Consider the following 72,089-nt stretch of genomic DNA (forward strand, 5'->3'; position numbering starts at 1 on the left):
CCCACACCCGAAACCGTCACCGGAGTCAAGCTTGAAGTGTTACTAAACTTATCTTACCTTTTAAACAACTTTAAACCACTTATTTTAATTTTCCGAATAAACTATTTTTCTGCATCATGGTTGCTTAAAAATTCATTTCTCGAGTTTCAAAACTCGAAATTAAGATCCATAAATTTTTCCTGAAACTATACTCATATATCTATCTGCTAATTTTTTTCTAGAATTTTTGACTTAGCCAATTAGTACAGTTTATTAGTTAAATTTACCCCTATTTAAGAATTCGACTACACTAGCCTCTACTTACTACGAACCACTTTTCTCTCTGTAAACAAATCATATGACTATACCGTTTGTTTCTATTAAAACTATATTCAATAAGAATTCTAATCACATAAAGTACACCACATAATTATTTTTGTAAAATTTATGGTGAAATTATAAAGTTGGAACAGGGGATCCAGAAATCGCTCTGGCCCTATTTCACCAAAACTCAGATACCCTATAAAATACAAAATCTTTACTTGTTTTTCTTATTCCATATAAAAATAGGCACAACGAGCTTCAATTTCATATATTATTCACCATCAATCTATGTCTCTACCATTTCTTGTGATTTTTCAAAATCCTGTTATTTCTGATACTTGAATCTATTTTTAAGGTACTTTCACATTTTTCTTAGTTTTCATGTGATAGTTACTACTTAATCATACATACTATTAAACATGTATATCATCAGCCACTCTATTAGCTAATCACTAGCAAGTATTTACACATCTTTCATTGATCATATCATATCAAAAGAAACCAAGTTCCTATACATGCCATACACAAAACGTAAACGCCTAACTATACCAATGTGATTTCTTCGATAGTGTGATCGGGTCTCCGACGTTTCCTTCGATCCCCGAGTGGCTTGATAAAACTATAAGAAAAGAAAATAAAGAGAGTAAGCACTAGGCTTAGTAAGCTTACAAGCAAATAAATTACAACATTCAACATAATGAATAATTATACATAATGTCACCTAGCCTCATAAACTTTCTTTACTTCACATTTTCTACCTTCTTCTTTACTCACTTACCTTCTTTCTTACCTGACCTTTCACTATTCATAAATATAATCTACCTTCCCTTTTACTGATAATTCACTATAATTTAGCGTGTACAATGACCCGTTGAACCACTCGGAATAGTAAGGATACTAGGGTCGTTCCTGTCTATCAATATCCTGCCAATGGCATGTCTTCGACATGGACTTACATGAATTATTCCTGTCTCCAATGCCATATATATATATACTATGGGCTTACATGGCTCATTCCTGTCTCCAAAGCCATATATCTGATATGGACTTACATGGCTCATTTCTGTCCTGTCCTGTCCTGTCAACCCCAATATCTTAACATTCCTAAGGTTCAAACAGGGCTTCCTAATGCTTTTTCTCTATCACTTCGCCTTTAATTCGACTTTAAATATTCTCAAAAAAATAAGTATATAAATGCTGGAAATTGACAATAATAATGTAAAACAAAAGAATATTGCATTTATTTACTTTAAACTTACCTCGATACAAATGTGACTAAACTTTACAATTTAGTCCTTTACTTTTTCTTTTCCCCGATCTACTCCCGAATTTCGCTCTTCTTGATCTATAATAGCAAATTTAACTTATTTAATATTCACATTTATCAAAACAGTCGTTGACCCAAACTTTGGAAAAATTACATTTTTGCCCCTAAACTTTCACATATTTGCACTTTTTCCCCAAGGCTCGTAATTTAAACTTCATCCTATTTTCTTATGTTTTATGACATGCTGATCATTTTTCCCTTCTATGACAACATCAAATTCACACTCTAACATGTACTTATGACTAATAGGTATTTTTACCGATTAAGCCCTTTTACTCGTTTTTACTTAAAACCGAGTAGCACAAGTTGTCTAACATAATTTAAAACCTTATATTCTATCATAAAACATCAAAATAAACACTTTTCACCTATGGGTATTTTTCAAAATATGAACCCTAACTTAAATTATTGCTAGCATAAGCTTTATCGAGCTACCGAGACTCCGAAAACGTAAAGAACATTAAAAACGGGGCTTGGAATCACTTACTATGGAGCTTGAAAGCTTGAAACAAACCCTAGCTATGGAGAACCCTTGAAATTTCGTGCTAATAAAGAAGATGATGAATTTTGTGTTATTTTTCCCTTTTTATTTCATTTAATATCCAAATGACCAAAATGCCCTTCCTTATTAAACTTTCAAAAATTCCATCCATGTCCTATTTTGTCCATGAACTTAGGAATTGGTGAAATTGTTATTTAAACCCTCCTAATTAATATTCCAAAGCAATTTCATACTAAAAACTTCTAGAATGCAAGTTCTGCAAATTATTCGATTTAGTCCCTAATCTCAACTTAAGCACTTTATGCATAGAATTTCATCACGAAATTTTCACACAATCATGCAATCATATCATGAACCTCAAAATAATAATAAAATAAATTTTTCTACCTCGAATTTGTGGTTTCACAACCACTGTTCCGTTTAGGCCCTATTTCGGGATGTTACATTTCTCCCCCCCTTTAGGGATTTTCGTCCCCGAAAATCTTAGCTGTGAAGAGATTTGGGTACTGTTTTCGCATAGCCTCTTCGGGTTCCCATGTGGCCTCGTCTACCCCATGTCTATTCCATAGTACTTTCACAAGTGGAATACTTTTGTTCCTTAATTGCTTTATCTACTAATACATGCTTGCCTAATGGATTTGATACTTTAATCACAAATTCTGTAGATTCTATAGGCATACTTGTACTAGACTTCAATTTCTTGCAAACATATGAATGAGTTGAACTGAATCAGTCAAAGCAATGACATTAATATCATCTGAGAAAATATACCGTAATCACATCGGGAAGGATGCCTCTTCGCGTGCACGAATAGCATAAGTCCTTGCAGGGCTCTAACATCCGGTCTCACAGAATCTCTTGAGGTACCTCTGTTACTTGCTCCTACTCCCGGTTGCCTCAGTGATCTGCCTCTAATAGGAGCATTTCTGGATCTAGCACTCTGTGTTATCTCTCGATTAGCCACCTCTGGACATTCTCGTACAAAATGATCTGGAGCACCGCATTTATAACAAACATTTTTGCCTGCCCGACAAGGACCATAATGAAGTCTACCACACCATAAACACCTTGATCTACCCTGTCCAACATTACCTACACTCGCAGTCGAGGTGTTTTGAGCCTTCGAATCCTTAAATCGGCTGCCTCTATTCTGACTAGAATACCCGGCTGAAAAACTAGATATGGTAGAAAACTCCTTTGGTCTTTTGGATGTAGCCTGGAGTGACCTGCTCATCTGTCTCTTCTTTGTATCTTGAGTCTCTGTCTCAACTTTGCCTTTTGTTTTTAACACCTCCTCTGCCTTACAAGCTCTCTCAACTAAAATAACAAACTCTTTTATTTCTAGGACACCTACTGACAATTAGATATTATCATTTAACCCATCCTCAAACTTTTTACATATAATAGCCTCTGCGGACACACATTCTCGAGCATATTTACTAAGCCTGACAAATTTGCGCTCATAATCGGTCACTGTCATATTACCTTTTTTCAATTCCAGGAGTTCCTTTCTCTTCTGGTCAATAAACCTCTGACTAATGTACTTTTTACAAAATTCCTCCTGAAGGAAATCCCAAGTGACCCTCTCCTTTGGTACAATTGATACAAGTGTCTTCCACCAGTGGTAGGCTGAGTCTCTAAGAAGTGATACTACACATTTCATACATTCCTAGGGTGTACAAGATAATTCGTCAAAGACTCTGATAGTATTTTCTAACCAAAATTCTGCTCTTTTTGCATCATCATCTTTTGTTGCTCAGAACTCTTCTGCCCCTTGTTTCCTGATTCTATCAACTGGTGGCTTTTCTCTTATCACTGTACCTGTGACTAGGGGAGCTTGAGCTACATGGGTAGCCTGAGAATCATGAGGGGGTGGAGGTCTAACTTCCGGATTCGTACGAACGAACTCGGCAAACAAATCATTCAAAGCTTGGAAGAGAGCTTCTCGAGTCACTCCTCCCTGATTAACTATTCATCGCCTATTCTCGATGGCGCCGCCCTTCATGAGAGCAAAGCATTACTTTATACATCATCATCACCAACTCGCTCGGGATCAATTACTATAAAACAAAATATCTAAAAATCGTCAGGAGTCGTCACACTATCAAAATACAGGTATGGCATGTATAGCTAGACTTTTACTCACACTAACTATTCCGAGAACCGACTAAACTTGCTCTGATACCAATAAATGTAACACCCCCACACCCGAAACCTTCACCGGAGGCAAGCTTGAAGTGTTACTAAACTTATCTTACCTTTTAAACAACTTTAAACCATTTATTTTAATTTTCCGAATAAATTGTTTTTCTGCATCATGGTTGCTTAAAAATTCGTTTCTCGAGTTTCAAAACTCGAAATTAAGATCCATAAATTTTTCCTTAAACTATACTCATATATCTATTTGCTAATTTTTTTCTAGAATTTTTGACTTAGCCAATTAGTACAGTTTATTAGTTAAATTTACCCCTGTTTCAGAATTCGACTGCACTAGCCTCTACTTACTACGAACCACTTTTCTCTCTGTAAAAAAATCATATGACTATACCGTTTGTTTCGATTAAAACTATATTCAATAAGAATTCTAACCACATAAAGTACACCACATAATTATTTTTGTAAAATTTATGGTGAAATTATAAAGTTGGAACAGGGGATCCAGAAATCGCTCTGGCCCTATTTCACCAAAACTCAGATACCCTATAAAATACAAAATCTTTACCTGTTTTGCTTATTCCATATGAAAATAGACACAACGAGATTTAATGTCATATATTATTCACCATCAACCCATGTCTCTACCATTTCTTGTGATTTTTCAAAATCCTGTTATTTCTGATACTTGAATCTATTTTTAAGTTACTTTCACATTTTTCTTAGTTTTCATGTGATAGTTACTACTTAATCATACATACTATTAAACATGTATATCATCAGCCACTCTATTAGCTAATCACTAGAAAGTATTTACACATCATTCATTGATCATATCATATCAAAAGAAACCAAGTTCCTATACATGCCATACACAAAACGAAACGTCTTACTATACCAATGTGATTTCTTCGATAGTGTGATCGGGTCTCCGACGTTTCCTTCGATCCCCGAGTGGCTTGATAAAAACTATAAGAAAAAGAAAATAAAGAGAGTAAGCACTAGGCTTAGTAAGCTTACAAGCAAATAAATTACAACATTCAACATAATGAATAATTATACATAATGTCACCTAGCCTCATAAACTTTCTTTACTTCACATTTTCTACCTTCTTCTTTACTCATTTACCTTCTTTCTTACCTGACCTTTCACTATTCATAAATATAATCTACCTTCCCTTTTGCTGATAATTCACTATAATTTAGCGTGTACAATGACCCGTTGAACCATTGAATAGTAAGGATACTAGGTCGTCCTCGCTCTATCAATATCTCGCCAATGCCATGTCTTCGACATGGACTTACATGAATTATTCCTGTCTCCAATGCCATATATATATATATACTATGGGCTTACATGGCTCATTCCTGTCTCCAAAGCCATATATTTGATATGGACTTACATGGCTCATTTCATTCTGTCTCTGTCCTGTCAACCCCAATATCCTAACATTCCTAAGGTTCAAACAGGCTTCCTAATGCTTTTTCTCTGTCACTTAGCCTTTAATTTGACTTTAAATATTCTCAAAAAATAAGTATATAAATGCTGAAATTGACAATAATAATGTAAAATAAAAGAATATTGCATTTATTTACTATAAACTTACCTCGATACAAATGTGACTAAACTTTACAATTTAGTCCTTTACTTTTACTTTTCCCTGATCTACTCCCGAATTTCGCTCTTCTTGATCTATAATGGCAAATTTAACTTATTTAATATTCACATTTATCAAAACATTCGTTGGCCCAAGCTTTGGAAAAATTACATTTTTGCCCTTAAACTTTCACATATTTGCACTTTTGCCCCAAGGCTCGTAATTTAAACTTCATCCTATTTTCTTATGTTTTATGACATGCTGATCATTTTTCCCTTCTATGACAACATCAAATTCACACTCTAACATGTACTTATGACAATTAGGTATTTTTACCGATTAAGCCCTTTTACCCGTTTTTACTTAAAACCGAGTCGCACAAGTTGTCTAACATAATTTAAAACCTCATATTCTATCATAAAACATCAAAATAAACACTTTTCGCCTATGGGTATTTTACAAAATATGAACCCTAACTTAAATTATTGCTAGCATAAGCTTTATCGAGCTACCGGGACTCCGAAAACGTAAAGAATATTAAAAACGGGGCTTGGAATCACTTACTATGGAGCTTGAAAGCTTGAAACAAACCCTAGCTATGGAGAACCCTTGAAATTTCGTGCTAATGAAGAAGATGATGAATTTTGTGTTATTTTTCCCTTTTTATTTCATTTAATATCCAAATGACCAAAATGCCCTTCCTTATTAAACTTTCAAAAATTCCATCCATGTCCTATTTTGTCCATGAACTTAGGAATTGGTGAAATTGTTATTTAAACCCTCCTAATTAATATTCCAAAGCAATTTCATACTAAAAACTTCTAGAATATAAGTTTTGCAAATTATTCGATTTAGTCCCTAATCTCAACTTAAGCACTTTATGCATAGAATTTAATCACGAAATTTTCACACAATCATGCAATCATATCATGAACCTCAAAATAATAATAAAATAATTTTTTCTACCTCGAATTTGTGGTTTCACAACCACTGTTCCGTTTAGGCCCTATTTCGGGATGTTACATTTCTCCCCCCCTTTAGGGATTTTCGTCTCCGAAAATCTTTCCTGTGAAGAGATTTGGGTACTATTTTCGCATAGCCTCTTCGGGTTCCCATGTAGCCTCGTCTACCCCATGTCTATTCCATAGTACTTTCACAAGTGCAATACTTTTGTTCCTTAATTGCTTTATCTACTAATACATGCTTGCCTAATGGATTCGATACTTTAATCACAAATTCTGTAGATTCTATAGGCATACTTGTACTAGACTTCAATTTCGTGCAAACATATGAATGAGTTGAACCCGAATCAATCAAAGCAATGACATTAATATCATATAGAGAAAATATACCCGTAATCACATCGGGGAAGGATGCCTCTTCGCGTGCACGAATAGCATAAGTCCTTGCGGGGCTCTAACATCCGGTCTCACGTAGAATCTCTTGAGGTACCTCACATTACTTGCTCCTACTCCCGGTTGCCTCGGTGATCGCCTCTAGTAGGAGCATTTCGGATCTAGCACTGTGTTATCTCTCGATTAGCCACCTCTGGACATTCTCGCACAAAATGATCTCGAGCACCGCATTTATAACAAACATTTTGCTCGCCCGACAAGGACCATAATGAAGTCTACCACACTGTGAACACCTTGATCTACCTCGTCCAACATTACCTACACTCGCAGTCGAGGTGTTTTGAGCCTTCGAATCCTTAAATCTGCTGCCTCTATTCTGACTAGAATACCCGGCTGAAAAACTAGATCTGGTAGAAAACTCCTTTGGTATTTTGGATGTAGCCTGGAATGACCTGCTCATCTGTCTCTTCTTTGTATCTTGTGTCTCTGTCTCAACTTTGCCTTTTGTTTTTAACAGCTCCTCTGCCTTACAAGCTCTCTCAACTAAAATAACAAACTCTTTTATTTCTAGGACACCTACTGACAATCAGATATTATCATTTAACCCATCCTCAAACTTTTTACACATAATAGCCTCTGTAGGCACACATTCTCGAGCATATTTACTAAGCCTGACAAATTCGCGCTCATAATCGGTCATTGTCATATTACCTTGTTTCAATTCCAGGAGTTCCTTTCTCTTCTGGTCAATAAACCTCTGACTGATGTACTTTTTACAAAATTCCTCTTGAAAGAAATCCCAAGTGACCCTCTCCTTTGGTACAATTGATACAAGTGTCTTCCACCAGTGGTAGGCTGAGTCTCTAAGAAGTGATACTACACATTTCATACATTCCTAGGGTGTACAAGATAATTCGTCAAAGACTCTGATATTATTTTCTAACCAAAATTCTGCTCTTTTTGCATCATCATCTTTTGTTGCTCGGAACTCTTCTGCCCCTTGTTTCCTGATTCTATCAACTGGTGGCTTTTCTCTTATCACTGTACCTGTGACTAGGGGAGCTTGAGCTACGTGGGTAGCCTGAAAATCATGAAGTGGTGGAGGTCTAACTTCTGGATTCGTACGAACGAACTCGGCAAACAAATCATTCAAAGCTTGGAAGAGAGCTTCTCGAGTCACTCCTCCCTAATTAACTGTTACTGGCCTATTCTCAGATGGCGCTGCCCCTTCCGCGAGAGCAGGCACATTACTTTCTACATCATCATCACCAACTCGCTCGGGATCCATTACTATAAAACAAAATATCTAAAAATCGTCAGGAGTCGTCACACTATCAAAATACAGGTATGGCATGTATAGCTAGACTTTTCCTCACACTAACTATTCCGAGAACCGACTAAACTTGCTCTGATACCAATAAATGTAACACCCCCACACCCGAAACCGTCACCGGAGTCAAGCTTGAAGTGTTACTAAACTTATCTTACCTTTTAAACAACTTTAAACCACTTATTTTAATTTTCCGAATAAACTGTTTTTCTGCTTCATGGTTACTTAAAAATTCATTTCTCGAGTTTCAAAACTCGAAATTAAGATTCATAAATTTTTCCTGAAACTATACTCATATATCTATCTGCTAATTTTTTTCTAGAATTTTTGACTTAGCCAATTAGTACAGTTTATTAGTTAAATTTACCCCTGTTTCAGAATTCGAGTGCACTAGCCTCTACTTACTTCAAACCACTTTTCTCTCTGTAAACAAATCATATGACTATACCGTTTGTTTCTATTAAAACTATATTCAATAAGAATTCTAACCATATAAATTACACCACATAATTATTTTTTTAAAATTTATGGTGAATTTCTAAAGTTGGAACAGGGGATCCAGAAATCGCTCTGGCCCTATTTCACCAAAACTCAGATACCCTATAAAATACAAAATCTTTACCTATTTTACTTATTCCATATGAAAATAGACACAACGAGCTTTAATTTCATATATTATTCACCATCAACCCATATCTCTACCATTTCTTGTGATTTTTCAAAATCCTGTTATTTCTGATACTTGAATCTGTTTTTAAGTTACTTTCACATTTTTCTTAGTTTTCATGTGATAGTTACTACTTAATGATACATACTATTAAACATGTATATCATCAGCCACTCTATTAGCTAATCACTAGCAAGTATTTACACATCATTCATTGATCATATCATATCAAAAGAAACCAAGTTCCTATACATGCCATACACAAAATGAAATGTCTAACTATACCAATGTGATTTCTTTGATAGTGTGATCGGGTCTCCGACGTTTCCTTCGATCCCCGAGTGGCTTGATAAAAACTATAAGAAAAAGAAAATAAAGAGAGTAAGCACTAGGCTTAGTAAGCTTACAAGCAAATAAATTACAACATTCAACATAATGAATAATTATACATAATGTCACCTAGCCTCATAAACTTTCTTTACTTCACATTTTCTACCTTCTTCTTTACTCACTTACCTTCTTTCTTACCTGACCTTTCACTATTCATAAATATAATCTACCTTCCCTTTTGCTGATAATTCACTGTAATTTAGCGTGTACAATGACCCGTTGAACCACTCGGAATAGTAAGGATACTAGGGTCGTTCCTGTCTATCAATATCCTACCAATGCCATGTCTTCGACATGGACTTACATGAATTATTCCTGTCTCCAATGCCATATATATATATATACTATGGGCTTACATGGCTCATTCCTGTCTCCAAAGCCATATATTTGATATGGACTTACATGGCTCATTTCTGTCCTGTCCTGTCCTGTCAACCCCAATATCCTAACATTCCTAAGGTTCAAACAGGGCTTCCTAATGCTTTTTCTCTGTCACTTCGCCTTTAATTTGACTTTAAATATTCTCAAAAAAATAAGTATATAAATGCTGGAAATTGACAATAATAATGTAAAATAAAAGAATATTGCATTTATTTACTATAAACTTACCTCGATACAAATGTGACTAAACTTTACAATTTAGTCCTTTACTTTTTCTTTTCCCCGATCTACTCCCGAATTTCGCTCTTCTTGATCTATAATAGAAATTTTAACTTATTTAATATTCACATTTATCAAAACAGTCGTTGACACAAACTTTGGAAAAATTACATTTTTGCCCCTAAACTTTCACATATTTGCACTTTTGTCCCAAGGCTCGTAATTTAAACTTCATCCTATTTTCTTATTTTTTATGACATGCTGATCATTTTTCCCTTCTATGACATCATCCAATTCACACTCTAACATGTACTTATGACTATTAGGTATTTTTACCGATTAAGCCCTTTTGCTCGTTTTCACTTAAAATCGAGTAGCACAAGTTGTCTAACATAATTTAAAACCTCATATTATATCATAAAACATCAAAATAAACACTTTTCACCTATGGGTATTTTTCCAAATATGAACCCTAACTTAAATTATTGCTAGCATAATAAGCTTTATCGAGCTACCGGGACTCCGAAAACGTAAAGAACATTAAAAACGGGGCTTGGAATCACTTACTATGGAGCTTGAAAGCGTGAAAAAAACCCTAGCTATGGTGAACCCTTGAAATTTCGTGCTAATGAAGAAGATGATGAATTTTGTGTTATTTTTCCCTTTTTATTTCATTTAATATCCAAATGACCAAAATGCCCTTCCTTATTAAACTTTCAAAAATTCCATCCATGTCTTATTTTGTCCATGAACTTAGGAATTGGTCGAATTGTTATTTAAACCCTCCTAATTAATATTCCAAAGCAATTTCATACTAAAAACTTCTAGAATGCAAGTTTTGCAAATTATTCGATTTAGTCCCTAATCTCAACTTAAGCACTTTATGCATAGAATTTCATCACGAAATTTTCACACAATCATGCAATCATATCATGAACCTCAAAATAATAATAAAATAAATTTTTCTACCTCAAATTTGTGGTTTCATAACCACTATTCCGTTTAGACCCTATTTCGGGATGTTACATGCAACTCAGCCAACAGACTTCCATCATCATACAGACTCAGACGAGCAAACATTGCTTTCAGATCAGATACAGTTCTACAACTTTGAGCGTCGGCTACCACATTAGCCTTACCTGGGTGATACTCAATCGAACAGTCATAATCCTTAAGCAACTCAATCCATCTCCTTTGCCTAAGGTTTAGCTCCTTCTGAATCAACAAATAATTAAGACTCTTGTAGCCTGTGTATATAATACACCTTTCTCCGTACAAGTAATGTCTCCAAATCTTAAGTGCAAATATCACTGCCGCCAACTCCAAATCATGAGTAGGATAGTTCCCCTCGTGAGGCTTAAGCTGCCGTGATACATATGCAACCACCTTACCCTCTTGCATCAACACGCAGCCCAAACCTACATGTAATGCGTCACTGTACACCGTAAAATCCTTCCCAGACTCCGGCTAAATTAACCCAGGTGCTTCAGTCAGAACTTTCTTCAACTTCTCAAAAGCTTCCTACTGCATCTCAGTCCATACAAATGGTACTCCTTTCCTTATGAGTTTTGTCAGGGGTGCTGCCATAACAGAAAAACCTTCCACAAACCTTCTGTAGTATCCTGCCAATCCTAGAAAACTTCGTATTTCCGACACTGACCTAGGCAGCTTCCACTCCAAAATTGCATCAATCTTCCAAGGGTCCACCTTAATCCCCTCAGCAGAGACCACATGTCCTAAGAAGGTTACTTCCTTCAACCAAAATTCACACTTGCTGAACTTCGCATAAAGTTCCTTTTCCCTTAACACTTACAGCACTTTACGGAGATGCTCATCATGCTTTGCTTCCGTTTCAGAATATACCAAGATGTCGTCAATAAAGACGACTACGAACTGATCCAAAAATGGTTGAAACACATGATTCATCAGATTCATAAACACTGCAGGAGCGTTCGTCAGTCCAAATGGCATAACCAAAAACTCGTAATGACCATACCGAGTCCTGAATGCCGTCTTATGGATATCTGCCTCCTTGACCCTTAACTTATGATATCTAGATCGAAGGTCGATCTTGGAAAATACAGAAGCTCCTCTAAGCTAGTCAAATAGATCGTCAATCCTTGTTAGTGGATACTTATTATTAATCGTTAGTTTGTTCAACTGGCGATAATTGATGCACATCCGCATCATACCATCCTTCTTTTTCACGAATAGCACCGGTGCTCCCCAAGGAGACACACTTGGCCTAATGAAGCCCCTATCCAACAACTCTTGAATTTGTGCCTTTAACTCCACTAACTCCTTCAGTGCCATCCTATATGGTGTGATGGACACGGGCGCCGTTCCAGGCAACAAGTCGATTCCAATCTCAACTTCTCGGTTCAGAGGCAATCCTAGAAGCTCCTCCGAAAAAACATCTTGGAACTCTTTTACAGTCTTGACCTTATCCACCGTCAGTCCCTCCTCTTCCGACTGACTTATAAATGCCAAATAAGCCTCACAACCTTTCCGAATCCACTTTTTGGCTCTTAATGCCGACATCACATTGGACAAATAATCCCTTCATTCCCCTATCACCATAACCTCCTCATCTTTTGCAGTCCTTAACACCATTCGCTTAGCTGCACAATCCAGAGTCGCCTTATGCTTAACAAGCCAGTCCACTCCCAAAATGAGGTCAAATTCCCCGAATGGTAACTCCATCAAATCTCTAGGGAAAGTCCTACCTTGAGTTTCTAAGGGTACATCCTTATACAGTTTGTTTACCCTAACTGAGTGACCTAAAGGACTTAGCACAGATACCCCACTCACAATCTTCTCAGAGTGCACACCCAACGACCCAGATATGGCACATACTACATAGGAATGAGTAGATCCAATATCCACCAAAGCAGTATACAGCATGCTAGAAACCAAAAACGTACCCGTTATGACATCAGGTGCATTGCCCTCCTCTCGACGACGAGCTGAATACACCAATGCTGTCTATCGAGCTTCAGCATTTTCGACACCCCTGCCAGGTGCCCCTCAACCTCGACCATTTCCATTCCTACCTTGCCCACGTCCTCTCGGTGGTTGTGGTCCACCTCTCATGGGTTGAGCAACCCTCTGTACAGCAACCTGAGCCTGATCAGCTCTCTGAGGATAGTCCTTAATTTTATGCTTCATAGATCCGCATCGGAAACAAGCACCGAAACATTTCTTACACTTGCCCAAATGTACCTTACCACAGTCTCCACAGATTGGTGGTCTAACCACATTCATCGGCATTGCTCGAACTGGTTCCTCCACTTTTGCTCTCTTAACATTCCTATTAGCACCACCTGAGGTCCCTAAATCCCTCCAAAAACAGTTTCGATCCTTCTCTCGATTCTGCTTTTCAGCCCGCTTAACCTCCTCAGCTATCTTTGCCTTCTCCACCAAGATCGCAAAGTCCCGCTCCCTCTGCGGAGCAATCAACACCCTAAGGTCATCCCTAAGACCATCCTCAAGCCTACACTACACTCATATTCCGTAGCAACTATGCCCACGGCATACCGGCTCAGCCTCAGAAACTCGGCCTCGTACTCAGCAACTGTTTTACCTCCTTACACCAGATTCAAGAATTCTTTTCTGCGAGCGTCCACATAACTTGCCCCAATGTACTTCCCTTTAAAGGCCGCCTTAAACAGTTCCCAAGTTACCCTATCAGCTGGGGTCCCTTCTCTCACAGTGAACCACCACTGATAGGCCTCGTCCTGCAGTAACGATACGGCTCCCTTCAGCTTTTGCTCCACCGAGTAGTCCAAGTCGTCCATAATTCGTTCTGTGGCCTCCAACCAATATTCTGCCACATTCGGGGCTACAGCAGACACACCCTTAAAGATCTCCGCTCCGTTAGCCCGAAGTCGTTTAGAAATAGATCCTCGAATTCCGTTGCCCGTACTTGCCCCGGTAACCCTTTCCAGAACACGAAGCATTTCCTGTGACAGGGCATCATCCCCGGCACCGCGGTCATGAGACTCCAGCTCTGTTGCCGGTGGTACCGGTGCATCCGCTGCCGGTATATGTCCCGAAGACGAAGATCTTGCTCGAGCACTTCCTCGGCCCCGTCCACGGCCTCTTCCACGAGTGGCTCTTGTACTCATATCGTATTATCTGATTACAAATTTTATGCATTAATTCAATATTCCAATGTTTATTACAGATGTTTTATGAATCAGACAGTAATTCAAAGTTTGTTTTCGCAGAATCGAAGTCTAGCTACAGTTTCAGTCTCTTATCAAATTTTCCTAAGGTTTTAGTATCATCCTATCTAGAGTATCCTAGTAGGGTTTCAGTACAGACAGATAATTTAGGAAAATATTCAGAGAAGTTCAGAGTAATACATATAGGCTTAGGCTGGAGATTCGGAATGCCACCTTCTAAAGATCTAAATTTTGAAAATCGAGTTTTTTTTATATATTTTGTTTTCAAAAATCTTTGTTTTTGTAAACCAAATCCATAGTCGAGTTGTTGCAACTTGGCTCTGATACTACAAATGTAACACCCCAAACTCGGCCTAGACGTTACGGCTGGATCTGACATGCCACATCAAAGCGTTCAAAAACATTTCAGGTCATTGTTCTAGAAAACTTACTTAATGTTTTAAAAGATAATTTTAATACAGGTTAGGTGAATGGAAGCTGAGCACAAGGTAGGAAACCGAAAAGGAGGAGGTGAGTTCATCGGACTGCTTAAGTACCAAGCTCCCTTCAAATCCAATCCTAGACATGCACACCGCCATTGCCACACCTTAACGTCATGTATATTTCCAGGAAACCAATTTGATTAAGTCCTTTTTAGGAAAAGTGATTAATTTTGGTAAATATTTTCATTGCAGAAGCTTTACTTGTTGTCGTGTTATTTTGAAATCAATTACTGTTTTTTGAAAACACGTCCTAAAGTTATCCAATTCCAACAGTTAAATATAAGTATTACCTACCTTAACAAAACATATTAAAACCATAAAAAATAATTAAGCGGCCTTATTACAATTTTTAAAAAAAACCGAAACCTTAAACGTAAAATAAATGTCCAGTTCACCGGAAGAGAGTCAAACTTGCAGAACGAGGGGCCACTCCGAATCCCTCACAGCTCCAAGCCCACTATGGTTGAGGATTACCTGCGTGGATGGAAATAAAGGGGTGAGTTTGGGGAAACTCAGTGTGTAAATTAACCCAACCATAGCCTATATCAGCTCAACCACAGAAACAAAATAAGTTGACCTTAGCCCAGAACAGAAGTCAGATTAAAGCCCATAGGCCCATAATAGAACAGAACAGATATTACATGTCTATGCAAAACCTAACCCATATCCAACCACATGCACCCCCATACCAACCTTTCACCATGTGGGCAGACTACTCGACCCACCCAACCGCTACACGCTACAAAAATATGCAGCATTGCTGCCAGAACAGATAATGTGACAGAGTCACCAGAACAGATAATTGTGGCAGAGCCACCAGAACAGATATATGTGGCAGAGCCACCAGATCAAATAAATGTGGCATAGCCACCAGGACGCTTCCTCCATAATATAACCCATGTCCCCATGCAGTAGATATACAATCATGGCATACATCATATAGAATTAAATTATCATGCTTTTCAGTCAAAAGTAACCCTAGGGGTATAATGGTAATTTTGCACCTAGGGTATATCAGTAATTTCCATACATAGGGGTATTCAAGTGATTTAACTATTCTTAGGGTTTTCATGCATAGCATAGCCATTTACATATGACCGGAAACACTTACCGCTTTTTCTTACCGTATTGGGCCCGTTGGTCCACTATCCCGATTTTTGGCCCATTAAGCCCAAAAACATCGAAATGCACAGAATCATGCACTCTACAGTCTTATCACTTTAATCTACTACATACATCAACTACTAATCTCACGAGCATTCGCACACTCGCATGTTCTCAAAATATCAGCTTTTCGACATTTTAGCTTTTCGGCTTTTGCCGATCTAGTCTATAAGATGGTGTCAGTTACACACCTGATTACGATGATATGCTGACGAGATCCACACACGTACTACCTACAATTGAATTACTAACATGTTAATCTAACTTATCAAAAATGAACTACGTAATAACCCCTTACCACATTCGGCCAAAGGCACCTTAGGCACTAGCGATCCTACCTTTGCCGAAGTTAGCGATTATCTTTAGATCCAGTCGCTCCGCTTGTCCAAGCCTTCGATCAGGAGCCTTTAGATCCCACTGTTATCAAAATAAAACAGTTATAACACCCCTTAGAGCTACATGCCCAAATCAACAGCCCCCCTAACCCTTAGGGGTTTCGGCTTTTCTAAAACCCGAAATAAGGATTAAGTTAAAAAAAACTTACCACCGGTTCCTTTAGTCAATGACTCCAATTAACTCCTACTCAATTTTGACGTAGATCTACCCCTCAAATGAAAACAAAATTCGAGCCTTTAGTGATCTTAAAATTCGGCTATGACCCTATGGTTATACGTTTTCGGCTTTTTGTAACAGTGAAGAAAAGATGAGGTTTTGTAGTAGCTTTGTCGACAGAAACTTTTCAAAGGACGAGAGAATCGGTCAAGAAAATGAGGGAGAATAAGAGAGTTTTGCCTAGAAGAAAACGGCACAAAAGAAATCAGGCCTTTGAGATTTCGGCTATTTGAGGCAATCGACTATAGGCTTAGAATAATGGAAAAAAAATAGTGTAGGGTAGAGTGGTGGAAGGATTCGGCTATGGAGAAAAGAAGAGGAGAAAGTAGACGGAGAGAAAAAGAAAAGAAGAGAAGAGAAGGAAGGATGGTCAGAAAAACGGCACAACTTACCCCTAATGCCGAACTTGTACTGGCACTTAACCTAGCCAAAATTGCCCCCCTAAGCACCCCTTGGCCGGCCAATTCTTGCTCCTCAAAATCCACCATTCGGCCAACCTTGTTCTCCCTAATCAGCTCCTAAATCCTCTCCCTTATCAGCTCCTAAATCCTATCCCTTATCAACTCCTAAATCCTATCCCTTATCAACTCCTAAATCCTCTCCTGACAGACTTTCACTTCAGTTCCACTACTTACCTTTTCTGTACATAAAAATTAATATCAGTAATTTGCTTACCTTGCGACTCGAACCTTAGCTCTCCTTGGTCATCCACACGCCACCTCTAAAGCCCCCCAAGTGGCGTCACATGCTAACTTACCACAGGCTTCCTTGTGTTTTATTTTATCCAATTAATTCTTAAAAGCCCAGTTAACCAGAACCCCTTTTCTTATGGAACTAGAATTAACTAAAATTACCGAGTTTTAACTTACGCTTGGGCCTTCTAGAGGCCCACTAACATAATTAAACCTACCCCCATGCAAACAGAACACAAGAATTTTAAATTCGCCAACATACACAAAATTCCTGAAAATTGGGGCGTTACAACTTAACCAAAATTATTAAGCATAAAAAAAATTCAAGATTTCAGGATTTTTGGGGCGTTAGATGAGTCTTAAAGATAACTTAGCAACGATCTCAAAAACATAAAAATTATCAAAAATCGAGCTAAACTCATACCTTAATCAAGCTTGAATGAGGTCGAACCCTAGCTTTCTTTTATTTCTTTTTTTTTGTTTCTTATTTCCACAAGAAGAAGATTATGAAACCATATTATAATTTATTTACGTTTTATTATTACATGAATTATTCTTTATTTTACCATTTTGCCCTTTTAAAATTAATAACTAAAACATACATAATAAGGGTACAACCAACCATCACTAAGTCCAAAGGGTTATTTGCAACATAAATGCTTCAATTTAGAAATCCACTAACAATTCGGCCCTTATGCTTTAAACTAAAAAGTTTTCAATTTATACGATTAAGTCCTTTTATTAAATCGGACACTCAAATGACAAAATTAAATCACAAAAATTTCACAGATATAAATTCACACAAAATAAACACACAAAATAATTTCTAAATATTTTTTGACTCGGATTCATGGTTCCGAAACCAACGTTCCGACTAGGGTCTAAATCAAGCTATTATAACTCTCTCCCTTTAGGGATTTTCGTCCCCAAAAATATTACCGGTGAATAGGTTCGGATAATGCTCTCTCATAGCATCCTCTGACTCCCAAGTTGCTTCCTCAACTCCGTGTTTATGCCACAGCACTTTAACCAACAAAATTTTCTTATTTCGCAACTCTTTAATCTCACGAGCCAGAATGTGAATCGGTTCTTCCTCATATGTCATATCGGACCTAATCTCAATTTCAGACAGACTAATCACATGTGAGGGATCCGATCGATATTTTCAAAGCATTGAAACATGGAATACATTGTGAATCTTTTCTAGTTCAGGTGGCAACAAAAGTCTATAAGCAACCGGCCCAATACGCTCTATAATCTCATACGGCCCAATAAATCTCGGACTCAATTTACCTTTACGATCGAATCTAAGTATTTTCTTCCATGGTAAGACTTTCAAAAAGACTTTGTCTCTGATCTAAAACTCTATCTTTTCATTTCAAGTCCGCATATGATTTTTGATGATCTGACGCTGTTTTCAGACTTTCACGGATCACTTTTACTTTCTGCTCAGTCTCGCTGATCAAATCAACCCCGTGTATCTTATTTTCACTGAGCTCGATCCAATACAATGGTGTACGGCATTTACAACCTACAAAGCCTCATAAGGTGCCATTTTGATACTCGATTAAAAGCTATTATTGTACACAAATTCAATTAGAGGTAGGTATCGTTCCCACGTACCTTCGAACTTGAGAATGCAACATCTCAACATATCCTTTCTCGGGTGGTAGTCAATTACAAGCTCGTAGTCTTTTAGCAATTCTAACCATCGGTGTTGTCTCAAATTCAAATCTTTCTGAGTCATTAAGTATTTCAAGCTTTTGTGATCAGAATAAACATGGCATTTCTCACCGAACAGATACTAGCGCCATATCTTCAATGCAAACACAATAGCTGCCAATTCTAAGTCATGTGTCGAATAGTTCCTTTCATGTGGCTTTAACTGTCTTGAAGCATAAGCTATAACTTTGCCTTCCTGCATCAAAACACAACCCAAACCATTTAAACATGCATCACTATAAATAACAAATTCTTTACCCGATTTTGGCTGAACTAGCATTAGAGCTTCAATCAAAAGGGCTTTCAACTGATCAAAGCTTTTCTGGCACTTTTCTGACCACTCGAACTTAACATCTTTATACAATAGTTTTGTCATCAGGGTTGCAATCATAGAGAAACCTTTCACGAATCGTTTATAATAACCAGCAAGTCCCAGAAAGCTTCGGACTTCAGAAACATTCCTCAGAGGTTTCCAATCAAGTATAACTGAAATTTTACTCAGATCAACCCGAATACCCGATGCTGATACAACATGGCCCAGAAAACTGACTTCGCTTAACCAGAACTCACATTTACTGAACTTCGCATACAACTATTTATCTCGAAAAGTCTGTAATACAAGTCTCAGATGTTTAGCATGTTCGGTTCCATTACAAGAGTAGATCAAAATGTCATCTATGAACACAACTACAAATCGATCCAGATACTGTCTAAAGATCCGATTCATCAAATCCATAAAAATAGCAGCTGCATTAGTAACTCCGAAAGGCATAACCAAAAACTCATAGTGACCATACCTCGCTTGAAAATCAGTCTTTGGCACGTCAGGGTCTTTAACTCGCAACTGATAGTAGCATGATCTCAAGTCTATCTTCAAAAACACTGTGGCTCCTTCAGTTGATCAAACAAATCATCAATTCATGGCAACAGATACTTATTCTTTATAGTCACCTTATTGAGCTGTCTATAGTCGATGCACATTCTCATAATTTCGTCTTTCTTTTTCACAAACAACACTGGTGCACCCCAAGGAGAAAAACTCGGTCGTGGGAAACCTCTATTTGTCAACTGTTGCAACTGAGCTTTCAATTCATTTAATTCAGTAGGTGCCATTCTGTACGGAGCTATGGATATCGAAGTCGTCTCAAACATTAACTCAATACCAAACTCTACCTCCCGAATAGGTGGCAAACCCGGTAATTAATCAAGAAACACATCTGGATACTTGCACACAACAGGTACTGATTCAATATTTCTTTCAGCCACCTTACTGTCAAGCACATATGCAAAGTAAGCTTCGCAGCCTTTTCTCACATATTTTTGAGCTAAAATCAAAGAAATCACTGCTGTTAACCCATTTAGATCATTAGATTCAATCTAAATAATCTCATCATTCTGGCATCATAAATCAATAGTCTTTCTCTTGCAGTTTACAACAGCATCATGCAAAGTCAACCAGTCCATACCCAGAATTATGTTGAACTCATCAAATGGTAACAACATCAAGTCAGCCGGAAAGCACGAATCTCGAACCATCAAGGGCCAATTTTTACACACTTTTTCAACCATAACACACCGGCCCAAGGGGTTTGGCACTCCAATCACAAACTCAGTAGACTCAACAGGCAGAGTCTTACTGAATACTAAAGTCTCACACACATAAGAATGAGTCGAACCAGGATCAATTAATGCAAACTTTAACATCATAAAAGGTGAATGTACTAGTAATGATATATAAGGACGAAGCCTCCTCTCGTGCTCGAATAGCACAGGCTTTGGTAGGTGCACGAGCCTCAGATCTAACTACTGTATCTTTAGTCCCTCTCTAACTGCTACTCACATTACCAAGGTTTCTAGGTGGTCTACCTCGAGCTGTAGTATTACCCGATCTCGTATTTTTCTCTAGATTTTCTTCAACTAACATTGGGCATTCATGAATGTAATGATCCATCGACCCACATTTAAAACAGGCCTGGTCATGAAATCTGCAGCTGCCGAGATGTTGTTTACGATAATGTTTACAGTCCGGTTGATTTGATCTGACATTACCCACACTAGCTACTGAGGTAGCTTTCGAGCTCACAAGTGGTCTGTTCTAATCTCGTCTAGAATAACCCAAAATGGCTTTAGAATGGTTGAAATCATCTTAAAACTTCTTTGGTGCCAACTGGATTGAATTACTGAATGATCTCTTTCGAGAATCTCTAGCTTCAAAGTCAGATTTTCTTTTCTCTTTCCTGAGCTCTTCACCTTTGCAGGCTCGCTCAACCAGTACTACTAACTCTTTTATCTCAAGTATGCCAACTAACAGTTTAATGTCTTCGTTTAGCCCATCTTCAAATCTTTTACACATTATAGCTTCGATCTAAACACACTCTCGGGCATATCGACTGAGTCTAACGAATTTCCACTCATACTCTGTCACAGTCATCTGACCCTATTTTAGCTCCAAAAATTCTTTACGCTTCTGGTCGATAAATCTCTGGCTATATATTTCTTACGGAATTAGTCTGAAAGAATTCCTAGATCACCCACTTTCTCAGAACCATTGATACCAGAATATTCCACCAGTGATATGCAATATCTTGTAACAAAGATATAACACATTTTAAACATTCATCTAGGGTACAAGACAGCTCATCAAACACACGGATAGTATTATCAAGACAAAATTCAGCTCGTTCAGCATCATCATCATCAGTAGCTTTGAACTCTTGAACCCATGTTTTCTGATTTTATCAACAGGTGGCTTATGTAATCTCAACTGTTCACTTACTCGAGGTATAGCAGTCATCAAAGATGGATAAGTAGGGGGTAGAGGTGGTTGTGTAGCCGGGTTAGTCCGAATATCTTAAGTAAACCAATCATTCATCATTTGATAAAAGGCTTATTTAGCCTCACTCTCTTGATTACTCGAAGTCGGTCGAGAATCAACTGGCACTGTCCCTTGCAAGGGAGCAAGCACTACACTCTCGACATCATCAGCTACAACTCTGTCGGGATCCATTTACTATATGAAAACACAGTTTCAAATGTCAGAAGTCATCACACTATCGCAATATATAATATGACATGTATAGCTAGACTCACACGCGCTACGTTAGCCCTAGAATCGACTAAACTATAGCTTTGATATCAATAAAATGTAACACCCCTAACTCAACCTGTCATCAGATTGGGGTTATAAGGTATTACTGATCATAACACAGTTTTAATTACTCAATTTTTTAAACATGCATAAAATTATATCAACTTATCTATAATAAATATAAACTCGATTAACAATCATCTTCAAATATTTAAAACACAATCTCATACATAAGAAATTTAATCATAATTTGTTTAGTCACTTATTCGAACTAGCTAATAAACATCATATCAAAATACTTATACATTATTATTCCAAAAACTGAATCATATAGCCAAATAATCATAACATTCAAATGTTTAAATAATGAACTAACATGCCTCATATATTTATATTAGTAAGCATCTATTTCATAAGTAAATTACTAACCATACCACACATGAATACCTACACACATTAGCACATATCATTATATCAAGTCACATATAAGACACAATATATAATTAAACCTGTGAAGGTCCCGAGCATACATTTTCTTATATGGTCAGATATTATAGCATATTTTACCAAGTTCATGCTTATTTCACCTTCTCGATATCAACCATATTTAAATACAAGCTCAACAATAAGACTTTAATCAAATTCTAAACGCATGGCATATCCATTTTATGTGTTACCACTTATGCTCAATAAATCATATATAAACCATTCTTCATATTTCATGAACATAAATGCCGAAATACATCTAATCAAAATCTATCACTTATATTAATAATCTAACTAATCTCAAATATGTTTATTCACACACAACTCGTATACACCAAGTAATAAATCTATCACAATGATCTTTTACCTTATTCGAACCTAATCATATATCCAATGATGCTAAATCACATGTATAAACTTATGCAAACATAACTATTAAGTTCATGTGTACATTCCATCTATGAATAAACCTAGCCAAATCGACCACAATTCTTTCAAAATCATCATTCAATCCCGAAGCATATAGTACTTACCACATATATTATGCATTCATAGCTTGTAACTATATAACAAGGATTAACATATACCATACCTAAACTAAACCGAAATCAAACATAATAGTTTAGCCATTTTCGCATGGCTTAGATTACACATAACCAAAAAATCCAACATTACAAAACATAAACCAGCCTATACATGCCATAATTCGAGTTTAACTTATAAAGGCACAAAAATAGTAGATAGTTTGATGAACTTTGCTGACAATCCACAAGCTCGTAGCTTAACTCTAGAATCTATAAAACAGAGTAAACATGAACACAAACAGAGTAAGCTATCATAGCTTAGTAAGTCATAAGCAAATAAACAATCCAATGATATGATCAATTCATTTTAAACTAACCGAATTACATTAACATTACCATGTTTAATCTCAAACATACATATTCCATAAGTGTTACTTTTTCATACATAATTCCCACCTTGGTTGAATGGTCATATAACCAATTTAAGTAATTATCATTCAACTTTCAAAGCCAATATGTCTTAAGATAATCAAATATACATACACTCATAAACACAAGCTCAAGTATCATAGTATGTCATCATGTACACATATTACTTAAGTGGCCAAATACACATGGTCACATATATACACAAATTCATGCTTAAAATTTATAATTTTCATACCATTTATTCAAAAGCCGAATACACTTACCAAATTCATATATATTAATATCCTTCTTTTGCTTCAGACATAATTTGTAACAACCATCAAGTACATACTTACCTTATTACTTGCAGCCAACAAGCTAATTCATACCTAGCCATTTAGCTCGTTTTACACATCCAATCACGATTTACCTTTGCCCAATGAACCATTCAGAATTGGATAGGACACTCGGATAATCACACATATCATACAATGCCAAGGTCCCAGACGTGGTCTTACATGTAATCATATATCGATGCCACTGTCCCCGATAGGGTCTTACCCGCACACATATATCGGGATCACATATCGATGCCATGGTCTTATTCGCACATCACATATTAGAATCCTATGTCATGACATATGTATCTTAACTATTCCTAAGGTTCATATGGGGTTTTCAGACTGTAATTCGGTCGAAACGAAGTCGTAGACATAGTTGCCAAGCTTAACAACATTCGACTATTGCATATATAAATTCATATATTTCATTTTAGCATATATACTTTGCATTTAATTAAAATTAAGTATGTCTATTTGCTTATAAACTTACCTTGGATGATGTAAAATGGAACGGGGCGGCTAGTCGACAACTTTTGTTTTTCCCCGATCCAAATCTAATTTCTTTGGTTCTTGATCTAAACATATTCAAATTAAGCTATTTCAAACATATTTTCATTCAATTTAGTCTAAAAACACATAAATGGGCAAATTACCATTTTACCCTGACATTTACACTAGTTACAATTTAGTCCCTATTGCACAAAACACAAAATATGCAAAATTTCCCTATACCCATGTTAGGCCAAATCTTACCCATATTCATACAAGTCCATATATTTTGTTTGTTTTGCATTTTAGTCCCTCCAATTATTATTTTTTCAACTTAGTCCTAATTACTCAAAATTATCAAAAACTCCAATACAAAACATGTTAATCTAAAACATATCTTTCATATTTCATCATCAAACAACAAAAATCGCAAGCTCTCATCAATGGCATAACTCAAAATATTCATCAAAATAAAAAATTCAAGCATGGGTCTTGAAGATAACTTAGCAACGATCTCAAAAACGTAAAAACTATCAAAAATCGAGCTAAACTCATACCTTAATCAAGCTTAAATAAGGTTGAATGTAACACCCCAAACCCGGCCTAGACGTTATGACCAAATCTAGTGTGTCACATTAAAATGCTTTTTCGAAAAACTTTATCTTATTAATAAATCTCGCTTGAAAGAGAAAAGCCCATTTGTTTAATTCTAAAATCAACTTAATTATTTGTTAACCATTTTAAACCAGCCTTACTTTTAAAATGTGACAGCCCTAATGTGACCCTAGTCAGAAAGTGGTTTCGGGACCACAAAACCGAGTCATAAAAATAATTAACCGTCATATTTGAAGCTTATTCTATGTATATATGCATGTGTGAAAATTTCATGTTTGAATTTTATTAATTGTAAGTGAATTTTATTAAATAGGACTTGTGTGAGAAAATTTAGAAATGTGCTAGGCAAATGTTAAAGTGGCCTATTGATGCATGTTAGAAATGCTTGTACTTGCATGTCAAATTGGCCAAATTCTAGATGGTGGCCGGCCATGTTATGGACTAAAGCATATTATAATTATTTTGTGTCAACATTTTATGCTAATAATTTTATGTTACAAAATGAAATAAGGAATAAGGTTAATAAAATACTAGTTAATGGGAGGAGAAACCAAAGTTTCTCCATCCTTGCTCCTCATTGCCGTACCTAGAAGAGAAAAGCTTTGAAAAATTCAGCTATGGTGGTTAGCTAAATCAAGGTAAGTTCAAGGATGATTCTTGGAATTTTGGCATTTTTTTTAGTTAGCCATTAAGTTCTTTGCTTAACCCATGACCAAAATTTGAAATGGTGTGGTGTCTTGAGCATTCGGTTTTAGTTATTAAAGGATGGGAATGGGTTATAGTCTTTATGTTTTATGAAGAATTGTTGAAGAGAAAATGTTCAAGAAATGGTTGTTGTTCATGTTATTTGGATGAAAAAGAAAATGGTAGTTATGTGAAGTAGAGTCTAACAAATGAGCACATATGTGCATTAGTTGCTAAATGGAGAAAAATCGGCTAACAAGTTGTGTACTAAGGGCGAATATGATTTTGGATACTATTGGGCAATGTATGTGTTTTGAATTGATGGAATGGAGAGGATGCTTTAATTGTGTTATGAACAATTATATGTTAAATTAAGGTTTGCTAAGCTAGCTACTAAGGTGAAATGCAAATGTTAGCATTTGATTTGGTAATAATCTGCTTGGGGACAGCAGCAGTAAGGTGATTTTGGAAAATTGCCATAATTTGTAGGAGTTGAATTAGAAGCTGAGTAAATTATGTCATTAAAGCTTGAAGAGTCTAGTTTCTTACAAAAGAAACTATAAAAACAAAAGAGTTACCGATCTTGAGATATTTGAAGTATTGTGGGGCTGAGTCAAAATGACTACTAGATTCCCTGTTCTGTTTTTATAAAATCAGTATAAATTGTACAAAAATGGCCCTAAGATAAAATTTATGTGCTTAGACTCCTTAATGAGTCTAGTTTCAAATGAAATAAACAAGAACATATTTTGAATTCTGTACAATGAGAAATTTGATTTGTAGTGAAGGATAGTCAGTTTAGTCAAACAGTGAAACAAGGTGAACTTTAAGAAAAATCTGGTATTGTTGGGCTAAACTAAAAATTTTGAAAATTTTTTGGATAATAGATAAATGAGTCTTCTATCAAGAAAAATTTACGGCAATTGATTTGGAGTTTCGTAGCTCCAGTTATAAAAACTTTAGTGACTGTTGCTCAGGAAGTCAGCTTATAGGGAAATTGTAATTATATTGTAAACATTAATGAAAATTTGCTAATGAATTATTTATTGATTTTATAAAGCTTACTATAATCTATGTGTGTGAAAGTCGAATCTATATGTATTATATTCTGAAAGTAATACTTGAATAGTCGATTAATGACTAGTTTAAAATTTGTTGAACTTAAGCTCAAGAGCATAGAGGGCAATTTCGGATAAGGAAAGGAAAAGTAATCGAATAGCCGTTGAAGTCGTTCGACAACATTCGAGGTAAGACTTGAGTAATGAAACTTAGTTTATGTTTTGATTAAGTCATGTCATATAAGCATAACGAATAAACGGAGATATAATGATTAGTTTATACTTATGACGGTGGCGAATGTGTATAGAGATCATGTTAGAAAGCCACTCAAAATCATGCTCTTTGTATGTGGCTATTGAGCCGAAATTGGTAAGGTTTGATAAGTGTCTTGTGTTTGAGCTTTAGTAATGAAAATGAAATATGGATGTGTCATGATTTATTGATATATGTGCATGAGTATTCGAATGATATCCGGGTTAAGTCCCGAAGGCATTTATGCTAGTGATTATATCCGGGCTAAGTCCCGAAGGCATTTGTGCTATTGATTATATCCGGGCTAAGTCCCAAAGGCATTTGTGCTAGTGATTGTATCCGGGCTAAGTCCCGAAGGCTTTTGTGCTATTGACTATATCCGGGCTAAGACCCGAAGGCATTTGTGCGAGTTGCTATATCCGGCTAAATCCCGAAGGTACTTGGGTTTGGAAGTGAGCGATCTTGCTGTAATAATTTCAATTAATACGCTCATAAAATCCAAACGATAAGGTATGTTTCGTATATGCATCGGAAAGGTTGATTCCTTTTAAATAGTATTCGCTCAATTGATTAACAAACTTCCGAGCTCTAGTTAGGTTTGATTTCCTGTGTATGAATATAATGGTTGAAGCGTGAAGTAAGTATGATTTTGAGAACATGCATATATGCAATTATTCATTTAGTCATATGAACGCTATACTTTAGTCGTAAATAATTTCATTACTTGAACTTACTAAGCATTAAAATGCTTACTCTGTTACTTTGATTCTCTGTTTTATAGATTTTGTTCGTCAGCTATCGGACTCGGGAGTGTCAAAGTCGAAGTCATCCACATTATCTAAGCCACTTTTGGTACTCTTTTAGTTTAATTTTGAAAATGGCATGTATAGGGCTGACCCTTGTTGTTAATTAAGTACCCTTGGTAATGTGTATTCGTATAGCCATGCGAAAATGGCTCGTATATTTCGAAGTATAACATTATGGTCTCGGATATGGTTATTAAATGGTGTGGAAATGTTTGGTAATGACTAGCCATTGGTATGGCCAATCATGGTCCTATTGGTGCTACGTAAGCCATGGCTAATCGGGATTACCCTTGATAAAAATGTATGTCAATTTGCTATTTGATTCATGGAAAATTATGAAATAGGTAAAAATGTACCTTAAAATAGATGCTGACAGCAGCAGTGACGTAAGTTAGAAAAATCACTAAAAATAGTAGGAGTGGAATTAAATAGTGAATAAATTATGTAATTGAATCTTGATGAGTCTATTTTCATACGAAAGAAACGAAACGACCACATGAGCCTTATTTTATGAGATTTTTATGTTTTCGTGAAATAGGGCCAGAGCATTTTCTGGATCCCCTGTTCTGAGTTTGAAAAATTACCATAAATTAACCAGAGACAATTAGAAGTCATACTTTATATGTATAGATTCCTTTTTGAGTCTAGTTTCGTTAGAAATAAACAGAAAAAGTATTGAAGCTCTGTACAGAGAGATATCTAAGTCGTAATGCATGAAGGTCAGAATAGTCAAACCCTGAAACAGGGGAGACTTTAACTAATAAACTGTACTAATTGGCTTGACCAAAAAATTCTAGAAAAAAATTTGTAGATGTACATATGAGTTTAGTTTCAGGAAAATTTTACGGAATCGGTTTTCGAGTTTTGGAACTCGAGATATGATTTTTAAAGAGACTGTGATGCAGTTGGCCAGCTTGTCTGAAAATTTTTAAAATGAACTGTGTAAGCAAATGAATTAAGTCCGTTCACACCTCGTGTTCGGCTCTGGCAACGGTCTCGGGTACGGGGTGTTACATAAAACGCGTTTGTTACGGAAGCATTTCAACAATGTTGCGAAAACGTGATGTTATGGAAACAAATATCATTTTGGAAAACCGCACTCTACTTTTAACAGAAATAAATCATAATAGTTAAAAACCCCCAAATTAAAAGCTAGAAAATTAGAGAAAAGGCCTTATTACATCAAAAACCCAAAGAGAAAGCAATTTAAGTATTGGAAAAGAAAATACGAATATTTAAAGTTGTTTGTAGTGTGGCCACCTCCGAGTCCTCCGATACATCGAGCTGCTTACTAAAGATTACTTGAAAAATTTAAAAGAAGGGGTGAGTTTACGAAAACTAAGTGTGTACAACCCTCATCGATCATAAAGCATGCGTCACATCAATTTGGGCCTAAGCCCAATACAATATGGTGGCACTTAGGCCTTAGTCCATAGTAGCCTCAGTTGGGCCTGAGCCCATGTCATAATCAGAATCAGATTATGCAATGCACAAATACCCAACCAACCTTGCACTCTGTATCTCGTCCAACCCTACACTCCTGCGGGGATTTAATCGACTCACCCATCTCTACACTCTTGATGTAGCATCGGTTGCGACACTAACCAATATCACAGCAGAGCTGCCAATCACATAATGGCTTTAAGCCGTCAGTGGATCCACAGTTGTCAAGCGACCAAGCGACCCTAACAAATCATGGACTTCCTCCAAATCAATGATCTCGTCTCCCATGCAACATAATATCACATGAATGCAAACATATCATAAATGGCATACAATAACAATCATATAACAGGTAGGGGCATTTTAGTCATTTGACCTTCGAGGGCATAACAATCATTTTGTAAATTGAGATCTAAGTAAACTTGCTGACCCATCAGCAGGTTCACAGTCATCTCGCGCGACCCGTGCAACCTTTAACAAATATACAGTGCGATTGGGCCCAAAGCCCATTTAAGCAGGCCCATAGGCCCACACGACCCATTGGCCCACCAAGCTTGATTTCGATCCAAGCCATGTGAGTGACACGGCCTGTCCAACGTTTTCCCATCTATTGGTGAGTTTTACACATCTAGGGTCTACGGGCCCATTAGGCCCGTAAGGCCCAACTCGGCCCAACGTGGCCCATTACAACCACAGCCCATGAGTTTGCTCATGATGGCCTCTACTATCATATCAGATTTTCCACACGTGCATTTGCACGCTCATGTAGTAACTGTAGCCATTCTTTCAGCTTTTTGGCTTTTCGGCATTTCGGGATTTGCTGATCTAGAGTTAAAGTGGTGTATGTACACACCTGGTTTACGAAACATGTTACGAATCCCCTAGTGATGAACCTACACTATTTAGGACTAATACCTAGCCACCCGTTTCATATTGTTGTTCTCCTTTTCCTACAACATGAATCAAAACCACACTAATACATACCTTAAATGATAAAGCCTTGGCAAAAGAGATAGTTAAAACATGTGGTTCAATCCACACTTGGCAATTCATAGGGTCATTAAGAGCATTCAGCCTTCACTCATAACAAGGCAAAAACACTTACTTGACCAAAACTAGAAGTGGGATGTCAATTACTTCACATCACTTGCCCCACTATCAACCCTTGAGTGAACCTAGATACCAACCAACATCAGACTAAGAGAGATAGGGAAGATTCGACAACAAGGAAAAGAAGAACACCAATAATGAAAACCAAAATAAAGAAAATGAGTCACCATGACTTACACTTGATCCTAGCAAAAGAGGAGAAGAACGTAGCCTTATGATAGGAGAACAGCAGGGAGACGGATTCGGCAATAGCTGATAGAGAGAGAGTAAGGAGTATTTTACTTTACACACCTTAAGATTAAAGAAAATAGCTTGCGGCAAGGGAATCCGGCTCACAAGAATATGGTTGAGAGAAGAAGGATTTTGGCTACTAGAGACTAGTGGGAAAATAGAAGAGAAAGGCCACGGTTTAGAAAAGGAAGAGGGTTAGCATTCGGCTCAAGCCAAAAGGAAAGAAGAGAGGTGAAAGGATTAGAAAAGAAGGAAGAGGACTAGAAGATGAGAAATGGGGGAGAAATTGGCTAATAGATGGCCTAAATGGTAATGCACTTTCAGCTAAAACAAAACAGCAGACAACTCGGAGTCAGAGAGTCTTGAAAATGAAACGCAAAGGTACCAAAACAAGTGAACAAAACAAAATAAAACACCCAGCATTCTCCTAGCAAGATCTGGCTATACCAAAAGAATACCCCAAATGCCAAAAATGAACCAAATCCCCCTTGCCAAATTCTTGTGCAACCCAAAGTCCCCATTTGGCTAGACTTCCTCCTAATTCGAATCCTTCTTGATTTCCTCCAACCATCAACTCTATCCCTTAACTTCCTCCTCATATCCCTCTAAGACTCATTCAACCTTTATCCTGTAGAGTTTTGATCAAACTCTACCACCTACACGTCCTTGAAGAAAAAATAAAACATCCAGTGCTCCTTCCAAGCCTCGAACCCTAGTCCTCACTCCCTTATGAACGTCACTTACCACCTAAACCACCATGCTTCTTTTGTCAAATTTTACCATTCAAAATTTAAGAAGCATTCAACCTAGAGTCAGGGTTCCCTAATGTTAAAAACCAAAATTTTTCCTATGCCAAGGCTTGAACCCAGGACTTCATAGAGACCCCCTTAACATCCAAAATCACTAACCCAATAAGGCTAACATGCAATTGAGCTGTTTCCTTGCTCTCAAGAATTTTAGGTGCTCCCAAATCCAAGGCCCAATTCTTCTAAGCCTAAAATTCGGGGCGTTACACCGAACCCTAGCTTTCTTTTATTTCTTTCTTTTGTTTCTTATTTCAGCAAGAAGAAGATTATGAAACCATATTATAATTTCTTTATGTTTTATTATTACATGAATTTTTCTTTATTTTACCATTTTACCCTTTTAAAATTAATAATTAAAACATACATAATAAGGGTACAACCGGCCATCACTAAGTCCAAAGGCTTATTTGCAACATAAATGCTTCAATTTAGAAAGCCACTAACAATTTGACCCTTATGTTTTAAACTATCAAGTTTTCAATTTACGCGATTAAGTCCTTTTATTAAATCGGACACTCAAACGACAAAATTAAATCACGAAAATTTCACATATATAAATTCACACAAAATAAACACAAAAAATAATTTTTAAATATTTTTTTGACTCAGATTCGTGGTCTCAAAACCACCATTCCAACTAGGGTCTAAATTGGGCTGTTACACAAATCGTCTTCAAGAGGGAGGGAATGATATGAACCCGGTCGTATCATGTTTTGACACAAACAGTCGAAATCGAGAATGGCCTAAGCTCGAAGGGCCCAAGTGCAAAATGAAGCTCAATGAGCTCAATTCAGCTCGTTTTCAGCTTAATTTTTGGTTTTACTCAGCTCAATGGAGCTCAATTCAGTTTGATGCAAGCTCATTGAGCTTGATTTGAATTTATTTGTTTTATGCATTATTGTTGCTGGAATAAAAATCATTAAGTTATTAAAAATATTTATGTTCAAATAAAATTTTCAAATCTGGACATAATTAATTAAAGATTAAATGTGTTTTAATTCATGCATGATTATTAGTTAATTTAAAATGTTTAGTTTAGGACATAATTTTAATGTGTCTAGTTATAAGACAAATTTATTAGCTGCTTGTAATTAATTTGTCTTAGCCAAATTAATGATGTCTTAAATTCAATTAAAGTGCTGCTATTTAATTGGCGCATTACCAAGGGACGTCATTATTGTGCAGCATGCATGGCCGAGTTTATTGAGCAATTTGCATGCCGAAATTAATGTGAGTAGCTAGTTGGTATTTCCCGCCATTTGACCAAAGCATGCTTGATGTTTCCTTTCCTCAAGGCTGAACAGTCCACTCTCCAAAGAAGCATCTCAAGCTGTTCACACTTGATGAAATGTGCCATTCACACTATGGGCTGTTCGGTGACATGTGTTCACACCTAGTGGTCTACTCATATTCGGGTTTCACACTTGAATGGCCATTGGAGTGCTCCATAATACTCATTTAATCTAAGTCTTTTAAGCTCATCTAGGCACCATATTTAAGAAGCATTCAAGCTACCTTTAAGCACCTTGGCTGAATGTGGACTAGTCCATAAAGCTCTCCATCAATGGCCAGCCGAATCATCCATTCTAGTAGTTGCCTATTCTATTTTCCAAGCCAAGGATACTCTAGAAGATGTCAAAGAAGTTTCTAGGAAGTTTCCTAAAGCCTTAAGGCTTAAGATTACCGTCCCATTGAATGCTCAAGAGACCATTCGACTAGCTATAGTTTAGGCTATAAATATGACATGTATTTCACTTGTTGAAGGCTAATGAACATTTTATATAAAACCAGTTTATCTTGTGAGAATTTCTTCTCTCAATTTTCATTTTTTAGACTTGATTGGCTTATCTGTTAGTTTAGTGGCATCAATCCTTGTCTTCTAAAATTATCACTCCCAAACGAGTGTGGCGTTCACCCAATTTGATACCTCTGGTTCTTGTCTTGCTAGGCAACGGGTCAAGGTCCTCTATTCCATAACTGAATTCCCCGTAAGCCATATAAGTCCCAGGTCAGCATTTCTTTAATGTTGGTTCATTCTTAAAGCTTGAGTCCTAGCATCCATTCCATCCAAATTTTCAACTACATTTTTATTTCTTTCTTGTTTCACCGAGCTTATCTATCCGAACTCCCAACTATCCTTATTAATCTTTGTTAATTGAACCAATAATATCCACCTTTAATCTATCTTTGAACCCTTTGTCTGCTTCTGCCCAAATTTATCCAAAACACCCCTTTGTCAGAATCAAACGATACTTCTTCGTTGACGATCGAGCAACTCAAATATGACTCGAAATCAATCACGAGGTTGGGATCGTATCAACATGTCTTCATATTGATTCAAGATCTATCTCTTACATTCACAATGCAGTTTGAATCACTTGATTTTGAGTTTAAGAAGTCAACTTATGATTGTTTTAGTGAAGACTGCATGAACAAAATTTCTAAATGAGATTATTACAGAAATTACGAGTTTTGGGCTTTTATTTCGAGTTGAAATCATATTGGATTACGTTTTTAGACTTAATTTTTATTACATGTGAGCCAAAAATTCTATTTATTAAGTTTTATTATTTTATTACTTACTTATTCCAAATTTTGTATAATTTTAAGTATTTTAAAATTATTTAGGAGTTTTGTGTCAAGAAGAAAGTCTTGTTAGATTAACTAGAGTTTTAGTATACTTGATAGTTTTATTTAGATGTACTTAGGTAGCCTATATAAAGGACTCTTTATTGTACACAATTCATCAATTTATTCATTATTCATTTTGAGTTAATAAAATTCTCTTTGATTTTCCCTTTTAAGAATTTCTCTTGAGTTTTCTTTTAGAAAAGTTTTAACAATATTTTTAGATTGTAAGGATCATCTTCAAGCCTTTTCTTGCAAAATTTTATTTTTCAGAGGAAAAATTAAAGTCAGTTGAAGGAGATTGTGGATTCATTTGGTTTCTAAGGCTGTTGTAACATTTCGTTCGGCGAAGCCCTAGCGATTGAGAGCTATTTATAGAAGTAAAGTATGTAGAGTAAGTTATGAGTAATTAAGGTATTAAATTTGGCTATGTATATGAAATCCATGGGTGTGACTTCGAGAGAGGTCTGCGTTAGGCGAGCTTGGTGGTTTGGCAAACTCTCTTGTAGAGTATATGTCACCCTAGCGATTAGGCAAATATGTTGAATTTTTAATGTAACAACCCGATTTTGGGGCTAGTCAGAAAAGTGAGTTCAAAACCACTAATACGAGGTTAGAGAATTTATTTTTTTATATTATTTTATGGGTTATAGCATGTTTACATATATGCATGAATATTTTGATGAATTAATTTTAACGATTGTGAGCTTAATTACGAAAAAGGACTAAATCGCATAAAGGGAAAAAGTTTTGTTTTGCTAGAAAATGGTGTTAAATAACTAGAGAATCATAATTACGGGTCTTTAAAGAGCAAATAGACCCATTTTATAGGGGTGGCTAGCCATAGAGATAAAGAAAATAGAAAAGTCAAAATTAGGTGAAGTTGGTAACCTATTTTGACTAGAAATAAGATAAAATAAAAAAAAGGCTTCATCTTTTTACCATTCATCTTCTCCACTGAAAATATCAATAAAAAAGGGGTTTTTGAAGCTTGAAACTTTCAACCATTAAGTTCTCTTATAAGTAAGTGATTTTGATGACTTTTCTTGATAATTTTTGTACTTTTGGGACCCTTGTAGCTTAATTTAGCTAGTGGAGGGACTATTTTGCAAAATGGTTGTGAGTTTAGGGTTTTGCCATGAAAGAATTTATGTTAAGAGCTGAAAATTTATGGAAGAAAATGAGTTATAGTTGTGAAATAAACAACTTTTGTGAAGTGGTTTTCATGAAAACCCCTCAAAGGGACCATTTTGTAAAAGTTACAAAATAAGTAGTAAAGGTGTGAAATAATTGGATTTGTGAGTTGCAATAAGCTTAAAATAGATTCAGCTAGGCTTGGTTAATAAGGAAATTTGATGAAAAATCGATTTATGAGCCTTGGGGCAAAATCGTAATTTTGTGAAAGTCTAAGGGCAAAATGGTTATTTTTCCAAAATATGAATTATGAAATGTCTTGATTTATGTGATAATTAAATTAGTGAATTTTATCATTTTAGATCAAGAAATACGAAATCCGAACCTAGACCGAGGGAAGACTAAGCTAGTAGACTAATTCAATCTAGTCGCCCACTTTTTGTATACCAAGGTTAGTTGCACGTAAATATTACAATTTTATTGTTATTATGCATTAAGTTATTGATATTGCATGAAATTTTTGATTTTTTTACGAATATATCATAACGAAATTTGATGTGGTGAAACTCCCGGTTGAATCGTAAGAATAGATCGGATATCCATGCCGTGATACTAGGGTTATGTGAGCCAGTGTAAGACCATGTTTGGAACATGGCATCGACATTTATATGAGAGCTAGTGTAAGACCATGTCTGAGACATGGCATCGGCCTCGACATGTGGACTAGTGTAAGACCATGTTTGGAACATGGCATCGGCCCCGATATATGAAAGCCAGTGTAAGACCATGTTTGGAACATGGAATCGACATGTAACACCCTGAATTTGGGCCTAGAAGTTTTGGGCCTTGAGCATGGGAGCAGTTGAAGGCAGCTTATAATATTCTGTTGTGCGTGAAAATTTCGTTAATGAAGGATTGTTTTAGTGGTTAAGTGTATTGAGAAGTGTTGGAGAAGTCCTGGGTTCAAACCTAGACTCTAGCAAAAATTTTGGTTTAAGGTGAATCAACCCTGGGTGTAGTAGGTAGGCCTTAAGAATATTGTTGGAGAAATTGTGACACAAAAAGCATTGTGACTTAGTGGAAAGTAGCGTGTGGAGCATCTGAGGGGAGGCATGGGTTCGAATCCCATGGCAAGCAAAGAGCATTTATTTTGTTAACAAGGCGGCAAGAGTTGGTGTTGAATTTAAACTCGATGATGGAGGATCCCACATCGGAAGCTAACATAAGAGTGGATCTGTCGGCTTTAAATATAGAGAACCATGAGGAGAGTAAAGGTACCTTTCTTGGTGATCCTTTCGCTTTATGGCGTGCTCGTTTGGGTTGGGCGTCGGCTAAGAGTGCTCGGGCGTGGATTAACTCCGATCTCCAATCGGTGTGTATTTTCTCGCTACTCTAGTCAGTAGGATGGCTACTTCAGGCCGCGATGGGCCGAAAGGGGTCATGTGGGCCCAATGGGCCTACAAGCCCAATTAGATAAGTTGTTTGATTGTGTAGTAAATATTGGACTAGGCTAGGTGAATCTCATATCTGTGGCTAGATTTGGGCTAAAAGGGCCACACGAGCGTGTGGGCCCATTTGGGCCGAGAAGGGCTTTAGGCCCATTCGTATTGTTATCCTCAGATAGAATACTTTAGTTTACCAAATTCTTGAAATATCCTAAGTTGTAAAATTACCAAAGTACCCTCGGTTTATAAAATTACCCAAATATCCTCGATTTGTAAAATTATCGAAATACCCTCAGTTTGCAAAATTATTGAAATACCCTCGACATGTAAAATTATCAAAGTACCTCGATTTACAAAATTACCATTTTACCCTCAATTTACTGAAATTCTTGTTTTACCTCGATTTACAAAATTACTATTTTACCTCGATTTCTGAGTTACTATTTTACCCTTGAATTACAAAATTACTATTTTACCCTCGATTTACAGAATTACCGTTCTACCCTCAATTTATAGAATTACCATTTTACCCTCGATTTAGAGAATTACCATTTTACCCTTGATTTAGAAAATTACTAAAATACCCCTGGTTTGTAAAATTACTAAAATACCCCCTGATTTGTAATTACTGAAATACCCTCGACTGGTAAAAATTACCAAAGTACCCTCGATTTATAGAATTACTATTTTACCCTTGATTTACAGAATTACTGTTTTACCCTTGATTTACAAAATTACCGTTTTACCCTCGATTGTGAAATTACTGAAATACCCCTATAGGGTAGAATTACCAAAACACCCCTAGTTTGTAAAATTACTAAAATACCCTTGTAGGGTAGAATTACTAAAATACCCTAGTAAGGTAGAATTACTGAATACCCCTGTAGGGTAGAATTATCGAAATACCCCTGTAGGGTAGAATTATCGCAATACCCCTATAGGGTAGAATTACCGAAATACCCCTGTAGGGTAGAATTACTAAAATACCCCTGTAGGGTGGAACTACCGAGATACCTTGTGGGGTAAAATTACCATTTTGCCCCTAAGGTGTTAAATGACTGTTTTGCCCTTGTGGGCAAGTGACTGACTTGGACTGTGTGGTTGACGGATTTGATTGTGAATATATGTTGGTGATATGAATGATTTGACTGTGATTGTTTGATTCAAATATGGACATGATATTCGATTACGTATGTTGTATGCGATGACATATATATCATTGCATGGGATATGGGTTATATTGATAGAGGAAGCGTTCGCGACCTCATTTGCAATCCGGTGGCTTCGCCACATATATCTGATACGGTGACTTCGTCACAATATCCGCGACCTCGCTACAATTTACGTGGTGTGTAGCGGTTGGGTGGGTCGAGTAGTCTCCCACATGGTGTAAGGTTGGTATGGGGTGTATACGGTGGATTGGGTTGGGATTGCATTCACATTCGATTCGATTACATTCGACATCGATTCGATTCTATTACCTAATTCGATTTTGGTTCGATTCGATTTTGTTACCGACATCGATTTCGATTACATTACCTAATTCGATTCGGTTCGATTTTGATTACATCACCTAATTCGATTCGATTCGATTCGATTATGATTCTAGTTATGATAATGTTTCTTATTCTGTAATGGGTTAAAGCCCATCTGATACTATCTGTTATAGTGGGCTAAGGCCCAATTGATACTGAAACTGTAAGTAAGGCTGGGGCCAGACTTTTAATTCTTTTATATGACTGACTGTTCCTGTTTATAGTAGGGGATTTCACATTGAGTTTTCGTAAACTCACCCCGTTTATTAACCTTTCAGGTAATTTCCAGACTTAGACGGATCGGAGCTGCGAGGGGCTCGGAGGAAGCCACACACGCTGTTTATGTTACAATTTTGATTATTACTTTTAAATGTTTTATGTGGGTTGTAGTAAAGCCGTTGCAATTTTCTGGATTTCAAATTTGGAATTTTATTTATTGTTCTTATAATTGCTAGTATTAGAACACGATTTTCTAAAGCAACTACTGTTGTTCAAAACATCACGTAACCGCAATTAGCTTTTAAATTAAGCTTCCGCAACTGCCAGGATTTTTTTTACAAAGTTGTTAAGAATGTTATTCAAATTGAGGTTTTCTAACAAGGTTTAAAAAGGATACAAGTTTTAATTATTAAGAAGGGTTTTAATGGAAACATGGTTTCCGAAAAACACTTCAATGTGACACGCCAGATTCGAGCCAAACTTCTAGGCCGGGTTTGGGGTGTTACATTTAGTGGTATCAGAGCCTTGGTTGCAACAACTCGGCTGTGGATTGGGTTTTCAAAGGTTAAATTTCAGAAAACTATTTTCAACTACGTGGTCTGTTTGAAGTATTTCTCTTAAAAAGTGTGGCACACCGAGTCTCCGGCACCGAATCCGTAAGTCTTCTGAATACTTTTGTCTGTTTAGAAATTGAAATACTATGGATTCCTTAGATATTGGTCTGAATTTAAGTTTGGTATTTATTTTATGTGGATGTGATGTTTGGATATAGAAATTGTATATATGTGTGATAAATATGTGGCTGCTTCTGTGAATAAGTGTTGTATGTATGAGATGTTTCAAGTTCTAATTGAAGTGTGATAGTGATAGCAGGATCAGAGTGCGCAGCGGTAGCGTAGTGGGGTAGATGTTACACGACTACCCTATTAGACGGAAATTTCAGGGACGAAATTTCTCTAAGGGAGGTAGAGTTGTAACACCCTGAATTTGGGCCTAGAAGTTTTGGGCCTTGAGCATGGGAGCGGTTGAAGGCAGCTTATAATATTCTGTTGTGTGTGAAAATTTCATAAATGAAGGCTTGTTTTAGTGGTTAAGTGTATTGAGAAGTGTTGGAGAAGTCCTGGGTTAAAACCTAGACTCTAGCAAAAATTTTGGTTTAAGGTGAATCAACCCTGGGTGTAGTAGGTAGGCCTTAAGAATATTGTTGGAGAAACTGTGACACAAAAAGCCTTGTGGCTTAGTGGCAAGTAGCGTGTGGAGCATCTGAGGGGAGGCATGGGTTCGAATCCCATGGCAAGCAAAGAGAATTTATTTTGTTAACAAGGGGCGGTAAGAGTTGGTGTTGAATTTAAACTCTAATGATGGAGGGATCCCACATCGGGAAGCTAACATAAGAGTGGATGCGAAGCTGGCTTTAAATATAGAGAACCATGAGGAGAGTAAAGGTACCTTTCTTGGCTATTCCTTTCGCTTTATGGCGTGCTCGTTTGGGTTGGGCGTCGGCTAAGAGTGCTCGGAGCGTGGATTAACTCCAGTCTCCAATCAGGTGTGTATTTTCTCGCTACTCTAGCTGTAGGATGGCTACTTCAGGCTGCAATGGGCCGAAAGGGGTTATGTGGGCCCAATGGGCCTACGAGCCCAATTGGATAAGTTGTTTGATTGTGTAGTAAATATTGGACTGACTGTTCCTGTTTATAGTAGGGGATTTCACACTGAGTTTTCGTAAACTCACCCCGTTTATTAACCTTTCAGGCAATTTCCAGACTTAGACGGATCGGAGCTGCGAGGGGCTCGGAGGAAGCTACACACGCTTTTTATGTTACAATTTTGATTATTACTTTTAAATGTTTTATGTGGGTTGTAGTAAAGCCGTTGCAATTTTCTGGATTTCAAATTTACACGATTACAAGTAAAACTTCCGCTAAGCAAATATTTTTAGACTTAATCATTTTATTAAAGATAGACATAACCAGACGGTTTTCTCAAAATTATACGAGTCGTTAAGGTGTGGCAATGGTGGTATGCATGTCTAGGATTGGATCCGAAGGGAGCTTGGTACTTAAGCAGTCCGACGGACTCACCTCCTCTTCTTCCTGGTTTCCTACCTGATGCACAGCTTCTATTCACCTTAACCTGCTTTAAAAAGTATCTTTTACAACCCCAACTAAGTTTTCCAAACTAAGTAAAACGGAACGTTTTGAACGCATCGATGTGGCGCATCGGATCCGGTCATAACGTCTAGGTCGGGTTTGGGGTGTTACACGACATTTATATGAGAGCTAGTGTAAGACCATGTCTGGGACATGGCATCGGCCTCGACATGTGAGCTAGTGTAAGACCATGTTTGGGACATGGCATCGACACCGATATATGAGAGCCAGTGTAAGACCATGTCTGGGACATGGCATCGGCATCTTACCCTTTTGTATGAGGCTTATCGGTATCCATTTATTTTTCCAACTGGTTCAACGAGTAATTTAAAGATTATATTATGATTTAGAAAAGTTATGATAACGTTGCAAGTGGTACAGGCACGAAGCTCATAAGAATAAACTTGGGTTATGTATATGAATAGTAAGGATGAAATGAGTAAGTTATGTCTATAGTCATTCGAGAATCTTGTGCAAGTGTATGATATGTTATGAGTATGATGTTACTTGGTAAAGCTATGTTAATTATTTACTTGTAACTTACTAAGCTTTATGCTTACTTCCTCTCTTCTCCATTTTTCTTATAGTGCCGCCAAGCTAGCTTAGGAATTAAGAGACATCAGAGGCGTTGATCACACTATCACCTCAAGTTTTTGGTATAGTTAGTTTAAATGTTTGAGTGTGGCATGTATAAGGACTTTGTAACGCCCCCACGCCCGAAACCGTCGCCGGAGTCGAGCTTGAGGGGTTACCGAACATAATTATCAAATTAAGAACTTCAAATCATTTGTTTCTACATTCACAGCTTTCTAGCTACCCGCATCATAGTTACAAGAAAAAATATATCTCAAGTTACGAAACTTGAAATCAAAATCCGTAAATTTTCCCTAAATCTAGACTCATATATCTATTTACTAATTTTTTTCTAAAATTTTTGGTTGGTCCAATTAGTACAGTTTATTAGTTAAAGTCTCCCCTGTTTCAGGGTTCGACTACTCTGACCTCTGTGTATTACGAATCAGATATCTCTCTATAAAAAATTTAAATGACTATGAGGTTTGTTTCTCTTAAAACTAGACTCAATAAGAAATCTTTAAATATAAATAAAAACTTCTAATTATTTTTTCAAAATTTATTATGAATTTTTAAAGTCAGAACAGGGGATCCAGAAATCACTCTAGCCCTGTTTCACAAAAGTTTAAATATCTCATAAAATATAATTTATATGCTGTTTTGTTCAATCCACATGAAAATAGACTCATTAAGCTTAAATTTCATAACTACTCATCATTTAGTTCCATTTATACTATTTTTAGTGATTTTTCAAATTCATGTCATTCTGCAGCGAAGATACATTTTAAGGCAAGTTTCATCTTTTCATGAGTTGTTATGAACTAGATAACCTATTAAACTTCCATGATATGAAACATGATCTAAATTTAACCATCACCATGACTTATCAATATCAAACATTTTCTCAACCAATCATGGCTATATCATAAAATTATTTACACAAAATAAGTATATTCCTATACATGCCATACTTAAGTTTTACAAGCCATTTACCCGGATGAAAGTCCTTTAGATAGTGTGATCGAACCTTGACCCGTCCGATTCCCGAGTTGGCTTGTTCAAAACTACAGTAAATAAAGAGGAGGGAGTAAGCATAAATGCTTAGTAAGTTCATATGTAAATAACAAGTAACATAACAATACAAATATACCAAACAACTTTAGCATGGTATCACCAAAAAATATGTCATATTTCTAAACATCATTCATCATCTTACCACCTTATCGTTGTTGTATCTATTATCAACCCGAGGGTTAAGAACATACCTGTCCAAAGTGTCCATTTCACAACACTTACCAATACGTCGCTTGCATTTTAAGTGTTCTTTCATTTCACTAGAAAATTCACCCGTTGAACACATCGGAATACAACTCGGATACACGGATAATTTGCACATAAGTGCCTCATATGTAATCAAGAAATCATGTAACCTGCCCCTAAGTGAACTCGGACTCAACTCAACGAGCTCGGGCGTTCGCATCCATAAGTGAACTCGGACTCAACTCAACGAGTTCGGACATTCGCATCCATAAGTGAACTTGGACTCAACTCAACGAGTTCGGATGCTCAACCATCCTAGTGACATGTCACTTGTATCCTAATCTATTCCTAAGGTTCAAACGGGTTTTTTCCCTCGATGTCACATTTGTCGTCTTCCATGGAATATCGGAACCGATACTCGATAGCAATTCATATTTATCAAGTAGTAAACATAATTTGCATATTACTCAACATTAACCACAAAGCATAATATTTCACGATTAAAAATCAGCGTATCATATAATTAACATCAATAACTTAAAAATAACAATTATGCTACATTATTTACACATGAACTTACCTTGGTACCAAAATATAAAGATTTTGCAATTTAGTCCACAATCTTTTCTTTTCCTCGATCGCGACTTGAATCTCGTTTCTCTTGATTATGGAGCTTGGAAGCTTGAAACAAACCCTAACTATGGAGAACCCTTGAAATTTCGACCTAATGAAGAAGATGGACAAAAATTGGCTTTTAATTTTGTTTTTAATTCATTTTAATAACTAAATGACCAAAATGCCCTTACTACTAAACTTTCCAAAAATTCCTTCTATGTCCTAAATTTGTCCATGAACTTAAAATTGGTCAAATTTCTATTTAAGATATCCTAATTAATATTTCAATGCAATTTCATACTAAAAACTTCTAGAATGCAAATTTTGCAACTTATTCGATTTAGTCTCTACTTTCAATTTAAGCACTTTAGGCATAGAATTTCATCACGAAATTTTCACACAATCATGCAATCATATCATAATCATCAAAATAATTATAAAATAATTATTTCTATCTCAGATTTGTGGTCACGAAACCACTATTCCGATTAAGCCCTAATTTAGGATATTACAACTCTCCCCCCTTTTAAGGATTTTCGTCCTCAAAAATCTTACCGATAAACAGGTGTGGGTATTGGTTTTTCATAGTTTCTTCAGGTTCCCATGTAGTCTCTTCTACCCCATGCTTTTGCCACAACACTTTCACAAGTGCAACACTTTTATTTCTTAGTTGTTTGACTTCTCGAGCTAAAATCTCAATCGGTTCTTCTTCATAAGTCATATCCGGTCGTAGTTCAACTTCTGTCGGTGAAATTATATGTGAAGGATCCGAACTATACCGACGTAACATAGGTACATGAAACACATCATGAATCTTCTCTAATTCAGGTGGTAGCGCTAGCCGATATGCTACCGGTCCAACTTTTTCAATTATTTCATACGGTCCAATAAGCCCTTTCATCCAAATCTAAGGACGTTCTTCCATGGAGACACTTTCAAAAATACCTTATCACCAACTTGAAACTCCATTTCTTTTCTTTTCAAATTCGCATAAGATTTCTGTCTATCTGAAGCAGCTTTCAAACAATCTCGAATCACTTTCACCTTTTCTTCGGTTTCTTTTATTAAATCAACTCCTTAAATCTGATTTTCCTTGAGTTCAGTCCAATACAATGGCGTCCGACATTTACGACCATATAATGCTTCATAAGGTGCCATCTTCAAACTCGTCTGATAACTATTATTATAAGCAAATTCTACCAATGGTAAGTCCCTTTCCCAACTATCTTGAAATTCCAATACGCAACATCTGAGCATGTCTTCAAGAATCTGAATTACTCTCTCTGATTGTCCATCAGTTTGTGGATGAAAGGCAGTGCTGAAATTTAACTTTATACCTAATGCCTCTTGCAACTTTTGCCAAACCGTGAGGTAAACCTCGGATCTCTATCTGAAATGATTGACAAAGGTATCCCATGAAGTCTAACAATCTCTCGGATACACAATTCAGTGAACTTATTAAGAGAATAATTTGTACGTACCGGAATAAAATGAGCCGATTTAGTCAGTTTGTCAACTATTGCCCAGATGGCATTTTTCTTCCCTAGAGTTAACGGCAACCCTGATATAAAATCCATAGTAATCCGATCCCATTTCCATTCAGGAACCATAATAGGCTGAAGTAATCCCGAAGGTACTTGGTGTTCAGATTTCACTTGTTGATAAACTAAGCACTTTGATACAAACTCGAAAATATCTCTTTTCATTCCACTCTACCAGTACATTTTCTTTAAGTCATTATACATCTTCGTACTGCCCGGATGAACCGCCAAACAACCATTATGTGCTTCATGCAAAATCTTTTGAATCAACTCATCATTTTTCGGTACACAAATCCGATTTTTAAACATCAAACAACCATCAGAACTGATTCTGAAATCTGATCCCGTATCAACTTCACACTATTTTCTCTTGGTTAGCAAATCTTGATCATTTTTCTGAGCTTCAAAAATCTCTTGTAAAAACATCATTCTTGCTCTTAACTCTGCTAGAATTGAACCGTCATCTAACATTTTCAACTGAGTGTTCATAACTCTCAAAGCAAACAACAACTTTCTGCTTAAAGCATCGGCAACCATATTCACTTTTCCTGGATGATAATAAATAACAAGCTCGTAATCTTTCAATAACTCTAACCATCTTCGCTGTCTCAAATTCAAGTCTTTTTGTGACATCAAGTATTTAAGACTTTTGTGATTGGTATATACTCGGCACTTTTCACAATACAAATAATGTCGCCAAATCTTCAAAGCAAACACCACTGCAGCCAATTCCAAATCGTGAGTAGGATAATTCCTCTCATGAGGTTTTAACTTCCTCGAAGCATAAGCCACCACTTTTCCTTCTTGCATGAGTACACACCCCAAACCATTTAGAGAAGCATCACTATACACCACAAATTCTTTACCTGATTCGGGTTGTATCAACACTGGTGCTTCAGTTAATAACTTTTTCAATTCTTCGAAACTCTGTTGACATTCTTCCGTCCATTCAAATTTAACATCCTTTTGGAGTAGTCTAGTCATAGGAGCCGCAATTATAGAAAATCCATTTACAAACCGCCGATAATACCCAGCTAGCCCCAAGAAACTCCTAACTTCAGTTACATTTTTCAGTGGTTTTCAATCAACAATGGCTGAAATTTTACTAGGATGAACCCGTATACCATCACCTGAAACAACATGACCCAAAATCCAACTTCCCGGAGCCAAAATTCACTTTTACTAAACTTAGCATACAGCTGCTTATCTCTCAAAGTTTGCAAAACTATCCTCAAATGCTCAAGATGCTCATCTTATCTTTTGAATAAATTAAAATATCATCTATAAACACCACAACAAATCTGTCCAGGTATGGCCCAAATATGCGATTCATTAAGTCCATAAACACAGCAGGAGCATTTGTCAACCCGAATGTCATAACTAAAAATTCATAATGACCGTACCTTGTTCTAAAAGCAGTTTTAGGCACATCTGACTCTTTCACTCGCGGTGATAATACCCGGATCTCAAGTCAATCTTTGAAAACCATGTCGCTCCTTTTAGTGATCAAACAAATCATCAATTCTTGGCAATGGATCCTTGTTTTGATTGTCACCTTGTTTAACCGCCGATAATCAACACATAATCTCATATAACCATCCTTCTTTTCACAAATAACACGGAGCACCCCAAGGTGAAAAACTTGGTCTCACAAAGCCTTTATCACCAACTCTTGCAAGCTGCGACTTTAATTCTTTCAACTCTGTTGGTGCCATTCTATATGGAGCAATCGAGATCGGAGCTGTTCGTTATCAAATCTATACCAAATTCTACTTCCACGACCGGAGGCAAACCCGCAATTCTTCCGAAATACATCCGCAAATTCACACAACCCAAGACTTGATTCAACTTTCTTTTCAACTTCTTTTGTATTAATTACATACGCCAAATAAGCTTCATAACCCTTTCTCAAATATCTACGAGTGACATCGAAGAAATCATACTAAATATTGCCTCTGATTTGTCTGGTTCAACCCGCAAGATTTCACCACTTTCACATTTTAATTCTATAACCTTTTCTTTGCAATTTACTATAACATCATGCAATGTCAACCAATCCATACCTAAAATAACATCAAATTCATCAAACGGCAACAACATCAAGTCGGACGGAAAGTAATGACCCCGAATCATTAAAAGGCATTTCTTGCTTACTTTATCAACTATCACGCATTTGCCTAGCGGGTTCGACACTCTAATCATAAATTCTGTGTTCTCAACAAGTATATTCATACTAGACACCAGTTTCATGCATACATATGAATGAGTAGAACCAGGATCAATCAAAGCAATAACATTAATATCATAAAGAGAAAATGTACCGGTAATCACATCGGGTGAGGAAGCATCTTCACGCGCTTTAATAGCATAAGTTCTAGCCGGAGCTCTTCCTTCAGATCTAACTGTTGCATCTCTGGCTACATTCTTACTGCTTATTTCACTTCCAGCTTTTCTCGAATACCTTCCCCTCGAGTCTGCACCACTAGCTTTTACATTCGAAATTTTTCTTTCTTAGCTCTCTCAGGGTCTCTAATAAAATGATCCGAGAACCACATCAAAACATTCATTTGCTGCACGGACAAAAATGATTTCTACCACACGGCACTTTCGGGTTTAACAAATCTCGTATTTCCACACTACTAGCCTTGATAGTCGAGATTTAGGACCCACATTTCGCTTCTTAAAATTTCCATATGATTGCTCAAGTGAAACTTGGGAGCGAGGATTCATATTTCTTGACTTTCGATTTCTTTGTGAGGGTGCATTACTCATTGGTCTTTTCTTCCAATTTCGTGTTTGATTCTACTTTTTCTTTTCCTTCAAGAATTCTTCACCTTGCAAGCTCGATCGATAAGTACCACCATTTCTTTTAGTTCAAGGATCCCAACAAATACCTTAATGTCTTCGTTAAGCCCGTCTTCAAATCGTCGGCACATCTTGGCTTCAGAGGAACATATTCCCCGCATACTTACTCAATCGAACAAACTCTCTTTCATATTCGAGATGTCATATTACCTTGCTTCACTCAAGAAACTCTTTACATTTCGATCAATAAATCTTTCACTAATATATTTCTTCCAAACTCTTCTTGAAAGAATTCCCGAGTTACCCTCTCTTTCGATACCACGAAATCAAAGTCTTCCACCAATTATAGGCTGAATCTCTCAACAAAGATGTAGCACATTTCAAACATTCTTCAGGTGTACAAGATAATTCATCAAATACCCGGATAAAATTTTCAAGCCAGAACTTTGCTTTCTCTGCATCATCATCAATATTTGCTCTAAATTCTTCACCCCTTGTTTTGAATTACATCAATGGGGGTTCTGTGAAATTTTATCATATCCACTCCTTGAGGCATCGGAGGCATAGGTTGAGGAATTGGGGGAGGTGGAGGAGGTCGTACATTTGGGTTCGTACGAACGAACTCAGTGGGTACCACCGAAATCAAAGTCTTCCACCAATTATAGGCTGAATCTCTCAACAAAGATGTAGCACATTTCAAACACTCTTCAGGTGTACAAGATAATTCATCAAATACCCGGATAAAATTTTCAAGCCAGAACTCTGCTTTCTCTGCATCATCATCAATATTTGCTCTAAATTCTTCAGCCCCTTGTTTACGAATCTGTCAATGGGGGTTCTGTGAAATTTTATCATATCCACTCCTTGAGGCATCGGAGGCATAGGTTGAGGAATTGGGGGAGGTGGAGGAGGTCGTACATTTGGGTTCGTACGAACGAACTCAGTGGGTACCACCGAAATCAAAGTCTTCCACCAATTATAGGCTGAATCTCTCAACAAAGATGTAGCACATTTCAAACATCTTCAGGTGTACAAGATAATTCATCAAATACCCTGATAGAATTTTCAAGCCAGAACTCTGCTTTCTCTGCATCATCATCAATATTTTCTCTAAATTCTTCAGCCCCTTGTTTACGAATTCTGTCAACAGGGGTTCTGTGAAATTTTATCATATCCACTCCCTAAGGCATCGGAGGCATAGGTTGAGGAATTGGGGGAGGTGGGGGAGGTCATACATTTGGGTTCATACGAACGAACTCAGTGTACCATGCACTCATCATTTGGAGAAAAGCTTCCCGATCCTTTTCTCCTCCTCCCTAACCAACATGAGGAGGTGGGTTTTCGATCGGCCATTGCCCCTTCATGGGAGTGGCGCATTACTCTCTACTTCATCTGCCACAGCTGGATGGGATCCATTTACTATATAAAAATCATTTAAAAAGGTTAGGAGTCGTCACACTATCACAATTCATACATATGGCATGTATAGCAAAAACCGTACATACAACACGTAGTCCGAGAACCGACTAAACCTGCTCTGATACCACCAAATGTAATGACCCCACGTCCAAAATCGTCACTGGATTCGAGCTTGAGGGGTTACCGAACATAATTTATGAAATTAAAAACTTCAAATCATTTGTTTCTACATTCACAGCTTTCTAGCTACCCGCGTCACAGTTACAAGAAAAATCATATCTCGAGTTACAAAACTCAAAATCAAAATCCGTAAATTTTCCCTAAATCTAGACTCACATATCTATTTACTAATTGTTTTCTAGAATTTTTGGTTGGGCCAATTAGTACAGTTTATTAGTTAAAGTCTCCCCTGTTTTAGGGTTCGACTGCTCTGACCTCTGTGTATTACGAATCAGATATCTCTCTATACAGAATTTAAATGACTATGAAGTTTATTTCTATTAAAACTAGACTCAATAAGAAATCTTTAAATATAAATAAAAACTTCTAATTATTTCTGTAAAAGTTATTATGAATTTTTAAAGTCAAAACAGGGGATCCAGAAATCACTCTGGCCCTGTTTCACAAAAGTTTAAATATCTCATAAAATATAATTTATATGCCTGTTTTGTTCAATCCACATGAAAATAGACTCATTAAGCTTAAATTTCATATCTTACTCATCATTTATTTCCATTTATACTATTTTTAGTGATTTTTCAAATTCATGTCATTGCTGCAGAAGTATTCTGTTTTAAGGCAAGTTTCATCTTTTCATGAGTTGTTATGAACTAGATAACCTATTAAACTTCCATGATATCAAACATGATCTAAATTTAACCATCACCATGACTTATCAATATCAAACATTTTCTCAACCAATCATGGCTATATCATAAAATTATTTACACAAAATAAGTATATTCCTATACATGCCATACTTAAGTTTTACAAGCCATTTACCCAGATGAAAGTCCTTTAGATAGTGTGATCGAACCTTCGACCCGTCCCGATTCCGAAGCTGGCATGTTCAAAAATACAGTAAATAAAGAGGAGGGAGTAAGCATAAATGCTTAGTAAGTTCATATGTAAATAACAAGTAACATAACAATACAAATATACCAAACAACTTTAGCATGGTATCACCAAAACATATGTCATATTTCTAAACATCATTCATCATCTTACCACCTTTGTGACACCCCTAACTTGACCTTGGTCGGAAAGTGGTTTCGGGACCACAAAATCGAGTCACAAAAGTATATAAATTTTCTTTTCTATGTTTATTATATGTAAAGTTTCATGTGTGAAAGTATCGCGTTTTAATTTTGTCATTTGAATGTGGAATTATTAAAAAGGACTTATGTGAGAAACTTGAAAATGTGATAGGTTGATTTGTAGTGGCCAAATATTGTATGGTTTAAAGTATGAGGACTTGCATGTCAAATATCCCTCCCTCAAGTTAGTGGACGGCAAGGCTAGTGGATGATTGCCATTTTATGCCTTTTATATTAATAAATTAAATGTTAAATGAATAAATAATATGAAGTATGGACTTATATTAAAAGAAATGGGTGATAAAAACAAAGTTGGTTCATCTTTCTCTTCTCCATTGCCGTGCCTAAAGAGAAAAAGGAGAAATTGAAGTTAAGGCATTTGGTCACCTTTAAGGGATTAAGGTATGTTAATGCTCTTTCATTGAAAATCTTTGTATATTTGGAGTGGTCATCAAGTATAGAAGCTAGCTCATGGCAAATGTTTTTGTAAATTATGAAGATGACATTCGGTCATGGATGTTTGTATTTTTTTATGTTGTTTTGATGCTTTAGTGTATTGAAGGTTGATTATAGATGAGTTGAGCTTGGTAAAATTGAATAGTTGTGGCTTAATTGCTTAATGACAATCGGCTACGTTGAAGTGCTAAATGAGTGCTAAATTGAGCTTATGATAGTAATTAGAATTTGGGAAATTTATGCATTTTGTGGTCCAAGTGTGATAAGAACCATACGGTTATGGCATGTAAGCATGAAGATTTGTGGAAGTTTTAGAATTGGCCTAAGTGTTTTCGTCATTAACATATATATATATATTTCCGAATGTATGCTTGAAGGATTGGTTAAGTACATTGTTGTTAAATGCTTGTTGATTTGTATAATTGTTGCCTAGCTACTAAATGAACTTAGGATATTATGGATAAGTTCAAGACTGGCAAAATTGAAATGAAGTTTGCTTGTGCTGAATGTGCATATAAGTAAGTGGAGTTATGTTATAATAGAACTAAGTGTGGCTAGTAAAGCCTATTTAGTTTTCTTGCTATGTTTGACCATAAATATGATACTTATTGAAATCTATTGTTTTAGATATAGATTAAATGATATGTGATTGCCAAATGTGATTGTTAAGTGAATAATATTAGTTAAGTACTTAAGCAAATCTATTGTTTTACTTAAGCTTAAGAGCAAAGAGGATCAAAGTCGGATAGGGGAAAAGAGGAAGTAAACGAATAGCCGTGGATATCTAGTCGTCGACCACTTTCGAGGTAAGTTTTAAGTGATTAAACGTTGAGTAAATTCAATCATAATAGAACATAATGAGTTGATTTAATAAGATATGATGTGGCCATGATATGTTTTAAACTCAAATGGTAAGTTCATAAGTGTTTGGACTTGGAAATTTAAGAGCAAATTGTAATAATTTGCTTAGGACAGCAGCAGTAACATGATTTTAGAAAATCACCATAAATTGTTGGTGTGGAATTATAGGCTGAATAAAATATGTAATCAAAGCTTAATTAGTCTAGTTCCTTATAAAAGAGGCCGTGTGAGCAAAGAAATTTCCTATAAAGAGATATTTAAAGTTGTGTGAGACGGTGTCAGAATGACTCTGAAATCCCCTATTCTGTTTTTAGAAAATCGTTATAATTTTCACAAAAATGGTTATAAGGTAAAATTTATATCCTTAGACTCCTTAATGAGTCTAGTTTCAAATGAAATTGAATATAACACATTTTGAATTCTGTACAATGAGAAATCTGATTCGTAGTGAGGAGTGGTCAGATTAGTCGAACAGTGAAACAGGGGAAAACTTTAAGAAAAATCTGGTATTGATTGGCCACACCTAAAATTCTGAAAATTTTATGGATGAAAGACACATGAGTCTAAATTCGGGGAAAATTAACGGCAATTGATTTTGAGTTTTGTAGCTCCAGTTATAAACAATTTAGTGACTGTTGCTCAGGAAAACTGCTTGTAGTGAATATGTGATTTTGTTATAAACTTTGATGAAACTATTTGAGTTGCTTATAAGCTATTGCTGAAATTGATGTACAAGAAAAATATGAAATATGTATGAGATATATATATGTGATAAGGCCGAATGGCCAATGTGATGAATGTGAAAGTGCATATATGTGATAAGGCCTAATGGCCGATGTGATGAATGTGAAAGTGTATATATGTGATAAGGCCTAATGGCCGATGTGATGAATGTGAAAGTGTATATAAGTGACAAGGCCTAATGGCCGATGTGATGAATGTGAAAGTGTATATAAGTGACAAGGCCTAATGGCCAATGTGATGAATGTGAAAGTGTATATATGTGACAAGGCCTAATGGCCGATGTGATGAATGTGAAAGTGTATATATGTGACAAGGCCTAATGGCCGATGTGATGAATGTGAAAGTGTATATAAGTGACAAGGCCTAATGGCCGATGTGATGAATGTGAAAGTGTATATATGTGAGAAGGCCTAATGGCCGATGTGATGAATGTGAAAGTGTATATATGTGATAAGGCCGAATGGCCAATGTGATGAATGTGAAAGTGTATATATGTGATAAGGCCTAATGGCCGATGTGATGAATGTGAAAGTGTATATATGTGATAAGGCCGAGTGGCCAATGTGATGGATGTGAAAGTGTATAAATGTGATAAGTCCCGAAGGGCATTTGTGTCAGTACTATATCCGGGTTAAAACCCCGCAGGCTTTATGCGAGAATATTATCCTGATTAATGTCCAGTAAGCTCCGTGCTCGTACTATATCCGAGCTCTAAAGACCCGATGACTACGTGTGGAGATTATGTCGGGTAAGACCCGATGACCACGGTGGAGATTTTGTGCAGGTAAGCCCGAACTAAAGGTTTCATTGAAGATTCGAGTAAAGCGTAAGATTATACGACTTCACAGTAACAATTGGTAATAAATACATTCAACGCGTTAAGTTGGTCAGGTATGTATTTTGAGATTATATTTAAGCTTGATTTGGACTAAATCACAAGGTCGTTATATGATGCATATGTGAGTAAAGTAATAAGACTGTTCTATGATTATTGTGCATTTGGTCGATGTGGAAAGTTAGGTGAAAATATGTAATGTACCTATGTTTACAAGAGATCACTTTCAAGTGAGAATTTATCTGCCTATTATATATGATGAGATGTGCATATTCGGTAAAGGGATGGTATGCCTAGAAGGAAGAGGGAAATAAAAATACGAACAACTATGTTATAATTTGGTTGTTATCTGTTGACCTTGCTTAAAACTTACTAAGCATTGTAATGCTTACTCCGTTTACTTTGTTTCCTCTGTTTTATAGATCTCATTTGGAAGCTATAGGCTCGGGATCGTCAAACAACTAGTCACACTATCACTATCCTTTGTTTGGTACTGCTATGTTTTGGATTATCTTATGGCATGTATAGAATAGACTAGTAGTGGGAGGATATTTTGGTTAATGTATATAAGCCATGCGAAAATGGCTTTAAGTATACTTTGATCATAGCATTATAATCATTTTGTATGTCATCCGTTGAGAGGTATGGAAATGTTGGTAACGGTTAGTCATGGGAATGGTTATTCATGATCACTTTTGGTATATGTATGACAAACTCTAGTTGATCCATGGAGGATCATGAGATAGGTAAAGTTTACCTTAAAAAAATTGATGCCGGCAGCAGCAGTGATGTGAATGTGAAAAATCTCTAAAAATAGTAGGAATGGAATTAAATAGAGAACAAATTATGTAACGAACCTTGACAAGTCTATTTTCATAAGAAAGTAACGAAACGATCATATAGACAGTATGTTAAGAGATATTTAAGTCTTCGTGAGACAGGGCCAGAATGGTTTCTGGAGTCCCTGTTCCGACTTTGGAAATTAATTATAAATTAACCAGAGACATTTAGAAGTCATGCCATATATGTATAGATTCCTTTTTGAATTTAGTTTCTATAGAAACAAACGGAATCAGTATTGAAGCCCTGTACAGGGAGATATCTGAATCGTAATGCATGAAGGTCAGTGTAGTCGCACCCTGTAACAGGGGAGACTTTAACTAATAAACTGTACTAATTGGCCCGACCAAAATCCTAGAAAAAATATGTAGATGGGCATATGAGTCTAGTTTCAGGAAAAAATTTACTGAAACTGATTTTCAAGTTTTGGAACTCAAGATATGATTTTTAAAGAGCAGTGACGCAGTTAGCCAACCGCCTGGAAATATTTAAAATGAAATTTGTGAAAGCAAGTGTTTTAAGTCTGCAAACCCCTCGTGTCCGACTCCGGCAACGGTCTCGGGTACGGGGTGTTACAACCTTATCGTTGTTGTATCTATTATCAACCCGAGGGTTAAGAACATACCTGTCCAAAGTGTCCATTTCACAACACTTACCAATACGTCGCTTGCATCTTAAGTGTTCTTTCATTTCACTAGAAATTTCACCCGTTGAACACATCGAAATACAACTCGGATACACGGATAATTTGCACATAAGTGCCTCATATGTAATCAAGAAATCATGTAACCCGCCCCTAAGTGAACTCGGACTCAACTCAATGAGCTCGGGCGTTCGCATCCATAAGTGAACTCGGACTCAACTCAACGAGTTCGGATGCCTAGTTACATCTCACGAACTCAGACTCAACTCAACGAGTTCGGACATTCGCATCCGTAAGTGAACTCAGACTCAACTCAACGAGTTCGGATGCTCAACCATCCTAGTGACATGTCACTTGTATCCTAATCTATTCCTAAGGTTCAAACGGGCTTTTTCCCTCGATCTCACATTTGTCGTCTTCCATGGAATATCAGAACCGATACTCGATAGCAATTCATATTTATCAAGTAGTAAACATAATTTGCGTATTACTCAACATTAACCACAAAGCATAATTTTTCACGAGTAAAAATCAGCGTATCATATAATTAACATCAATAACTTAAAAATAACAATTATGCTACATTATTTACACATGAACTTACCTTGGTACCAAAATATAAAGATTTTGCAATTTAGTCCACAATCTTTTCTTTTCCTCGATCGCGACTTGAATCTCGTTTCTCTTGATTATGGAGCTTGGAAGCTTGAAACAAACCCTAACTATGGAGAACCCTTGAAATTTTGGCCTAATGAAGAAGATGGACAAAAATTGGCTTTTAATTTTGTTTTTAATTCATTTTAATAACTAAATGACCAAAATGCCCTTACTACTAAACTTTCCAAAAATTCCTTCCATGTCCTAATTTTGTCCATGAACTTAAAATTGGTCAAATTGCTATTTAAGATGATTAATATTTCAATGCAATTTCATACTAAAAACTTCTAGAATGCAAATTTTGCAACTTATTCGATTTAGTCCCTACTTTAAATTTAAGCACTTTAGGCATAGAATTTCATCACGAAATTTTCACGCAATCATGCAATCATATCATAATCATCAAAATAATTATAAAATAATTATTTCTATCTCGGATTTGTGGTCACAAAATCACTATTCTGATTAAGCCCTAATTCAGGATATTACAGACTTCGTCTTTTTTTTAGTGTCATGTTGGTTTAGCCACAAGTGTTGGCTCATATTAATGTGGCATTCATTTTGTATAGGCTATTGATGTTGGCTAATATTGATTATTATTAAATGAATTTAATGAAAATTCTCATGGTATGTGTTGATAAGTAGGAGATGCTGTATGTGATAGGAAGTAGCTTGGAATTGATGTATGGATGCCTAGGTATTGGCTGATATGGTCATGTGTTTATATGGTATCGGTAGTGTTTTATGTTTTTGTAATGGGTGTAAGTAGGGGTGACAAAAAGGCTTGATAAATAGCCTGGTTTTTGTCCACACGGGTAGACACATGGGCGTGTGTTTAGACCATGTGTAACACAGGTCTACCCCATGGTTGTGTGGTCTAGCCGTGTGTCCCCTACACCTAAATTTGGCAAAATAGAATGTCCAGTAGTAACCACACGGGCAGAGACACGGCCGTGTGTCATAACTGTGTGGAGGACACGGCCTAGTACACAAGCGTGTACCAAGGTCGTGTGCCCCTAAAGAGTTGATGATGTTAGAAATAGAATTTCAAGGTTTTTGTACATGGGCTAAGACACGGGTGTGCCATGGCCATGTGAGGGACACGGGCGTGTGCGAAGCTGTGTGAAAACCCTTGTAGGTTCAAATCGAGAAATAAATTTGCAGGGCTAGAGACATGGGCGTGTCCTGATATGTTCAGGCCGTGTGAGCCACACGGGCATGTTGCCCTTTCACACAGGCATGTGCCCCTGGTTACGTTGAAATTTTTTAAAGTTTTCAAACGTGTTCGGTTTATTCCCGAACTATTTCCAGCGTGTTTTGGGCCTTGTAGGTCCATATTTGGGACGTTAAGAGGAAGTTTGAAAGTTTTAAATTTGAGTGAAATTTTTATGACCCGAAAATATTTGTATGTATGTGTTTAAGTCTAGTAATGCCTCATACCCTGCCCCGGCTTGGGATACAGGTAAGAGGTGTTTCATTTAAAGTCAAGTTCTTAGAGTTAAGCCATAGTGTTAAATCCTTAGTTTGGAGGAATTGTCTATTATATTATTATATTATTATTTTGATTGAATGATTTAGGCAACTTGATGAGAACTAGTCAAAATGGGGAAGTTACTGTAGATGTCATGACACGCATTTAAGATGACAGATAAAGTTCTTAGTTAGAGATACCGAAGGAAGTGTAGTGGGGTAATTTAACATGCCCACTAGGTTTACCTTTCGTGTATTTCTATATAAAGCTAGCCTTGACTTCTTGGGCAAGTTTATGTTTTCTTTGGCCACCATATTTTCTTCCCAAAATTTTCTTTGCATTCTTTATCGAAAACCCTAAACTTAAGGCTCATTGGACGACTTGGGTTAGCTGTACTCAGCCAACTCCATCGTTGTTAGCATATGGTAAAATTCAATGAAACTCGGGTTATTTCATGGTTGCTTACGAGGCCTTAGGGTTTCATGTTTTAAGGTTAGATTAAAGTGTAATGAAGGAAACATCCAAATTCTGGGTTTCCTGTTAATGTTCTTGTAACTTGTATAGTTTTCTATTAAAATGATCTAAAAAGGTTAACTTTCTATATTATAACTCAAGAAATTCTCGAAGGCTCTCGAAATAAGAGCAAAGGTCCTGTTGTATAACCTAGCTACACTCTTTTGGTGAGTTCCTTCTTACTCCATCTGTGTGTATGCTTTCGTTTATGTTTTATATAAGGTAAGTATACCTATCTTGTGAAAATGAAATCTTTATGTAAGTTAGACAGAAGTTGTTGTCAATAATCTGTTTGGTCCCAATTAAGTGCTATAATGCCCCCTCTAATGTTTCTAAAGAAGAGTCTTTAGTCTATACTACCAAATAGCCTTAAACTTGGACCAGCCTTGCCCTTGCTCCTCAACTCCCCAAAGCAAAAAAAAAAAAAAACTTTGCACAAAGCTATGAGGGTGTGAGCTAAAAAAGCTGAGCGAGTAGCCTTATATTCAATAAGTAAATTACACCAAAAACATACTTAAACCAAGGCAAATCATGTATCAAATTTTGAGTATATGAACATAGTTTCAATTATATTTTCATGCTCAATTATAGCATTCAATTTACTAGAATTTACAGCAATAATGCAACATCATAACATCATAATTTCATTTGCTGTTCCATGAGTAAAATTCACATTTATTATGTCATATAGATAATTTAATTAACAAACAAACACTTATTTTGGGAAATGACATCCATGGAAAAATATAAACATGTGATCATGCATTGGATAAACGAATCTTCGATCTCCAAAATATCAAATATAATTGTAACAACCCATTTTCAGTGAAATCAGAACAGTGGTTTCGGGACCATAAATCCGAGCCGAAAAGAAAATTTATTTTAATATTATTGCATGGTTTGCATTATGATAGGAATGTCATATGAAAATTCTGATAAGAAAATTTTACTGATTATGTGCTTAATTACGGAAAGGACCAAATTCCATAAAATGTAAAAGTTGAATTCTAATAGCTAGAAGGATTAAATAGCTATGGAATTCAAAACTTGAGGTTCTTACAGGGTAATTAAACCAGAAAAGTTAATAGATATTTTTGGTGATTCATCCATGGAAAAATTAGAAAAGGTTAAGGACTAAATTAGAAACTAAAATAATTAAAAGATGATAGTAGATATATCATCTTATTTTATATCATCTTCCCCAAAATTTGCATGGAAACCCTAGGAGAGAGAGAAGAAACTAATCAAGCTTAATTGGGTAAGTATTCTTGTCTCGTTTATAGTAACTTTTATATTTTTAAAACCGGGATAGTCTAATGTATCTATTTAGGGGATTAATTTGAAAAGTTATCAAAGTATAGAAATTTTTCCATGGATGAATATGTTGAAATTTTGAATTTTATGGTAGAAAATGAAAGGTTGTTGATAGATAAACAACTTTTACAAAGTGAATTTTCATGAAAATGTGATTTAGGGACTAAATTGTAAAGTTGTGAGAATTGAAGAAAAATTCTGAATTTTATAGAATACATGTGCTGTAAATATATATTGAAATTTTGGTTAGGCTTGGAATAAGGAGTAAATTGCATGAATTTCATTTTCCGAGCGTAGAGATGAAATTGGAATTTATGAAAAGTTTAGGGGCAAAATGGTAATTTTGCCTAGGGTATAAATTGAATTCAATTGAATATGAAATGTGAGAAATTGATGATTAAATTCATTTATATAGATTCGGATAATGCAAATTCAAAGATATATCAGGGAAAAGAGAAAGTTTCGGATTAGTAGATTTTCTTATACAAACTATTATCGAGGTAAGTTCGTGTAACTTATTTATGCATATTAGCATGTTTGAATTGAGTGTTGTATTTAATTTGAATGAAGTAAATGTTTATGTGATTTATATAAATGTTATAAATATATGAATGATCACATGATAGAAAAGATTATTAAGATGCTAAGTTCTATTTAAATAATGAAAATCGATAGATATATGTGGTTTCCCATATATGAATGTAATTCTGCAAATGTTGCAGAAGGGATTTAGCTCGGACGAGTAATGTCGATATTGCCTCTCGAGCATACTGATAAATAGTTCCTGTGAGCTTCCTGATCGGTAGTGATTTTGTATTTGTTGCACATTACTGTAGCTCTTTGTGAGTGACTTGATACATATTTCAATCGGTTGTGATACAGCATATAATGTGGTCCCAAGCACAGCTCGTCATGAGCATCCTGTTAAGCTTGGTTCAACTCCTTGTTACCTTATCCGGTGGTTCCTGATAGCATCTCTTTGGTGATGTCTAGAATGCTCTATAAGCTCCTTGAGTAAAACTCTTATGAGTTCCTGATTAGCCAAAAAGTGTCGTATTACATGATTACATGGCTCTTCTGAGCATCCTGATATGTGGCTCGAGAGTGTGCTCTCTGATTATGTGCCCTTGGGTACCCCTAATTATGAGTGGATAGTATACAGAATTGTACACCTTGAGTATACTATTTGAGTATCCATCGATATTTCAATAATTCAACAGATAGAACTCTTGACATGAGAAAATGATGAGATAAATAGGAATATGCCCTGAATGTTTCTAAATTAATTGATGAAGGATTATATGATGAGCTCATATATGTTTATTTGATGTATAAATGTATTATATGGCTCAGTTGCTTGATTGAGTATGTGTGTGTTTAGGTAAACTTTCCAAAATTGATGAAAGCATGTTAATTGTATGCTTAATATTATTAAATGTAATTGGTAAGTTTTAATCACTGTTATACGAACTTACTAAGCATATAATGCTTACTAGGTTTTATTTTCTCTGTTTTATAGTGCTCAGAAGCTCACGAAGGTTGGATATTGGTTGGAGCATCATCACACTATCCATAACTTATTTTAGTATAAATAGTAAACTTATTTTGATATAATGGCATGTATAGGTAACTTGGCCTTTGTTGGCATATGAATGGGGTTTGTAAACTAGCTATTGGAATGGCTAGTAATGTTTTGTTTTGATATACTTATAAAGTTATATTATGGCAAACATCTATGTGTTAGGTATATTGAATATGGTTGATGAAGTTATTCTTAATATATAAGTTAAACAAAGGTAAGATTATAATCATGAATACATATGATAAAATATCATATTAGATGCTAGAATTGTCTTGGATTTAATGTAACACCTCAAACCTGGCCTAAACGTTATGGTCGAATCTAGCGATGTCACATGATAGTGTGTTGGAACTAAGTTGTTATGATAAAAACCTTTATCATTTGTTTACTCTTGTTGACTCCAAAATCGCTTACTTATTTACTCAATTGCAAAAGCTTTAGAAATCATCTAATTTATGAAAACTGAATTAATTAGGTAAATCCATCCATCTTAGAAAAACCCCTTAATTTTAGAGCAAACCGTTTGTTTGTTGAGTCATGCGGTTATTAAATCCATGGAACAGTCTAAAATCCAAAATAAAAGCAAACAGTCCAAAAGGTCCAATTTACATATAAAAATAACCCAGAAAATAATTAAGACATAAATACCAAAATTGAAATTAAAACGGTTTAAAAATACGCGTGGCCATCGTTGAGTCTTCTGTTGCATCATTCCATCAAGTCTGGGGATTACCTGTGAATATTTAAACAAAAGGATGAGTTTATGTAAATTCAGTGTGTAATCCCACAGAAAACAAAAATGGCAAATCACAGTGCACAGTTAAAACAGTCTTGGGCCTAAGCCCTTTTCAGTATCCGTAACAGTTTAGGCCTTAGCCCATCTCAGTACATTATCGAATATGAAGTAGGGCCTTAGCCATCACAGTATCAGTTTCAGTCATGTAGTATTCAGTAAACAAAGTCCTACCCAACGAGCCTCTACACACTATTTCCGTCCAACCTTACACTCTATGTGGGGATTAAATCAATTCACCCATCCCTACACTCTAGGTAGTACCGAATGTGGCACAAAATAGTAAATTGCCGTTGAGCTGCTAGTATTTTAGGCTTAAGAGCCTTTCAGTACACTTCCTCCAAATATATTCAACTCAACCCCATGCAATGCAACATAAAAATCATGACATGCTATCTCATGATATCAGTACACATAACCAGTTCAGTATACATGCGTACTATCATCATGCTCAATATATATATAAACCCAACAGTCAGTTCACACAATTAGGGGTCCAAGTAATGCTTACCGACCTTACAGTAGGTTCACAGTCGACTTGGGCAACCTATGGAACCTTATCAAATAATTCAGTAACAATGAGCTCACAAGCCCATGTGGCCTGCCCATGTAGGCCATACGCTCGTGTGGCCTACATGCCCGTATGGCCCACACGCCTATGTTGCCCACACAGCCCATATTTGCACGACCTGAACTAAATTCTCAGACACCTGTGTGGTTTACTCGTGTGGGCCCAGACGCCCATGTGGCCTAACCGCCTAGATCAGTTCAACCCGTGTGTCAGACACGGCCTGCCTGGCCATCACACGGTTGTGTCATGCACGTACGACCTAGCCTTGTCGAACACACGCCCGTGTCAGGGCACACAGCCTACCACACAGGCGACCACAAGCCCGTGTGGCATCGACAGTGAGGTTTTTGGCTTTCGTCAAAACTTCATTTTCTGTGCAATCAAGTACACACCTGTATTGTTTTTGAAGCTACACGCTTCCGAGCACTCCAGAACCTATGATTAACCAATATTTCACTCAATTAATCACTTAACCAACTGAATTAAACTAATCTCGAAATGAGATAAACATCTTTCAAACAATGAAACCATTACCTTCTATCGAATAACAGGAATTTCATGCCCTTGAAACGTCGATGAATGATAACTAGCCCTTTAATAAGCCCCTAATCACCAAATAAATCCTTATTAACACTTGTCCAAATCACAATTAAAGTTTAATCAAAAACTAGACTTACCGAAAGAGTAGTGAGAACGTTGCGCAGGAAGGCAGTAAAAGAGAGGTCAAAACAAGAAAAATAGTAGCAAGGGAAAGGAAGAAAATGGCAGAGAGTTTTTGAGAAAGAAGAAGAACTGAATTTTTGGAACAAGGAAAAACTACCAGATATTCCCTAATCCCCTAAATCACTCCACTACTTCCCATTACATCCAACTACTCAGCTTTTTAAATCCAATCAAACTCTTCTAGACGAGTAAGCAAAAATAATGCTTTTGCCCAAACTCAAACACAAGACCTCCTTCACACCAACACTCTACTCAACCACCAGACCAGTAGGCCTATTTTGTTAATTATTTACTGACTGTTACTTAAAAGCCTTCTAACCCAAGATTGGGCTTTATTTAAAAGAAACCAAAATTTGCCCAAGTCATGGCTCGAACTTGGGACCTCCCACACACACCCAGAGCACTTAACCATTGAAGTAGACAAGTATTTATGTCACACACACAAAAAAACAAAAATAGATATTTTGAGGCGTTACAATTCTACCCCCTAAAAGAAAATTTTGTCCTCAAAAGTTACTTGGTCAGACCAGATGAGAATAATGTCGATGCATCACAACATCAGGCTCCCACGTAGTGTAACACCCCGTACCCGAGACCATTGCCGGAGTCGAACACAAGGTGTTAACGAACTTAATTCATTAATTAAACAGCTCATACAATTCATTTTAAAATTTCCAGACAAGCTGGCTAACTGCATCACAGTCGCTTTAAAAATCATATCTCGAGTTACAAAACTCAAAATCCAATTCCGTAAATTTTTCCTGAAACTAGACTCATATATATATCTACTAATTTTTTTCTAGAATTTTTGGTTGGGCCAATTAGTACAGTTTATTAGTTAAAGTCTCCCCTGTTTCAGGGTTCAACTACTCTGACCTCTGTGTATTACGAATCAGATATCTCCCTGTACAGAGATTCAATGACTATGCTGTTTGTCTCTAATAAAACTAGACTCAATAAGGAATCTGTACATATAAAGCGTGACTTCTAATTATCTTTTTAAAATTTATGGTGAATTTCCAAAGTCAGAACAGGGGATCCAGAAATCGCTCTGGCCCTGTTTCACAAAAATTTAAACATCTCATAAAATATAGCTCATATACCTGTTTCGCTTATTCCATATGAAAATAGACTCATCAAGATTCGATTCCATAACTTATTCATTATTTAATTCCATTTCTACTATTTTTAGTGATTTTTTAAACTCACGTCACTGCTGCTGTCTGAATCTATTTTATGGTAAATTTTACCTATTTCATGGTTTCCATGGATTAGCTAGCAATTTGGCATACATAATACCAAATATGATCATGATTAGCCATTCCAATGGCTAATCATTACCAAGCATTTCTATTTCCATACAACTCAATAACCATATCATAAGACCATATATACAAAATGATTATAATGCTATACATGCCATACTCAAAATATACAAGCCATTATGCCAAGATGGTATACGGATAGTGTGGCGTGCCTCCGACCGCTTCCGATTTTCGAGCTGGCTTGTCAACACTACAAGGAATGAAAAGGAGGAGTAAGCATAAATGCTTAGTAAGCTCACATGCAAATAGCAAGTAACATAACCATATAAGCAAACATAAAACATCATTTGCATAATCATCACCAAGACATTCATATCACCTTTTCATTTATCATCTTACCATATTGTTGTTATATCGAGTTTTCAACCCGAGGGTTAAGTACATACCTGTTCAAATTATCCATTTCACAACACTTACCAATACGTCCCTTTCATCTTGAGTATTCCTCCATTTGAGTAGAACTTTACCCGTTGAACACATCGAATATAATTCGGATACATGGAAAGTTTGCACATAAGTGCCACATATGTAGCCAAGCTACCATGTAACCCGCCCATAAGTGAACTCGGACTCAACTCAACGAGCTCGGCGTTCACATCCATAAGTGAACTCGGACTCACTCAACGAGTTCGGATGCCTAGTTACATCTCACGAACTCGGACTCAACTCAACGAGTTCGGACGTCGCATCCATAAGTGAACTCGGACTCAACTCAACGAGTTCGGATGCCCAAATATCCCAGTGACATGTCACTTGTATCCTAATCCATTCACGAGGTTCAACGGGACCTTTTTCCCAATCATGTGTCTCAACCATCTTCTACGGAATGCCGATCTGATACTCGGTAGTATTTCACATTTTCCAAGTATATCACATAATTTGACATATTATCAAACAATTATCACAAGTATAATATTTCATAATAATTATCATATCATTTAAAAACATTAAAACATTTAAAATAATAACTATGTTACCAACATTTACATATGAACTTACCTCGTATGCGAAAATGGCTATTTTACCATTTCGTCCACCACTTGGTATTTTCCCCATTTTAGCCGAATTTCAGTTTTCCTTGCTCTATCATTTAAAATATAGTCTAATTAGGACTCACATTATTCAAATTGACCCAAAATCATATTTTGGAAAAATTACAATTTGCCCCTAAACTTTTGCATATTTACACTTTTGCCCCAAAGCTCGTAAATTAAAATTCAGCCTATTTTCTTATGTTTTATGACATGCTGATCATTTTTCCTTCTATGGAAACATCAAATTCTCACTCTAACATGTACTTATGACTATTAGGTATTTTTACCGATTAAGCCCTTTTGCTCGTTTTCACTTAAAACCGAGTAGCACAAGTTGTCTAACATAATTTAAAACCTCATATTCTATCATAAAACACCAAAATACACAAATTTCACCTATGGGTATTTTTTCAAATATAAACCCTAGGTTAAATTATTGCTAGCATAAGCTAAATCGAGCTAGGGACTCCAAAAACGTAAAAATCATTAAAAGCGAGGCTAGAACGAACTTACAATCGAGCTTGGAAGCTTGAAAACCCTAGCCATGGTTTCTCCTTGCTATATTCGGCCATGGGGTTGAAGATGAGCAAAATTGGCTTTAATTTTGTATTTTAATTCATTTTACCCTAAATGACCAAAATGCCCTTACTACTAAACTTTCCAAAATTCCATCCATGTCCAATTTTTGTCCATAGACTTAGAAATTGGTAAAATTACTCTTTAAGGACCTCTAATTAATAATCTAATTCAATTTTATGCAAAATACTTCTAGAACACAAGTTTTGCAATTTATTCAATTTAGTCCCAAATTTCAAATTAAGCACTTTATGCATAAAATTTCTTCACGAAATTTTCACACAATCATGCAATCATATCATAGACCTTAAAATAATCATAAAATAATTATTTATATCTCGGATTTTGTGGTCACAAAACCACTATTTCGACTAGGCCCAAAATCAGGATATTACACGTAGCCTCCTCAGTGCTATGATTCCGCCACAGCACCTTCACTATTGGAATAGACTTCCTCTAGAGAACCTTTACATTGTGATCTAGAATCTGAACCCGCTCTTCCTCAAAGGTCAGATTTGGCCTAACCTCAATCTCCTCCACAGGGACAATAGGAGTAGGATCAGAGCGGTAGCGCCTTAACATCAAGATGTGGAATACGTTATGAATACAGTCTAGCTCTGGAGGTAACTCCAACTGATAACCGACCGGCCTCACTCACTTCAGAATTTGGTAAGGCTCAATAAACCTAGGGCTCAGCTTGCCTTTTCGATCGAACCTCAGAATATTTTTTCATGGTGAGATCTTGAGAAATACGAAGTCCCCCACAGAATACTCAATCTCGTGTCTTCTTAGATCCGTATAAGACTTCTGTCTATCAGATGTCACTTTCAGACAATCCCGAATTAGTCTAACCTTGTCCTCTGTCTCGGAAACCAATTCAGGACCCAGAACACACTGCTCGCCCAACTCAGTCCAACATTAGGGAGTGCGACACTTATGACCATATAGTGCCTCGTAAGGTGCCATCTAGATGCTGGACTGATAACTATTATTATAGGCAAACTCCGCTAATGGCAGATAGTCCTCCCAACTGCCTCTGAAATCAATAACACAACTCCTCAACATGTCCTCCAGTATCTAAATCACCCTCTCAGACTGACCATCAGTCTGAGGATGGAACGCAATATTGAAGTCCAACCTTGAACCTAGAGCCTCATGCAAATTTCTCCAAAATCGAGACGTGAAACGAGGATCTTATCAGAGATGATCGAAACTGGCACCCCATGTAGTCTCACTATGTCAAAGATATAAAGATTTGCCAACGTTTGTAGAGAATAGTCAGTACGAACCGATATGAAGTGGGCGGACTTGGTCCATCGATCCACAATGACCCATACTGAATTCTTCTTAGTGAGTGTTTGGGGGCACCCACTTATGTAGTCCATACTTATGTAGCAAACCCGAAGGTAACTGATGCTCAGCCTTAACTCACTGGCACGTCAAACATTTAGCCACAAGTCGGTAACTTCCCATTTTAGTCCTGGTAACCAGTACAACTCACGGAGGTCTCGGTACATCTTAGTCCCACCAGGATGCATGGCATAATGGCTACTATGCGCCTCCCTCAATATGGAATGCCTCAAATCGGTGTCATTCGGCATACAAATCTATCCACGAAAACATAACACACCCTCAAAGTTCAACCCAAAATCTGTAGTGCTACCACTCTCAATTTGTTGGAACCGAGGACCTAAAGACTCATCCTGTAACTATTTACCCTCAATCTGATCTATCCAAGTCAGTTTAACCTAAAGCTTAGCCAATAGGCTACCATAATCAAATAAACTGAGGAGAGCAAACATCGCCCTTAACTTGTTCATAACTCTATAGCTCAGTGCATACCACATTGGACTTGCCAGAGTGGTACTTAATGGTATAGTCATAATCCTTAAGCAGCTTAACCCATCTACGCTGCCTAAGACTTAGCTCCTTTTAAGTCAGGAGGTACTTGACGCTTTTGTGATCGGTATAGATGATACACTTCTCACCATACAGATAATGCCTCTAGATTTTCAGAGCAAAAACTACGGCGGCCAACTCTAGATCATGCGTTGGATACTTCACCTCATGCGTCTTAAGCTAACGAGACTCATATGCTAACACTTTACCATCCTACATCAACACACATCCAAAGCCGACATGTGATGCATCACTATAAACTGTGAACTCCTTTTCAGGTTTAGGCTGTATCAGAATAGGAGCCTCAGTCAATACCTTCTTGAGCTTTTCAAAGCTCTCTTACTATTCATCAGTCCAAACAAACAGTATACCCAAACGTAGTAGCTTAGTTAATGGTGTCGCAATCAGTGAGAAACCTTCCATAAACTGTCGGTAATAACTTGCCGGTCCCAGAAAATTGCGAATCTCTGACACATTCTTAGGTTGTTTCCAATCAAGTATAGCCTCAACCTTTCGAGGATCGAATCGAATCCCCTCAGCAGACACCAAATGACCTAGAAATGTCACTTCACGTAACTCGAACTCGCACTTGCTAAACTTAGAATAGAGCTGCTTTTCCCTCAAAATCTGAAGAACAATCCTAAGGTGCTCGTCATGCTCATCCTCAGTCTTCGAATAAAGTAATATGTCATCAATGAACACCGCCGCAAACCAATCTAGGTAGAGCTAAAATACTCGGTTCATCAGGTCTATGAAAGCAGCTGGTGCATAAGTCAGTTCAAATGGCATCACTAGGAACTCATAGTGACCATAACGAGTCTTAATTATCGTCTTATATACATCAACTTTCTTAACCCCCAGTTGATGATACCGAGATCACAAATCAATCTTGGAGAATACAGAAGCCTCTCGGAACTGGTCGAAGAGATCATCAATCCTCGAAAGTGGATACTTGTTCTTAATGGTCAGCTTGTTCAGCTGACTGTAGTCAATACACATCTGTATGTATCCATCCTTCCTCTTTGCAAATAGACTGCTCCCCATGGAGACACACTAGGGCGGATGAACCCACGATCTACTAACTCCTGAATCTGAGCCTTAAGTTCTATAAGCTCCTTTAGTGCCATTCGATAGGGAGCGATAGACACTGGAGCTATACCAGGGAAGAGCTCAATCTAAACCTCCACTTCCCGACCCGGTAGCTCCTTAGGAAAAATTTCCAAAAAATCCCTTAAGTGTGGATATCCTTTACAGTAGAGTCCCTAGAAGCAAAAACACCCATGTTGGCTAAGAACGCCTTACACCCCTTGTCAAATAATTTTTTAGCTACCAGTGCGGAGATCACATTAGCCAACTAGTTTCGACGTTCTCCAATTACAACTACCTTATCATCCTCCTTAGCTCTCAATAAAACCCTTTTAGTCGCACAGTCCAAGTTGACACAATGCTTGACCAACCAGTCCATTCCCAATATTAAGTCAAACTCCCCAAACGGAAGCTCCATTAAGTTAGCCAAGAAGATTGCCTCTTGAACCTCTAACGGTACATCTCTAAATAGCTTATTAACCATTACAGACTGTCCTAATGGACACAGTACAACAATCTCACTCGTAATGCTCTCAACCGAAATCCCCAAGTTTTCAGATATGTTGTTAGCTATGTATGAATGAGTAGATCCTATATCTATTAATGTAAGATATGGTACATCAAAAATAAGAAACATACCAATGATAACATCTGGAGCATCTCTGTCCTCTCAGTGAAGAGCAACATAAACAAGAGCAGGCTACCTCGCCTCAGTCTGTCCAACACCTCTGCTAGGTGCTCACTGTCCATGGCCTATACCGTTACCACCCCTAGCCTGACCACAGCCTCTCGGTGGCTGCTGTGCTACCCTCTGTGGCTGTGCAGAACCAGTACCCTGAGCTTGCATCTGATTGGCCCTCAACGGGCACTCTCTAATACAATGATCCAATGATCCACACCTAAGACATGCCCCAGTCCTCCTCCAACACTCGCCTTGGTGGCATCTACCATAATCAACACACGGCTGCTGTCCAATAGCAGCAACAAGAGGCCCAGCTCTAATTGGCCTATCAACTATGGCTTTTTTCTTAGGCCCCTATGCAGAACTCGAGGGCTCAGAATCCCTCTTGCTCCTACCTCTCTCTTTGTCGCGATTTTGGTGCTCAGCGCACTTAATCTCCTCAGTGATCTTTGATTTCTCAACCAGTGAAGAAAAATCATGTTCCCTCTGCGGAGCTACTAGGACTCTCAAATTATCCCTGAGGCCATCCTCAAAGTGAACACACCGCTCATACTCAGTCGCCACCATACCTTGTGCATAGCTGCTCAGTCGTAGGAATTTGGCCTCATACTCGGCCACAGATCAATCTCCCTAAGTAAGGTTCAGGAACTCCCTCCTATGGGCATCTACGTATCTTGCTCCCACATATTTCCTCTGGAAGGCAGTCTTAAGGAACTCTCAGCTCAGACGTTCAGGCTGAGTGCCCTCTTTAACAGTAAGCAACCACTGATAAGCCTCATCACACAGCAGCGAGACTACACCCTTTAATTTCTTCTCGGAGGTACAGTCCTTATCATTCATGATCTTCTCTGTGGCCTCAATCCAATACTCAACTACATTAGGGGCGACTCCAATGACACCCCTGAAGAGCTCAGCTCCACTAGAGTAGTTCCGTAACCGATCCTCAGCCCCCAGATCCAGTATTGGGCCCAGCGACCCTCTCCAAAATCCTTAACATGGCTTGGGATAGTGCGTCGTCCCCAATCGCATGGTCTTATGACCCAGTCTCAGTAATAGGTGACACTGGCGTATCACTAGTGTCCAAATTTGGCATGCTGCCTAGAGAAGAGGACTCAACTCGAGCCCCTCTATGGCCTCTACCTCGACCTTTAGTACCCTGTCCACGGATACCTCGTGTGCTCATATCTAATCGAATTATCTGTATTTAGAAATTTTATGAATTAGTTACAGTTCAATATTTATTAACAGATGTTTTATGTAGAACATGATCGATAATTCAGAGTTTGTTTTCGTATATCGCAGTTTCACTATAGTTTTCAATATACATTAACTAAAGTGCTTTCAGTACAGTATACTACCTATAGTAGTTTCAGAATATACTATCAATAATAGTTTCAGTTTAAAAAAATTCACTGTTCAAAATAGTTACAGGATTGGCGCCGGAGGCTCGGTGTACCACTTACTCAGTAAAACATTTCAAATATTTTGTAATCAATACTTCAAAACCAAATTTTAAAACCCATAATCCACAGGCGAGTTTTGCAACCTGGCTCTAATACCAGTAAATGTAAGACCCCAAACTCAGCCTAGACGTTATGCCTGAATCTGACGATGTCACATGATAGCATGTTGGAACTAAGTTGTTACGATAAAAACCGTTTTCATTTGTTTACTCTTGTTGACTCCAAAATCGCTTACTTATTTACTCAATTGTTTTAAAACACAATTCATTGTAGAAGCTTAGAAATCATCTAACTTATGAAAATCAAATTAATTAGGTAAATCCATCCATCTTAGAAAAACCCCTTAATTTTAGAGCAAACTGTTTGTTTGTTGAGTCGTGCAGTTATTAAATCCACAGAATAGTCTAAAATTCGAAACAAAAGCAAACAATCCAAAAAGTCCAATTTACATAAAAAAAATAACCCAGAAATAACACATAAATACCAAAACTGAAATTAAAATGGTTTAAAAATATGTTTGGCCACCGTCGAGTCCTCTGCTGCACCGATCTGTCAAGTCTGGGGATTACCTGTGCACACTTAAACGAAAGGGTGAGTTTACGTAAACTCAGTGTGTAATCCCACAGAAAACAACAATGGAAAATCACAGTGCATAGTTAAAATAGTCTTGGGCCTAAGCCCTTTTCAATATCGATATGATTTGGGCCTTAGCCCATCTCGATCTGATGTCGAATATGCAGTAGGGCCTTAGCCCATCACAGTATCGAATATGCAGTAGGGCCTTAGCCCATCACAGTATCAGTGTCAATCATGCAGTATTTAGTAACAAAGTCCTACCCAACCAGCCTCTACACACTTGTCCAAATGAATCCTTATTGACACTTGTCCAAATCACAATTAAAGTTTAATAAAAAAACTAGACATACTGAAAGAGCAACGAGGATGTTGCGCAGGAAGGCAGTAAAAGAGAGGTCAAAACAAGAAAAATAGTAGCAAGGGAAAGGAAGAAAACAATATAGAGTTTTTTAGAAAGAAGAAGAATTGAATTTTTGGAACAAGGAAAGCTACCAGATATTCCCTAATCCCCTAAATCACTCCACTACTTCCCACTACATCCAACTACTTAGCTTTTTAATCCAACACAAACTCTTCTAGACGAGCAAGCAAAAGTAATGCTCTTGCCCAGACTCGAACACAAGACCTCCCTCACACCAACACTCTACTCAACCACCAGACCAGTAGGCCCATTCTGTTAATTATTTACCGACTATTACTTAAAAGCCTTCTAACCCAAGATGGGGCTTTATTTAAAAGAAACCAAAATTTGCCCAAGTCATGGCTCGAACTTGGGACCTCCCACACACACCCAGAGCACTTAACCATTGAAGCAGACAAGTATTTATGTCACATACACACAAAAAGAATAGATATTTTTGGGCGTTACATTTAATGTTTGAGTTGGCTGGTACATACTTGTAAGTTTTGGTGTATTGGAAAATTTGGGTGAGAAATAAAGCTATGAAATGGCTTTATTTTGTCCACACGAGTAGACACATGGGCGTGTGTCATGATCGTGTGTGACACACGGCCTAGCATAAGGGCATGTGGTTTGGCTGTGTGTCCCCTGCATCTAAAATTAAAGAAATAGAAGGCACAAGATTGAGCACACAGGCAGAGGCATAGGCAGAGACACATGCATGTGTCTCAACCGTGTGTGCTACACGGCCCAAAACACGGGCATGTGTCTTAGTCGTGTGAAACCTGCATTTAATTTTGAAAAATTAAATTAACCACATGGCCTAGCATAAGGGCGTGTGGCTGGTTGTGTGGCACAAGTCAGAGAGTTACACGAGATTGAACATGGCCTACAACATAGGCATGTCTTAGGGTCACACGGGCGTGTCCCTTGAGCACACAGTCGTGTGCGTCCTATATCTAGGAAATTTTTTTTGGA

The sequence above is a fragment of the Gossypium arboreum genome, chromosome 3, assembly GCF_025698485.1.
Source record: "Gossypium arboreum isolate Shixiya-1 chromosome 3, ASM2569848v2, whole genome shotgun sequence".
In the NCBI taxonomy this organism is placed as follows: Eukaryota; Viridiplantae; Streptophyta; class Magnoliopsida; order Malvales; family Malvaceae; genus Gossypium; species Gossypium arboreum.